Source organism: Mercenaria mercenaria, chromosome 12, assembly GCF_021730395.1.
Source record: "Mercenaria mercenaria strain notata chromosome 12, MADL_Memer_1, whole genome shotgun sequence".
NCBI classification, from domain to species: Eukaryota; Metazoa; Mollusca; class Bivalvia; order Venerida; family Veneridae; genus Mercenaria; species Mercenaria mercenaria.
In genome coordinates this window covers 79659719-79715241 of record NC_069372.1, presented here as the reverse complement: position 1 = coordinate 79715241, position 55523 = coordinate 79659719, and the positions used below count along the sequence as shown (strand labels likewise).

Here is a 55523-nt window from a genome sequence, read left to right as displayed (position 1 = left end):
TAGTCTGTAGCATAAGTTTATTTTTCAAATAGTAGTCCTACCTGAGTGCATTAAGGGGCTGACAGAGTTTGAAAAAGAAAAAGACAAAGAATAAACAATGTTTTTGTTGAACCATCGGATGGGATTTTCACCAAATTTGATATATGAGCAGTGTTCAAAAAGTATACAGAAAAATTTCATAACTTATTAATTATATGGTTTAAATATTAGAATGAAAATTCTAAAAGTGATACTTTGATATATTTTGTACATAATCCAAATGACAAAATGATACAAACTGCAAAATCCCCAGTCACTATGGTAATGTTGGGTAATGTTTGGCACGGCAAACTACTCATTGGAATATAGCACCTGAAAAGCCTGTCTGACACCTCTAAAATTTACATCTTTTCAAAATATTTGCCTTTGCATGATACACATTTTCTCCCACCTACAAATCCACTTGTCAAAGGATGACCTGAAGGTTTAGGAGTATATCACCAAAACACAGAAATATTTTATAAACGAATAACATGGTTACCAATATTTTACTTAACCATTACATGTTCTGCCGTACTATCCCGTACTGAAAATATTCTGAAAAAGTTGTCCCCCTTTGAAAATGAATGTCATTTGTAAAGAAATAAAAATAAACAATTGCTGAAAACTGTGTTCCACTTAATTATGTAAAATTTCAACACTCGCATGCGATTGCAAATGAATCAAAACTAACATGTGTAACAGTTCTTTGAAAATGGTGAGTTTTTGAAGGCGTTTGACTGCCCGGAAGTGGGTCCCATTTAGGAAGTCTTTTTTTCGGAATTCAATGTTTATTTTAGTATACTGACACTTGTTGTGTTGTTTTTGTAATGATAGCGTGTATATTACTTATATTACTCTACAAAACAAGTGTCAGTATACTGATATAAGCATTGAATTCCGAAAAAAGAACTGTTTAAACAGGCCCCACTTCCAGACAGTCAAGCGCTTTTAAAAACTCACCATTTTCAAGGAACTGTTACACATGTTTGTTTTGATGCATTTGTAATAGCGTGCGAGTGTTGAAATTTCACATAACTAGGTGAAACAGTTTTCAGCGATTGTTTATTTTATTTCTTTACAAATGGCATTCATTTTCAAAGGGGGACAACTTTTTCAGAATATTTTCAGTACGGGACAGTACGGCAGAACATGTAATGGTCAGGTAAAATATTGGTAACGATGTTGTTCGTTTATAAAATATTTCTGTGTTTTGGTGATATACTCCTAAACCTGAAATGCTCCTTTGGAATTTTACAGAGTGTTTCCCTGACAACAGTGTGCTTTTCCTGCATGGGCGTCCAGATTTTGGGTGGTCAACAACATCGTGCAAAGGATCGTTCTTGAAGACGTTGAACCACTCATATATATGCTGGTTTTGAAGTTCATTGAATTTTCACTGCAAGTGTCCATGATCATGGAGAGCGTCTCTGATTTTGTTTTTCCCATTAATACATAAAACTTTATGGAATATCGCTGTTCAAGTGCCATATTGACAGCTTCAGCAAGACGAATGTTCTCTACTTCCATTGTTTACGTAAATGACGTCAGATTTCAGCTCATGACGTTACACAGGAATCGACAAAAGGGCACGAAAGATGCACATATTTGGGCAGTTTTTGACATCGAGAATAAGATGTCTTTATGTACTCTTTAAAGACACAAACACTCGACATGTTTCGCGATTTGCCAGATTTGCCCCGCTCAACGTCACTCGACGTGGCTATGTTGACGGTAGATTTTGCATTAGTGTAATTTGTATCATGTTTTCTTTTGGATTATGTACAAAATATATCAATCACTTTTGAAGGTTTTATTCTAATAACCATATAAATAAATAAGTTATGAGACTTTTCCCGATACTTTTCAAACACCCCTGGTATAACTGGTATAAACATCCTTGTGAGGACCTCCCTAATGTTTATGCAAACTGTTCACTTTTTAAATTGACAGTATTTAAGGACTGACAGAACTTGAAATAGGAAAAAAAAAACTTTTACTGATGTCTTCATCAAACTTGGTCTGTCACAAGTATCCTTCAAAAGATCTTTTTCATGTTTGTTCAGATAGTTCCACTTGACATCACTTCTGTAGCGTAAAAAAGCTGAAATCAATGTAATGTTATGAACAGCTTGTTTCATCTTCATCAAACTTTGTTGCTAGTATCCTTAGAATGACCTTTTCAAAGTTTATTCAAAATGGTTCTTTTCGAACATACATTTAGGCTCTACCAGAGCTAAAACAGATTTTTGTGAACAGCTTTTTGTTTAAGGTAGTTATGCACATTTTGATTGAATTTTTTTCTACAATGTAGAATTTGAGTAAACCCGGATTTTTCAAAACTTCAGAATATACTTAGAAAATTCAGCAATTAAAAAAGATAGGGTCGTGTCCTTTGGTTTTTGCTAGACTGATTTGAAAAATTTGGACCTCACGCAATTTTTCATAATGGGAGTCTATGAGAAAATCACAACTTTCATAACATTTTTGCAAATAAAATTTTTTCTACAATGTGGATTTTAATCAAACATCTCACAGTCATATATAAACATATGGTCTATAATATGATGAAATAAAATCTATAGGTCCGTGTGCTTGCTTTTGAGATATTTGACCGTGATTAAAGTGAACCGCACATTTTAAGCTAAGTTTAAGACATTTTGAATCTAACATGTCACATGTTCTAATATCATACTTTTACTTCAAAAAGATAGTAACAGTTGCCATTGTAAGAAATTTATTCACAGGTTGCCATTACTTCATAAAATGATTTTCATTTCCGTAGGCCAAATCCAGGCTTTATTCTACATTTTCCGGATATTTTAAAATGATGTTACACCATGACTTCTGGTTTTATTGAACGTGTAAAACTACCTTTATACACCAAAAGCCACATTTTCTTCCAGATCCACATGGAATCTTGTCAGAATGAACATTGTATCTACTCACTATGGGTTTAGTTTGAAAGGCCATAAACAATTGTCAAACCATAGAATAAATAAATAAATCTAAAATTTCTTTACTAGCTAAAGTTAGGTCAGTTACAAAGCTAGCTCACCTAGGGTAAAAACTTTAGTCCCTAGGTCAAACCACAGAAAATCCTGTTTATACCCAAAGTCTCAACATTTTCTCACCGTTCTACATGTAACTGTTGAATCTGATGAACAAAATACCCCTTCATGGTCTTTTTATTTTGTCTGTTAAATTTACCATGTCTACAAACTATTTAAATCACTCTGCTTTCACATTTTAACAACTGGCTGCACAGAAAATTAAAGAAGCAAAGATGAAATTGATATATAGATGTTATGTTTTTCCTAAGGATTTCTAAGTACCGAAAAATAATTTAATCAGAAAAGGACAATAATATGCACAACTACGCTTCACACTAATTACTTGTGAGGTTTACTGAAATTCATCACAAATGTATGTAGCAAGTATTAATTTGAAAGCCCGCCCGCTTAGCTCAGTAGGTAGAGCGTTGGTCTTCGGATCATGGGATCGCAAGTTCGATCCTCTGGCGGAACGTATGTTCTCCGTGACTATTTGATAAATGACATTGTGTCTGAAATCATTAGTCCTCCACCTCTGATTCATGTGGGGAAGTTGGCAGTTACTTGCGGAGAACAAGTTTGTACTGGTACAGAATCCAGGAACACTGGTTAGGTTAACTGCCCGCTGTTACATAACTGAAATACTGTTGAAAAATGGCGTTAAACTCAAAACAAACAAAATTAATTTGAAATATGCCACATCAAGGGCTATAACTCTGCTAAAAATCACTGAAGTGGAACATGCCACTGATATGCATAAGACTTGGTAATGATCATTCCTGTAAGGTTTAGTTAAAATCCACCCTAACTGATCGTAAGATTTGACCAACCAAGGGCCACAACTATGCTGGAAAAACACCAAACTGTAACATGCTGATGATATGCACAACTACGCTTGGCAATGATCTCTCATGTGATGTTTGGTGTACATACACTTCTGGTATTGGAGCAGTTGCCCAGACAAGATAAAATAGACCAATCAAGGGCCATAACTCAACTGAAAATCACTGAACCAGAACATACAGACAATATGCATAATGAAGCTTGGTACTGTAAGGATTGGTGGAATTCCACCCAATAATATAAAAGAAGTGGCCAAAACATCATAAAATTGGATGAATCGATGATAACCCAGCTAAAAATCATCCAACTGGAAGATGCCAAGTATTTGCCCAATGATGCTTGGCACTTTTCACTCCTGTGAGGTTTGGTGGAAATCTGCTCAATACTAAATGTGGCCAAGACATCATAACATTTGATGAACCAAGGACCATAACTCAGCTGAAAATCAATGAACCCGAAAAAGCCAACGATATGCACAACTAGGCTTGGTAATGATCACTTCTGGGAGTTTGGTATAAATCCCCCCACTGGTGTTGGAGTTATGTAGATAAACTTGTGACAGACATCACTAAATCGATATGTCTCCCCCACTACATATTGGAGACATAATTAAGTAACAAGAGCGCACTAGACTATTCGAAGTATTGATGTCCGTATTTTGTCTCAACTGTTTGACATATGGTTTTGAAAAAGCCTAGCTATGTAGTCTTGCCTACACAAAGTTTCAAAGCCACATGCCAAATAATTTTGACAAAAAGTGGACTTGTACAAAAACTGAACCAATTTTCAAGTCCAAAAAGGGCCATAATTCAGCCAAAATACTGACAGAGCTATGTACTCTAGCCTACAGTTAGAGTCTGTTACAGTATTAGTAACTAAACAAGTGATAAAAGTTTGAAAGCTATATATCAAAGTTAACAGTTTACACAAAATAAGAACAGTTACGAAAAACTTAACCAAGATTTGTAACTTAGAAGAGGCCATAATTCAGTCAAAATCCCCAACAGAGGTATTTACTCTTTCCTAAAACTGGACATGGTGATAGCACACAAGTGTTACAAGTTACAAAGCTATTTGACAAAATGTGGACTGGTCATTAATTCTACGTTAAGTCGTCACATTACGATTTCACTTTTTACACTTATGTTTAGTCATTCATCAACAGCAGTTACATATATAGCCCAGTTTTGACTATTTTTGCCTGTCCCTATCATAGTTGTGTATAATGCAAGCTACTTTGCAAAGTCAGTGCATACTGTATACTTGTGCATAAAGCCTGAACTAAACGAACTAGGGTAAGTGTGGATTTTAAAACAAAAAATCTTACTGTATCGAGTGATATCCTTTTGCATTTTCCAATAGTCGTTTGTCCTAATTTTCAAATATTAAAAACACCAAAAAACACAACAAGGTATGAATAGAATATACCAGACATATGAAAGAGGCCTACAGATAGATAAAATTTGATGTTGTATGCTTTAAAGATCTATATTAACTTTATATGAACCTAAAAATTTTAATAAATTGTGTGTAAACCATCATATTTAGATTTTCTTAAGAAACTAAATATGAATGAGATAATGATGACGTATTTTTAAAACATTATCTACGTATCGTTTTAAAAGTATAATTGCTGAACATGTAATATCTAATTCTGAATAAATTGTTCACATTTTTTCTTGCTTTTGTGTGCGTCACTGAAGGTGATAGATGTATAAATATTTTAAACAAAATAAGAGAAAAGCTGTAACCAGTAATGTTTGACTTTATATAAATGGTTCTGGACTATGTTTTTTTTTTTCGTATTAGACATTAATAATTATCTTTAAACATTTTAAGAAACATATTGCATAAAGCATAAGATATGTTATGCTAGGGACAGTCATGTTTACATCAGATTTGCAAGGTTTGCAGGAGTCAAAAAATTTACTTTCAAGATATGCATTGCAATAAATGGATGCACGGTCTTGATTGATTTTGATATAAAATCATTGGATTGTTGTTTCTTTCTTAAAAACATTAATACTTTTAGAAATTGAAAGTAGAAAGTTTTAAAAATTCATTAATCAGATCTGTCAAATATGAAATATTTTACTTTTATTACAATTTTTTTTTATAGAATTGTTAATTATGCCATTCCTTATAAAACTTTTTTTTGAAAAACACGAAAAACAAAATTTTCGCCTTGGGGAAATGTGTATTATTCAATATAACGTATCTTACACTGAATCTGGGTGTTTATTTCTTATATTCTGGTACAAAATCTAGGGCCTGTTTTGGTCAGAATGTTGACTGTTGAAAACATTGTTCAATCAAATAACAAGAGCTGTCCGTAAGACAGACAAGCTCGACTATTCGAAATATTGTCACAGAAGCAGGAAATTATTACCCAAAATGTTAAATATCAAAAGAGTTTTAAGTTCGAAACTGGACATAATTTGACTAAAATGCATATCAGAGTTATGGGACTTGATGCTATCAACTAGTTTAATAACCCCGAAGAAACATGTTAAGTTTCAATTCCATATCTGCATTAGTTTTGGAGATAGTAACTTGCATGTAAAACTTTAACCAGAATTTTCTAAGTCCAAAAGGGGGCATAATTTGCTCAAAATACATGTTAAGAGTTATGGAACTTGACCCAGTGAGGTTGGTAACTGACCTAGAAAAAGAATAAATAAGTTTCAAAGCTATATGCCTTTTGGTAATAGCTGTATGTACTTGCACGCAAAACTTTAACCAGGATTTTCTAAGTCCAAAAGGGGGCATAATTTGCCCAAAATACAAGTCAGAGTTATGGGACTTGATTCTATCAACTAGTTTTATAACCCCGAAGACACATGTGAAGTTTCAATTTAATATCTGCATTAGTTTTGGAGATAGTAACTTGCATGTAAAACTTTAACCAGGATTTTCTAAGTCCAAAAGGGGGCATAATTTGCTCAAAATACATGTCAGAGTTATGGGACTTGGCCCAGTGAGGTAGGTAATTGATCTAGAAAAAGAAAAAATAAGTTTCAAATCAATATGCCTTTTAGTAATAGCTGTATGTACTTGCACGCAAAACTTTAACCAGAATTTTCTAAGTCCAAAAGGGGGCATAATTTGGCCAAAATACATGTCAGAGTTATGGGACTTGACCCAGTGAGGTAGGTAATTGATCTAGAAAAAGAAAAAATAAGTTTCAAATCTATATGCCTTTTAGTAATAGCTGTATGTACTTGCACGCAAAACTTTAACCAAAATTTTCTAAGTACAAAAGGGGGCATAATTTGGCCAAAATGAAGGTCAGAGTTATGGGACTTGGTGCTATCAACTAGTTTTATAACCCCGAAGACACATGTGAAGTTTCAATTCAATATCTGCATTAGTTTTGGAGATAGTAACTTGCATGTAAAACTTTAACCAGAATTTTCTAAGTCCAAAAGGGGGCATAATTTGCTCAAAATACATGTTAGAGTTATGGAACTTGACCCAGTGAGGTTGGTAATTGACCTAGAAAAAGAATAAATAAGTTTCAAAGCTATATGCCTTTAAATGATAGCTGTATGTACTTGCATGCAAAAACTTAACCAAGGTGTGACGCCGACGCCGACGCCAGGGTGAGTAGAATAGCTAGACTATTCTTCGAATAGTCGAGCTAAAAACGCCCAAAAACCATTTGAATATTCATGTTTTTTAAACTATTTTTTACCTCCGAATTTAACCAGTTAAGGTAGAATCAATGTGGTATAAAAAACTTAAAGAGTGACACTGAAGCTGTGGGGAGTAGGATAACTCTTCTTATTCAAGCTTAAACATTCTGTAGACAGAGCATATTGTACAGTATGAATGCCAGCATACATGTGAATGTGACTCGGGGAGATTGCAGACATTTTTTGGTCTCTTGTGGGAAAATGATGCAACTACTAACCAATCCAAAATGATCAAAATAGTTGGTCCAGTTTGTTTCTTTAGATAACTGTTTCAACAAAATGATATAAATACACTTGAACAATGAGTTACTCTTTATTATTTGACATTACCAATCAAACCACATTCACATTTTACTGTACCTACTGTCATTTTTAAACATTATTTTAATATCTAATCTTATAGATTTTTACCAGTAGGTATAACTGTCTTTCTTTCTCAGTCATCTAAACTTTGATGTCACATTCAGTGACTTTTCACTACCACCTTTGACCATTACTTGAATGTTACTTAAAATAATTTTAATGTCTATACATCACGACCACATTTAAAACTTTTTTGCACTAATGTCACACACAGTGAGTTGCATGTTTATCTCCGCTTTTTTTCCAGTGTTCAGCAGAGTCCAGCCTTCAGTATCAGGAGTGTTAACATAAATGGATAATAAAGATTTTATTGCACCTACTGACAGGTAGCTTCAGTTATCTGTCTGAATTTTCCATAGAAAAGCTACACTTCGGGGTCAGTATTACAGTGTGGAATACTCTGTAGCAACATCCTAAGTCAATGTTACTGTGTGTTTTTCCTGTGTGGACTACTCAAGTCAGTGTTACTGCATGGAAACTCATAATAGCAATGTCCTTGTCCACATTACTGTGTGGTAGACTCAGTAGCAATGTTCTGAATAAACGTTACTGTATAGAAGACATAGTAGCAATGCTCTGGGTTTGTATTACTGTGTGGTAGACTCAATAGCCATTTCCTAGTCAGCATTACTGTGTGGTAGACTCGATAGCAATTTTCTAGTCAGCATTACTGTGTGGTAGACTCAGTAGCAATGTTCTGGGTTAGTGTTACTACATGGTAGATTTTCCTGATGGTAGTCTCAGCTCTTTAAATTCCAGCCAGATAAGATAAAGCGATTTCATCTGATCAGAAAACTGTATCATACTACTTAGATGATCATCACTGACTCCCTGTGAAGCAGATCCAAGTTAACTTCTTAGCTAAGATGCAACTGAAATAATGCAACAATATTAATCAGCAAGAGGAACAACAGCTCTTAGCTCGACAGTGAATAATACAGACATATAGGACTCACTAGAGCTATCACTGGAATAAGCAATACACCCAAAATACTTCTCTACCTGAAGAAACAGCATTTCAAGTGTAAAGTTTCTATACTGACTAGTAGATTTCAAACTGGAGCTATCACTAAAGGAATTTTAAACACTCAGACACAGCTACAGATACAGAGAAAGTGAAATCACGACCTTTGACCTTCAAATGAGATCTTCACCTAGTAACCTGGATTATGGCCTAAGCTTTTGCATGATGTTTACAACTCATGCTACCTTTATGAAGTTTATTCTAATGGTTTGAAAATACTGACTGGACACAAGTTTAAGATATATGATCTTTTGAGCTATGTGACCGTGACCTTGGAACTAGTAACCTTTGTTGTGTGCTCTGCAAGATATCTTCATGAGGCAAGTAACTCATACCACTTTTATGAAAATCTTGCCAACAGTTCAAAAGATAAGGAGCAGACATGAGTTTTAAGCTACTTGACCTTTTACCTTAAACTGTGACCTAGATCTTTGACATGTGAAACGGGTTATGCACTCTGCACCTTGTCTTAATGAGGTAAAAAACTGATGTTAGTTTTGTGAAAATCTTCTAAGCAGTTAGGAAGATATAGGTCTGAAGGGGGGATTGCTATGATTGGATCACAGAACAGTTTCTAGACCTAAAGGAATAAAGGGGGAAATTATTTGCTTCTGGGTGAATGGAGGTTTGGAAGTGGGCAGGTGGCAGATTGTTGGAGGATTTGTTTATTTGTTTTGGGTTTAACGCCATTTTTCAACAATATTTCAGTTATGTAGCTGTGGGCATTTAACGGAACCGGTGTTCCTGGATTCTGTACAGGTACAAACCTAATCTCCACAAGTAACTACCAACTTCCCCACATAAATCAGAGGTGGAGGACAAATGATTTCAGACACTGTTTTTTATCAACTTGTCAAAGAACAAGGGCCTCGCCCGAGGACCAAACTGACATTCCCCGCGACCCGTAAATCTGCACTTTCCCTACTGAGCGAAGCAGGCGGGCTGATTTTCTGAAGTACAGATATGTATACCAGCATTTCCATACACAAAACCCTTTAGCTTTATAGCAGAAACTAGAGGTGTCACAGGAGTGACGAATTATACACCCACAATATGGCCTAGTAAAAGAACTAAGCCAATGTCAAAGCTGAACTTGCTTGACCTTTTACCTACTGACCTCAAAATCAATAGAGGTCATCTGTTGGTCATGATCAACCTCCCTATAAAGTTTCAAGATCCTCGGCCCAAACGTTCTCAAGTTATTGTCCAAAAAAGGTTTAAATGTTCTGGGTCACTCTGACCTTTGACCTTTGGAACTCAAAATCAATACAGGTCATCTGCTGGTCATGACCAACCTCCCTATCAATTTTCATGATCCTAGGCCCAAGTGTTCTCAAGTTACCATCCAGAAACAGTTTAACTGTTTTGTGTTATTGTGACCTTGACCTTTGACCTACTAGCTTCAAAGTTTAACTTGACCTGTATTCAATCACGTTACACCTGTGTACAAAAATTTATGATCCTGTTCTCAAGTTATCATACGGAAACCATTTAACTGTTCCGAGTCACTGTGACCTTGACCTTTGACCTACTGACCTCAAAATAGAACATGACCTGTTTTTCATAATGTTACACCTGTGTACTAAAATTTATTTAAATCGGTCAAGTCTGTCATGAGTTATCATCCGGAAACCATGAAAACCAACAGACTGACCGACCACCAAGCTTACTCCTATATACCCAAGCTTCGTTTTGTGGGGGTATAACTAGCAGACTGAACTTGTTCTATCTGTACCAGTGTAAACCTTTTCTCTGCAAGTAACTGCCAACTTCCCCACATATCAGAGGTGGAGGACAAACTATTTCAGCTTTCATTCCTTTGTGAAGAGTAATAAACGAGACATGAGCTTGCTGAGAGTTGTTCACAGTCTAAACATGAAGCTGACTCCACATGAATAGCTTTAGCTCTGGGGACAATTTTGTCAGTGAGGTAAAACAGGTAATTTTCTGCTGAACTTACCTGCATCAATGGATATCTTGTCCTTCAGTTGGATTGATATGATGTGCTGAATTGTTGTATTATCTTTGCTATCATCCTCACATAGATCTCTTGTACAGACCTGTTATTAAATATTATAAATTTACAAGTTTTCACAAAAGATTTACCATCACTGTTTTACATGTTTTCAAGTATGTTATTTCTTGTTCAGCATTGTAATATTTCCTGTAATTCTACCTTCATTCTCAAGAAGAATAACAAAACACAGTTTTTTGATTAACACCTAAAATTTGAAGTTAATATGCATGAAGATAGGCTGCATACACCTTAAAACTATTAAACAGGAATTAGCAGTTACAAGAAGTTATTTTTTCTTTTTTACTATCTGATTGTGCTGATCTCTCTATGAATCACATGGAATTCAACATCTTTTGTGTCAAATTGTGATCTTCATTTTCACTGTTGGGTCTCTTTACAAATGCACAAATGTGATTATGTTATTTCATCTTTATGAAATTTGACACTTGACAGAGTTACAAATAGTGCTAGATCTGTTGAAACAAGAGCTTCAAACAGGAATTATTCAGAATAACACATGCTTTTTTAAAGCATTTCTGTGTAGTAAGGCGATATATGCCAGAGTATATATAATAAAGCTTGTTTGAAAGCTTATGAGCCACACCATGAGAAAACCAACATAGAGCATTTGTGACCAGCATGGATCTGTGCAGTCTGATCAAGATCTGCTCTGTTTGCCATTCAGTCATCTTTTCTGTAAGCACCCATTATAACAGTTAATGGTTCTGTCCAAATTAAAAGATGGACAAGTTCATTATACAAATTTAGCAGGGTAAGCGTTAAAAAGATGTTTAAGACAAGTGAATGAAGTATTGCCATGCAATACAAAGTCCCCTACTGGAAGGCACCTAATTTTCTCTACTGCAGTATAACATAATGAACTGATATCTGTCAATGATGTATAAACAATATTGTACTACATATACAATATGTTATAACAACACACTTGGATTAAAATGTGCATATATAAAAACCCACAGTTGTTTTCATATTGATTTTTTTTGGCTGATTATAAAAATGTTATCATGTAAGTTATTTATAGTAACAACAAAGGGAAATTAATCTTTAAAAAAAAAAAAAAAAAAAAAATAATATAAGTCCACAAGAAACTCTTTACCAGGTAGATAGGTCAAAATACACCTAAAAATTGGATGTAACCTGCATGCTGTACCACAGAAAAGTGGTCTCGATTTTTCTCTACCGCCAGTAATAAAAAAGTTACATTAAAATCTATTTATAGTAACAACAAAGGGACGTAATTCTAAAAACAAGGGTGCCTCATGGTGGTGAACATTTGGTCCAAGTTACATCAAAATCCCTCCATGCATGAAGAAGAAATGTTCCATACAGTCATTCTTGAATTTGACCTTTGACCTCTAAATATGACCTTGACCTTAGACCTAGGGACCTGGTTCTTGCGCATGACATGTCTCATCCAGGGGAATATTTGTGCCAACTGATATCTAAATCCTGCTTTGCATGACAAAGTTATAAACCGGACAGGAAAAAAATCCTTGACCTTTGATCTCAAAGTGTGACCTTGACCTTTAAGCTAGGGTACTGGGTGTCGTCTCATCATGGGAAACATTTGTGCCAAGTAATATTAAAATCCCTTCATGGATGGCAGAGTTATGGACAGGACAGGAAAAAAACTCTGTTGACCTTTGACCCCCAATTGTGACCTTGATCTTTGAGCTAGGGGTCCGGGATTTGCGCATGACACGTCCTCTCATCATGGGGAACACTTGTGCTAAGTGATATTAAAATCCCTTAATGAATGTCAGAGTTATGGACCGGACACAAAACAGACCCTGTTCATGCTATGTTAACATTTGACTGTAAAGTGTGACCTTGACCTTTGAGCTAGGGATCTGAAAGTTGTGCATGACACATCGTCTTATTATGAGGTACATTTGTGCCAAGTAATATTAAAATCCCTTCATAGATGGGAGAGTTATGGACCGGACAGGAAAAAAGCCTTGTTGACCTTTGACCTCCAATTGTGACCTTGACCTTTAAGCTAGGGGTCCAGGTTTTGCGCATGACACGTCGTCTCCTCATGGGGAACATTTGTGCCAAGTAATATTAAAATCTCTTCATGGATGGGAGAGTTATGGACCGGACAGGAAAAAAGCCCTGTTGACCTTTGACCTCCAATTGTGACCTTGACCTTTGAGCTAGGGGTCCGGGATTTGCGCATGACACATCATCTTATCATGGGGAACATTTGTGCCAAGTAATACTAAAATCCCTTCAAGGATGGGAGAGTTGTGGACCGGACAGGAAAAAAGCCCTGTTGACCTTTGACCTCCAATTGTGACCTTGACCTCTGAGCTAGGGGTCCGGGTTTTGCGCATGACATGTAGTCTCATCATGGGGAACATTTGTGCCAAGTAATATTAAAATCCCTTCATGGATGACAGAGTTATGGACCGGACACGAAATTGCGGACGGACGGAATGACGGAAAGACGGAATGACGGAAAAGTGCATTCCTATAGTCCCCGAAACTGGTTTTCAACCAGTAGGGGACTAATAAACAGATTTGGAGAAAATTCTCATATACATAATTATACTCACTTGAAGAATGAAGATACTCCTACTATGGAATGTCTGGGCTTTTACAGAGGTACTTCCTGACTCACATTCTGTCTGCACCACCCGCAACCATGGGGATTTTCAGGAGCTGAAATTTTCATCAGATTCTGATCAGGTAATGGATTTGGTCAAAAGTTAAACAAAATTAATGATCATTAACACTTGTGTGTTCACTGACTGCATAATACATGTTGAAATTCCACTGTAGGTATTTTTAATCCCCCGCCACAAGTGGTGGGGGGTTATAGAAATGGTCTTCGTCCATCCTTCCGCAACACTTTAGTGTCCGTTCCATATCTCCTAAACCCCTTGAAGGATTCTCATCAAATTTGGGTTAAATGATAACCTCATCAAGGCATGTGCAGAACTTATGAATCAGTCATGCTGACTCAAGGTCAAAGTCACAACTCGCGGTCAAAAGTTTGAGCCTTCCATTTTGTGTCCACTCTGTATCTCCTAATCCCCTTGAAGGATTCATACAACCTGGGTCAAATGATCACCTATCCATGACGATGTGCAGAACTCATAAGTCATGAGTCAGCCTAGTCAACTCACGGTCAAAATCATAACTCAAGGTCAAATGTTTAAGCCTTCAATTTTGTGTCTTTGTATCTCCTAAACCCCTTAAGGAATTTTAAGGTCACAACTCAAGGTCAAGGTTTGAGCTTTCCAATGAATTGTTCATGTCTGCTCTATATCTCCCAAACCCCTTGAAAGAATTTTATAAAACTCTGGTTAAATGATTACCTCATCAAGATGATGTGAAGAACTTACGTGTCAGCCATGCTGGCTGAACGGCAAGGTCACAACTTAGGGTCAAAGGTTTGAGCCTTCCATTTCTGTGTCCACTCTGTATCTACTAAACCATTTAAAGCATTTTCATCAAACCTGGGTCAAATGATCACCTCAAGAACTCATGTCAGCCATGTCAACTAAAGGTCAAGGTCACAACTCAAAAGTCAAAGGTTTGATCTCTGTATCTCCTAAACCCCTAGAAGGATTTTCATGAAACTTGGGTCAAATAATCACCTCATCAAGACAATGTGCAAAAAGCCCGCCCGCTTAGCTCAGTAGGTAGAGCGTTGGTCTATGGATCGCGGGGTCGTGAGTTCGATCCTCTGGCGGGGCGTATGTTCTCCGTGACTATTTGATAAATGACATTGTGTCTGAAATCATTAGTCCTCCACCTCTGATTCATGTGGGGAAGTTGGCAGTTACTTACAGAGAACAGGTTTGTACTGGTACAGAATACAGGAACACTGGTTAAGTTAACTGCCCGCCGTTACATAACTGAAATACTGTTGAAAAACGGCATTAAACCCAAAACAAACAAACAAACAATGTGCAAAATTCATGTGTGTGTGTGTGTGTGTGTTAGGGTTTAACGTCTTTTTCGGTTCAATGTCAAGGTCACAGCTCAAGGTCAAAAGTTTACCCTTTCACTATCTGCAACAGTGGCATGGGATTTAGCCGTTTTCAGACTGCTTTGTTAAAATTTGATTTTCCTATCCTAGAAACCAGGATAGATATTTTAGCATGTGCATGAATTTAGTAAAGATACTTCACATGAATATGAGAACTTCTGTATTATGTTTGTCAAATATTTACATTAATTTAACAAATATATATCTAGCCAAGGTTCATGACAAATTCAGTTTGTAACATTCTTATTACCTCCCTTCACTTATCTTTGCTGCACAATCAGGATATATTGGAAATAAATGAATTCCAAATCTAGATACTGTCATAAAACTTGCCTGTTGGTTAAGATTGCTGAAATATATCAAAACTATGAAACACAAATGTAAACTTTTGTTTGTTTTTGTTTGTTTTGGGTTTAACGCCGTTTTTCAACAGTACCGGTATTTCAGTCATGTAACGGCAGGCAGTTAACCTAACCAGTGTTCCTGGATTCTGTACCAGTACAAACCTGTTCTCCGCAAGTAACTGCCAACTTCCCCACATGAATCAGAGGTGGAGGACTAATGATTTCAAACACAATGTCATTTATCAAATAGTCACGGAGAACATATGCCCAGCCCGAGGATTGAACTTAGGACCCCACGATCCATAGACCAACGCTCATACCTACTGAGCTAAGCGGGTGGGCAAATGTAAACTTAGAAATTACATTTAAATCAAAAGCAATAGTCCACTTTTTGAATACTTTCATATTAACAAGTATGCCCTTGGGCAGAATGTCGAGTCCGCTTGCTGTCAAGTGTAACCTTGACCTTGGACCTAGGGACCTGGTTCTTGCACATGACTCTCCATCTCATAATGGTTAACATTCTTGCCAAGTTACATCAAAATTGCCCCATTCAAGAACAACAGCTGTCTCCATAGGATGACATATGCCCCCGATGGCACTTTGAATGAGTAGTTATGGCCGATGTTAGAGTTTAGGACCTTTGACCTACAGAGCTGGGTCTTGCGCGCGACACGTCTTACTGTGCCACACATTCATGCATAGTTAGTTTAAAATCCATGCATGAATGACAAAGATATGGACCGGACACGCCCATCAATGCACTATCATGAAAAATGACCTTTAACGTCTAAGTGTGACCTTGACCTTTGAGCTACGGACCTGGGTCTTGCACGTGACACGTCGTCTTACTGTGGTACACATTCATGCCAAGTTATTTGAAAATCCATCCATGGTTGACAAAGATATGGACCGGACATGCCCATCAATGCACTATCCTTTAAAGTCTAAGTGTGACCTTGACCTTTGAGCTATGGACCTGGGTCTTGCGCGCGACATGTCGTCTTACTGTGGTACACATTCATGCCAAGTTATTTGAAAATCTATCCATCGATGACAAAGATATGGACCGGACACGCCCATCAATGCACTATCCTTTAATGTCTAAGTGTGACCTTGACCTTTGAGCTACGGACCTAGGTCTTGCGCGCGACACGTTGTCTTACTGTGGTACACATTCATGCCAAGTTATTTGAAAATCCATCCATCGATGACAAAGATATGGACCGGACAAGCCCATCAATGCACTATCCTTTAATGTCTAAGTGTGACCTTGACCTTTGAGCTACGGACCTGGGTCTTGCGCGCGACACGTCGTCTTACTGTGGTACACATTCATGCCAAGTTATTTGAAAATCCATCCATCGATGACAAAGATATGGACCGGACACAAAAATTGTGGACAGACTGACAGACCGACAGACGGTTCAAAAACTATATGCCTCCCTTCGGGGGCATAAAAAGAAGAGCTCCGGACAAACTTCAATTTGACTTTTGACCTCCAACTGTGACCATGACCTTTTAGATAGGAACATGGGGTTTGTGCATGATACACCTTCTCATTGAGGTAAACATTCATGCCAAATATAAACAAGATTTGTCCATGCATGTCCACGCTATGGTCCAGACAAAATTGGACGGACGCACGGACAGACACATGCACCGAAAGTGGCGGCTATATCGAGCTGACTGCAAGCGAGCTCAACAAAAATGGACTGGTTCATCATTCAGTTTGGGCAAATCTTACTCACAGAAATGTTCACTGAAAATTTACTGACTGAATAGTGAGATGTGCAGGCTGATCTTGGTCTGCAGTGGTCGCAACAAAACCACTTGCCACCAGTAGTCTAAAGCTTAACTTAAAGAGATTAAGACATGCCAGGGAATATTGTAGTTATTCCTATTAAAAGCCAAATATCGGTTGTCAACTACCTGTAGTATTAAACAATGGTGAGATCAGGTAAAATACATGAATAATTGAAAAGAACACAGAGGCAATAATTTGACCGATTATGGTACTAATCTTAGCATTTTTGTTTTTTGACAGGGAGTCAGTTTTAGCTGATTTACATAGTGTGTGCTCCCCCCACCCCCACTCCTCAAACTGAAAATGCTTCCTACGGTCCTGTGATAGGAACCATTCATCCAAACCATCCACACCATTTTGAATCACTAAAGGATAAGGCAGTTGTGGGAGATATGCGCTTTTCTCAAAAGCAGCTCTAGTTGGTATTAATATCTCCAACAGTGAAAGGGCAACACACTGGATTTTTGGCCTATACCATATCAAAAGTCTAGTGCAAAGGCAGCTAGTCTAAAGTGCCATACAACAGTGATTCTGCTACAGAGAACACAACAGATTCATTTTATTTCCATATTGCCAATTTAGCTTGCTGTGTGAGCCTTTTTGCCAAGAAATATTTCCTATTTGTTCGTGTAACAGTTATACAGTAAAATAAGGTGACAGCCATGTGCCAGTGAGTCGGACAATTGATTTAGCTAAACCCTGTCTACATATTAAGTTCTGTAACAAAATACTCACTTTAAATTAGAGGTATACATCTGGTTGGTCGATTCATAGATGTCTTCCGCACAAGGCCAGGTGATTTCATGCTTACAGCCATTGGAATACAACCACTCTCATCCTGAAATTATTAATAAAAAGAAAAGAAAAAGCTGCCAAAAGAATGGAAGAAACATGGCTTAAAATATTCGAAGCTAGTAGATATCAAGTTATCAAGAGGTACTGCCAAAAGTTTTATATTTAAATAGAGAAAATATCAAATTTCACAGAATTGGCAAATGGAGACACTGGCTATTAAATAAAGGAACAAAAGTTTAAATAATTTCTACTGTGATACTGACTTACTTCAAAGAAAATTCTTTTAGTTATTGAACAGATACTATTAACTATCACAATTTTGACCATTTCATTGATCTAAACTATTTGACCTAAGTGTCGTGTCGGTATAAAGAATTATATTCAAGAGGAGAGTATAACAAAAATTAACCCTTAGTCATGAGTATTTTTATAATTATGAAAGTGCATGTGAACTTGTTCTGCGTGAGCAGCTACACCAAGGCCTTATCATGTCCAATAAACTTATAAGTGCTTACTTTATAACATGTCTTAAAAGAAATTAGATTGAATACAAAAAAAAAATTGAAAAAAAAAATATTAGACAGTACTTGGTAAAAATTCAGATGGCTTACAAAACTATTCTGTCATATTTTGCCTATTCTGGTAAGGAAAAATACATTTTGGAAAGTCCTTGAAAAAGAAGTTCTGTCCAGTGTATATTGCAAACAAGTTAAACTGATATCAGGGACTGCTGGCAGATGAAGACCTAGTACAAAGACAAATCTTGAAAATCCTTGATTCCACCTCTCTCAACACAGGAACAACAGTCGTCTAGCAAACCGCTGGCCCAGAAATGTAGATCTGTTGCTCCCAAACGACTCCACTCTGCGGATATATTGTCACCAGGATCCTTAATGGTTCCGTTAGTAGTCTTGATTGGCAGTCAAAAGGATCAAAGAATTTATCACAGACTGAGACAGACCTTAAAATATGGAAAAGAAACAAATGCTGAAAATGGAAGGCGAAAAGAACCTGACAATTTCCGATTCCCATCTCTCTCAACACTGGAGAAACCATCATCTAAACACTGCCGGCCCAATATTGTAGACTAGCATCTCCAACACGACTCCACGCTGCGGATATATTGTCACCGGGATCCTAAATGGCATCGATAGCTGTGTGGATCAACAGTAAAGGGATCTGTCAGGCCTCGACATCAGTAAAAAAAAGGAGAAAAAAACTTGGCCACAGCCAGAAAACAGCACCAAGTTAACAATAATAATTTACTGCTAAATCTAAAAGACCATAACAAAATTGAATGCATAAAAAATCTCCAAGGTGTAGCAAACTCATGACTATCTTAAATCTACTGGCACTACATCATGCACTGCTATCATTTCAGCTTCCTACTTTTTAACCTTCACCTGAACAAAGACTGCAAAGATGACTAATTAAAAGAAAACTTAGCAAAAATGAAAGATAGCCAAGCTTCATCAGATACAAAACTAATATTATACTGAATAAAAAAAAAGCTAACCAGCTATTTGCTACTTTACCAATATTTTGAAAATTTAACATTTGAAAGATAAATCCTAAAGTTGATACTGGCTACATGTAATTTATTTCAAAATGTACTTTTCTAAGCTTTAACTTGTATCTCAATAAAAAAAAAATCTTACTTTGTAGTAAAAAAGAGGATGATTATGTGAGTGACTTGAAGTAACTAAACTTTCACTTCACTGCAGAAAAAATTGGTTACTGAACAACCATTCTATACTATATGAAATACAAGGTTTTTGCTACTGATTTACTTGAATAATGCTAAGGGTTAACCCTTTACCTTTGAGTAGCATTTTACTGAAAGATAAAAATGCAAAGTTACTCGAGTTTGTGCATTTTCCACTGTGACTTGAAAACTCTATTAGAAATTAAATCCACTTAAAAATACTTTGCCAGAGTGATACAAAAATTAAATCAACTTGAACCTTGCAACAGTTTACTGTGTTTTACAAATTAAATAAACTCAAAAGTTCTTACCACTTTACAACACAAAAAATTACTAATATGCCAAGCCACTGTCTCTTTAACAGAATAACCTAACTCTGCCACTGCTTTACAAAATCATTAGTTCTACTGTCTGGTCATTGTATTTTAAAATACAATTTAAACATTTTGATTTTGATATTCACTCCCACAATTTTACAATATAATTCATTTAACATTCATTCAGTGCACTTTCTTTCACTGCATTATACAACGTAATTCTTTGACAGTCATTCAATGCACAAAAGCATTACATTGCACAACATGATTCTAGTAACTATTTTCATTTAACATTCACTTCATGATAAATGATTTTTTATTTCAAAAGATTTCTGTTTTAAAAAACATTCTTAAGCTAATATTTTCTTCTTTTTTTTGTACCTACCATCCCTAATTCTTGAAATTTACTCCAAAAATACACAATATTCTTAATTAAATTTAAACAGCTGAAATTGTTGATAAAACACAGATTTAATTGATAGAACTAAACAGCATTCAATATATGGTACTCTAGCGTCTTTGGACTGTCAAGTTTGACAGTGGCTATGAAACAGTACAGTCGGCAGTACAGTCCAAAATACAATCCACAGTACAGTCAGCAGTACAGTCAAGGAGGTAAGTAAACCTCACAGAAGTATTTCCTCAGCAGTCAGAATGATAAGCAACACAATCATACAGCTCAAACACACATAAATGATGAATAAAAAATGTCTGTAGGAAGGCCACAACCAAACATATTTCTACTTAACCTTCAACTCTAAATAATACCTTACTACTTAAGTATCAAGATTGTCTTTGAAATGGAAAACTAGAAACTCAGTTGCCAAAATGCTGCCATTCCTAAACAGATGTGCAGGCAGTATGTGGAGGAAAATTCTTTGGAGCAGTGTCTAGCACATGAAGAATTTTGAACAGAACAAAAGCTTATTGTATATATTATATCTGAAGACACTGTACAAGTTTTGATACAATTATACACATTGTGAAAATGATGGAAATGATTACAGGCCCTAGGATTTTAAGTAAATTTGGCATTTAGGCTACAGGTTGCTGGACTGCCTTAAACTAAACAAACACCTCAATCTTTTCTGTTACAATGAAATGATGACTATTTATCCAAAACACTTGTTACTAAATTATTATGCCAATCAATATGCAGAACTAAATATGTACTAAACAGAAATGCTGATGAAAATGTTCTTCTATTATCTTGCTTCTACAACTGGACAGTAATTCAGTGTATTGACTAACTGACTCTAAATTAAATTTTACTTTGTTTCGTAACATGTAATTATTTCAATTTCTTTTAACAATTCCAGCTTAGAAAACCAAAAATAAATCCCTTGCTGATTGGCCCTTGATAATACATGAAGTATCAAATCTAAACACAAGTTGAGCAAAACGTTTTTCTCCCATCTACCACAGTTTATCTATCCTCATGGCAACAGTAATGGCAATCTCTGGCTGGGTGAAATTCTTCCACAATAGCTGTACCGGACAGAGGGATTACTAGAATCCTTCCAAACAGTTGTACAGGACTGGTTGCTCTTCTCCCACAATACATGGTTGGGACAGATGGCTTGGTGGAATTCCTCCTCAACAGTTGGTTGGGACCTTAAGAAGCTGTTTTGACAACCTACTTGGCCATAAGTATAGGACATTAGATGGCTTGGTGGAATTTCTCCAAAACAGCTGTTGGGACAGCTGGCCAGGAAGAAGCTGGCTTGGAAGACTTCCTCACCAATAGCAGGTTGGCTCAAGTGGCTTGGTGGAATTCTTCCTGCAAAAGCTGGATGGATGGGACAGCTGGCTTGGTAGAATCCTCCTTCTGAAGCTGTCTTGACAGCTAATTTGGAAAGAAATATAGGACATTAGGGGGCTTGGTGGAATTCCTCCCGCAACAGCTGGATGGGACAGCTGGCTTGGTAGAATTCCTCCTTCTGAAGTTGTCTCAACAGCTTATCTGGACAGAAATATAGGACTTTATTGGACAATAAAGGACAGGTGCATGGAGGTTTGCTGGCTTGTGGAATATCCTCCTCAGCAGCTGAGAGAGAGCTGGCTTGGTTGGATTCTACAAGGCAGCAGTTTTGGCCACAACCAACTGGTCTGAATTTCCACTCTTAGAAGAATTGGACAGCTATTTGTGGGAGAAGTACGGGACTGCTACCATGGTTGAATACCACCCAGACAACAGAACTCGACAATTGCTTTTGAGCAAATAGCCACGAGGACAGTAAAAGCAAGTAAGTAGAAAAGAGACTTTGACATTAATTTTATTCTATGTAAAAAAGACTAGATTCCATCCCACATTTCTCTTTCAACAATTTAAATCAATGAGTCAGTTAGCAATACCTAATTCAAAAGAGAATGTTCAGATTTCCTTGAAGGTAGAATTACTCTAAACAAATAACTAATAATCATAAATAAAACCTTTGAACTATGAAATTATGGACAATTATTGATCTCTATTTTCTCAAAACAATATTTTAGAAGAGAATCCAGAATCCAGCCATTAATCAGATGCCTAATTTCTGTACCAGTAAATACTGTTGAAATACTCTGTTGACAGTAGTAGTTTTAAGGTTAAGCGCCCTTCATCAATCTTTAGAACAGGTCTCCCATCTTTTATTTAAATGTATAGGTAAAGCCATTTGAGTATGGGTGTAATGTTAAGAAAAAAACAATGTGTTCATTATTTATCTTGCAATGCAGATATTTAATTCATACAGCTTCAGAAAGAAGTGAATGGCTGGTGATCTTCCTACATCCTACCATATCATCCCTATTCACTCAAATTTTGTCCAAAAATACATGATAGCCAATTTTACATTGCCCTTACAATGTGTTGATATGGCAGTTTTCATACAAAACCAGTAGCCAGAATTGAACATTTGCCTTATTCTACCATATCCCTAACAGCTACAGGATTTAATCATTAAGAAATTATCAAATATGCAGGAAGTAGTTTAGTTTAAATTTTAACCAGAAGCCAGTTTTTCTTTGGCTTTTATCACCAGTACCAGAGTCCTAGCACCGAAATTCAGTGTTCTCCCTGAGATTCTGTGATGTACGATTATCTTAATTTTGGACAAATTTTGGAAGAATCCCATTGTATATAATACTGCTGATCAGAAATATAAACTTATAGTAACCTTCACTTTTGAATTAATGCCTAATACACCCTCAAAGACATTCAATAATTCCAAAAAAACACACTATGATTAGTGAGTTATGATTTAAACGAATGTTCAGGTAGAACACTAAAATCGTATACAAATAAAAAATTGATGGAGAGAAAAAAAAAAAAAAAAAAAGTGTCCTACAAACGCAAAAAAAAAAAGATATGACCAGCAACCCTCAGATTTTGATGTGTGGATTTTCACTAAACCAAGTAAATGGCCTGGCTACAACTGATGCACACATTGTATGATATGGTAGTACCTATTACCTTGTTATTTTGAGGGCTGACTTAAACACTATCGTACAGTACTCTTCCACACTAACAGTGGCAGAAAAACACCTTATTCTACCTTATCATCTCTATCAAGTGAAGTTTAGTCCAAAAATACAACTCTTAAAATGCAGTGATATGGTAGTTTCTAGAAACCTGTAGCCAGTATGTCTTTGTCTTATCCTACCATATCCCTATCAGATTATTTTTAAATGTAGAAATGTTTTCAGTCTTAACTGTAGTCAGTTATATTACCTGGCCTCTGCTTGACTTTGTTTAAACCGGCCTGGCTATCTATAAGAGTTGACAAAGTAAATGATAAGGTAGTATCTTAAACTGTATTTAATTGTGGGACATAAAGCATATTGGCAGGCATCTTTCCTAAAACACTACTATGATTACTGCATTTAATCTAGAACATTATCAATGCCTGCATTTAATTAACATTATATGCTTTATTCAACCTAACCAGCTCTAACTTAATTAATGTGGTGATATGATATAACAACTATAGTCAACATTGTTACAGTGACTTAATTTTGACCTTCCCTAATGCAATGGCTGGCACCTTCCTCCTAACAGTGTCCGACACTACAAAAATATGAATTTACTTGCTAAAAACATTACAGTGGTTGTAACTTTTCTTAAAATATTTCTTTTCTTTATGTGGTTAATGATTAACTAATGTAATATGAAAATTACATCCAGTATTGAACCCAATGGTTGAAAATAAATGTACTTTGTGAAATATGAGCATGAAACTCAACCTGCATAATACTATAATAGCAGTTCAGTAGCCAAACATTTCTGCAATAATAATTAAGTTAATTCTTATAAAATGTAGCCAGTACTTAATGACAAAGTTTATAACAATAAAGGGTTACCATCAAGTTAATACTTATAAATGTAGCCAGTACTTAATGACAAAGTTTGTAACAATAAAAGGTAACCACCAAGTTAATACTTATAAATAAATGTAGCCAGTATTTAATGACAAAAGTTTGTGAAATAAAAGGTGACCATCAAGTTAATACTTACAAAAAAATGCAGCCAGTACCTAATGACAAAGTTCGTAACAATAAAGGGTAACCATTAATACTTATAAAATGTAGCCAGTACCTAATGACAAAGTCCGTAACAATATAGGGTAACCATTAATACTTATAAAATGCAGCCAGTACCTAATGACAAAGTCCGTAACAATAAAGGGTAACCATTAATACTTTTAAAATGTAGCCAGTACCTAATGACAAAGTCCGTAACAATAAAGGGTAACCATTAATACTTATAAAATGCAGCCAGTACCTAATGACAAAGTCCGTAACAATAAAGGGTAACCATTAATACTTATAAAATGTAGCCAGTACCTAATGACAAAGTCCGTAACAATAAAGGGTATGCTTAATTAGTAATATTCCTACATCTCTTTGTCTGCCTTAATCAGTCATAAAAACATTTTAACAATAACGAATAGCCAGTACCTTAATCATTCAAGTATTTGAAAAAGAGCAGCCAGTATACTTGGATCAGAGATTAATTTATTAAATAATTCATTATAAAAATGCCTGAATAATGATTAATCATCTTGAAAAACAGAGCCATTAATTCTAGTCAAAATATAATGAAAAAAATTTCCATTTTGGACAATAATATAATTCCAGTATTCCAATTTGTAACACAATGGCTAGGAATTTTTAATCTTTACTTCTTAATGCAGTCATACATTTATTTGCACTGATGTTGGGTATTTTACAATGAAAGAGGAGTCTGTTTATTTATCTCTTTGCCTTATTCTGTCATTATAATTACAAACAAGAGCTCGTCGAACATGAAATGCCCCCCTTGATGCATTTAGTAATTGCACAAGGAACAGAAATTATATGCACACTGTAAATAATTATATGTAAACCATGTGACCCACAGGGCGGAGCCATATTTGACCCTTGGGGAATAATTTGAATGATCTTAGTAGAGGATCACTAGATGATGTCATATACAAAATATCAAAGCCCTAGGCCCTGTGGTTTTGGACAAGAGGTTTTTCAAAGTTTTTTCCTATATAAGGCTATATAAACCATGTGACCCTAGGGGTGGGGCCATATTTGACGCCAGGGAAATAATCTGAACAATCTTGGTAGAGGACCACTAGATTTTGCTACATACCAAATATCAAAGCCCTAGGCCCTATGGTTTTGGACAAGAAGATCAGAAACCATTTAACTGTTCCTGGCCAATGTGACCTTGACCTTTGACCTAATGACCTCAAAATCAATAGGGGTCACCTGCTGGTCATGACCAACCTCCCTATCAACTTTCGTGATCCTAGGCCTAAGCGTTCTTGAGTTATCATCCGGAAACTGTTTTACTGTTCAGGGTCACTGTGACCTTGACCTTTAACATACTGACCTCAAAATCAATAGGGGTCATCTGCTGGTCATGGCCAACCTAACTATCAATTTTCCTGACACTAGGCCCAAGTGTTCTTGAGTTATTGCCTGGAAACCATTTTACTGTTCCTGGTCACTGTGACCTTGACCTTTGACATACTGACCTCAAAATCGATAGGGGTCACCTGCTGGTCATGACCAACCTCCCTATCAACTTTCGTGATCCTAGGCCCAAGCGTTCTTGAGTTATCATCCGGAAACTGTTTTACTGCTGGGTGTCACTGTGACCTTGACCTTGAACATACTGACCTCAAAATCAATAGGCGTTATCTGCTGGTCATGACCAACCTCCCTATCAACTTTCATGATCCTAGGCCCAAGTGTTCTTGAGTTATCATCCGGAAACCGTTTTACTATTCAGGGTCACTGTGACCTTGACCTTTGACATACAGACCTCAAAATCAATAGGGGTCATCTACTGGTGATGACCAACCTCCCTATCAACTTTCATGATCCTAGGCCCAAGCGTTCTTGAGTTATCATCCGGAAACGGATAGGTCTATATTACGACCGACCGACCGACCGACCGACCGACAGACTGACCGACATCTGCAAAACAATATACACCTCCTTTTTCAAAGGGGGGCATAATAACCAGTAACCAGAACATTGAATGGCAGTTTTGAGCATTAACGGAACTTTCCATTTTGTCTGTTCTACATTAAATAAGAGAAAATAAGATTACTTTCATGATGATCTTAAATGAAATGAATGGCGGATGATGACCTAGTGGCCAAGTGTGTGACGCTTCCCTAAGGACTACTGGTTAGAGCCATTAGTGACACCAGTATACCTCCAGATAGCAGATAATGGACTGACGAACACCGCATACTAAAACACTGCTTGTTTACTTAATTTAAATAATTATGAGAAACAAATCTTCCCTCCCAATTTAGCATACTTATTTCTCCAACACTTAACTTGAAATTTCTTCTGAGAAAGCAGCAAACATGCAAACGTGCAGTGCAAGGGAGGGAGGTGTACAGTGCAAGGGAGGAATGCATGCCACCTTCTCAACTGAATGTTCCTTGTCAAAGGTCAGAGAAATAAATGACTGCAAAAATGTTTTTAAAGCATTTATGAAAGAAAAGCTCAAAAAATAAAAGTTTGTAGATTAAGCAAAGCAAGCTTGGATTCAGTACTTGGTGAAAGATAATATTGACCTTTCTGGAGTTACCAAGATGGAATTCTCCATGATAATATTCTCAAGACCTAACCAGATCATATCTGTACATTCAGTAACATAGTGCCAGACACTACATATAGCACATTAATTTGGACTTTAAATCATCCTTCTTTGTATTAATTCATCAACACTGCTGATCAATGCAGTAACTCTTAGAGATCTGCTCTGGAGTTATATTGTTTATAAATTCAAGGGACATAACTCTGAAGTAACTTCTCTAAACTGGCATTTTTATCAATCTTGACCTACATTTTTGCAGAAATAAGTAAGACCAATATCAAAGAAAATATACAAAAGTTGTATTAAGTGCATACACAATTTTCTGAACATTCAGTAATTCAAGGGCAGTAACTCTGAAAATCCTTGCATTTTACAAAGAATCCTATCGTGTATTGCCATAGCCAAGATAAACAAACCTATCCTTTTACTGACTCCTTTTCACATTCAATTTTAACAAAATCACATGTCATTCAGTACAATAATAGCTGAAAGTGACAAACCTGCTTCAAAGTCCCATATAAAACCTTCACTAAAATTTCTATGTGATACTAAGGCAGGGCTTTGTCAAAATTTCCAAACAGCTATATTTTTGCTTAAGATTTTGCTGGAAGTTGGCACAAAGTTCCCAAAGGCTGCTTAAAATTCTACACTATAAAATGTAATAATAACAAATTCACAGGACGCCTACAGATAAACTTGCATGAAGTAAAGAATGGAAATAAAGGCATTGTTTTTAAAATTTAGTGGTTGCCACTCAAGCTGAGAAAAAGCTATCAAACTGTTTTAGAGAATCTGTATTGTAAGCATAAAAAATCAAGCCAAAGTCATGATATTCTAAAAAAAAACACCTTACCTGTCCAAATGCACAGCTTCCGCCTTGACACACCATGTCCCTTTCTTAGAAAAACATACATGCTGGCATTACACTGTACAGCAATTGCTATGTGGGAATCACAATTCAATCGTAACCATGGTGAAGACTGTAGAATATTTCCTCAGTGTCATCACAGTTCCTACAAGATACATCAAACAAAAAGAATCATTTAACCTCAGATACAATAAAAAAAATCAATATTAGTAATATTATCTAATTTCAAAGTGCAACAACAAATACACATATTAACCTTAACCTTTAGCCTGCTGGCAGCAAGTGATAGTGCCTTTGCAGCTAGTGCAGACCAAGATCAGCCTAAACATCCTTGCAGGCTGATCAAGATCTGCACTGTTCAATATTCAGTCAGTAAATTTTCAGTTAACATCCCTTCGATAAACAAGTGAATGAAGTATTGCCATCCCCTACTGGAAGGCAACTAATTTTCTCTACCGCAGTATGACATAATGAACTGATATCTGTCAATATTGTACTATATGTACAATATGTTATAACAAAACACTTGGATTAAAATTTCTATGTATAAAAACATAGAGTTTGGCCGATTATCAAAAAGGTATCATATAAGTCATTTATAGCAAAAAAAACAAAAACGAGAGTGCCAGAATGTCCCAGTGGACGCCTGTCATAGCAAATTTCTTTACACTAGCAGCTCTATTTGCAAATGGAATTTTAATTCTGTGGTTGTGTAGTAATTATTGTAATTCTTTTGTTTTTCTGAATCCACAAAAAAACTCCTTACCAGGCAGAGATACCTTAAAATATACCTTAAGCTAAAAGTAACATTATGTTGTACCACAGAAAAGTGATCTTGGTTTTTCCCTATTCATAACTTTATCATGACATCATCGTACATTAGGGGTTCTAACTGACCAATCAGGGAGCTGCATTTTCGAGTACCTGCCAGTTTCCACTTGGGTATAACGAAGTATATTTTTAATGAACATAAATTATAGTAACTTTAGAAATAAATATCACACGATTTTAAAAATCAAATTTAGATTTTTCACTGCACATGCCCTAGATGATGCTACAAACAACAAAACTTTGAAGTTCCATTGAAATATTGTATGGAATTAATACCTTTATTTTGTTTTATGTTTGGATTTTACCAGGGAGTCTATGATAAGTCCGAGTAAAATGTATTCATTACCAAGTGGAAATTAGTATACTCCGCAATGGTTTGAAAGACATGTTTAAAAATTATTGAATGGTCAATTATAAAAAGGTTACAATATAAGTTATTTATAGTAACAACAAAAGGGAAGTAATTCTAAAGGAAAGTTAATCTTAAATTTTTTTTTAAAAAATCTAAGTCCACATAAAAATCCTTACCTGAGGTAGAGATAAATCAAAATACACCTCATCTACTCTGCATGTCCAATCATCCTATTAAGTTTCGACATTGGAGGTCAAGTGGTTCTCAAGTAATTCCAAAAAAATGATTTTACATGAACAGGCCCTCTGTTGACTTGACCTTTAATAGGACTGACCCCAAAATCAATAGGGGTCAATCTATCTGCATGTTCAATCATTCCTATGAAGTTTCAAATTCTGGGTCAAGTGGTTCTCAGTTATGATCGGAATGGTTATTCAATGGTTCAGGCTCTGGTTGACCTTGACCTTTAACGGTGTGACCCCAAAAAACAATTATGGTCATTAACTTGCTTGAACATCTCCTATGAAGTTTCAACATTCTGGGTGAGAGGCTCTAAGTTATCGATTGGAAATGGTTTTCCATGTTCAGGCCCTGGTGACCTTGACCTTTGATGGAGTGACCCCAAAATCGATAGGGGTCATTTACGTTGCATGTACAATCTTCTTATGAGTTTCAACATCCTGGGTTCAAGTGGTTCTTAGTTATTGATCGGAAATGGTTTCCATGTTAGGCGCGAACCCTGTGACACCTTGACCTTTGAGGGAGTGACCCAAATCAATAGGGGTCTATCTTCATGCCATCATCCTATGAAGTTTCAACATTTGGGTTAAGTGGTTCTTAGTTAATCTCGGAAATTGTTTTCAATGTCCGGGCCCCTGTGAATATGACCTTTGATGGAGTGACCCCAAAATCAATAGGGGTCATCAACTCTTATGACCAATATCCTATGAAGTTCAACATTCAGGGTCAAGTGGTCTCTAGTTATTGATCGGAAATGGTTTTCAATGTCAGGCCCTGTGACTTGACCTTGAACGGATAGACCCAAAATCTATAGGGGTCATCTACTCTTCATGACCAATCCTCCTATGAAGTTTCAACATTCTGAGGTCAAGTGGTTCTTAGTTATTGATCGGAATGTTTTCAATGTTCAGGCCCCTGTGACTTGACCTTTGACGGAGTGACCCAAAAAATATAGGGGTCGATCTACTCAGCAGCCCTACAAACCTCTGTAAGTTAAGGTTCTAGGTCAAATGGTTCTCCAGTTATTGCTCGGAAATGAAGTGGACGTACTGACGCCGGACGGAAGGATGGATGGAAGGACGGGCAAAAACAATATGTCTCCTGGGAACATAATTAAAAATGTCTGTATTTGTGGATTTCGATTAGGCTTTGCACAAATGGCAAGTGTGACTTGATGGCAAAACATGTTAAGTTTGTATGTTAGGCAAATAGGGGACTTGTATGAAAAATTTAATATTTCCAAAGTCCTCCAAAAAGCGGCATAATTCAGTCAAAATATGTTGTGTACTATGCTACAGATGGAAAATCATGTTGATAAACTAATGTTAAAAGTTTCAAAGCCTCGTTCAAATAGTTTTGACAAAATCCTGACTGTAAGAAAAACTGAAAAATTTCAAGTCCAAAACGGGCATAATTAGCCAAAATAGTTGTCAGAGTTATGTATCTTGCCTACATATGGAAATCATATGATAAACAGTGTTTAAAAGTTTAAAAAGCCATATGTCAAATAGTCTTGACAAAACATGGACAGTTACAAAACAGAAAACAATTTCCCAAGTTCAAAAAAGGGCCTTAAGTTCACGCCAAACAGAAGACAGAGTTATGTACTCTTGCCTATGATGAGGACTATATTAAGAACAAGTAATAAAATGTTTCAAAGCATATGTCAAACCCTTTACCACAAAATATAAACTGGTTCGAAAAATTAACAAGATTTCTAAGTCAAAAAGGGGCTATAATCAGCCACGAATGCCTTGCTGGAGTTATGTATCTTCCTACTACTGGACATTGTGATGGAAACAAGGGTAGAAGTTTCAAAGTTTATCTCAAAAGACTTGTCAAATGTAGACTGGTACGAAAATAACCAAGATTTCTAAGTCAAAAAAGGGCCATAATTCAACCAAAATGGCTTGATGAGTTATGTACCCTTGCTTTAACTGGGACTGGGATGGTAAACAAGTGTTGAAAGTTTCAAAGCTTTATCTCAAAGACTGTCAAATATGAACTGTTACGTAACCTTAACAAGATTTCTAGTCAAAGAGGCATAAGATTCAGTCAAAATGCTTGACAGATTATGTACTCTTGCATATAACTGGACTGGCGATGGTAAACAAAAGTGTGATGTTTCAAAGCTTTATCTCAAAAGACTAGTCAAAATGTGGATGGTACGAACAAACTTAACCAGGGTGTGACGCCGAAGCCGACGCCGTGGTGAGTAGGCTAGCTTATTATTCTTCGAATAGTCGGAGCTAAAAAAACAGGTACCTGTTAGTTTCTCTCTTCCTTATAGTATATTTCTCGAATTCAAAATACGTTAGTTTCCAAGAACTAACATTAGCTACAAACGATAAAACTTAGTGGAACTTTTGTTTACTGTGCGTAACGCCAAAACAATCCTGACATCACTTCTGCTTATGGACGTTAATTTCCCGGCTCTCCTTAAGAAAGAGTGCTATAAAGAAAATACTTCTACTGATCTTTGTAAATACGGTGTGCAAGAAAATAATCTGCCAGAAATAAAAGGCTAAATGTATGCGATGCCAGAAAATATATCAGTCATGTGTTGTGTATTTACGAATTTGGATGGATATATCCGTTCTCAGCACCTGCGCATGGGAGGAAATTCGTCAAGCCTCATTACTGTCATGCGAGGTGCTCTCGAGGACGGATATTTCTATCTTGATTTGTAAAAACGTGACAGATATTATTATTTATGAGTATATTGGTGAAATAATAGTGAAAAATTTTCAAGGTGGGCGGAGGTATGGTCGGACAGGAAAAAAGCCTGTTGACTTTTGACCTTTCCCCCAATTGTGACTTTAGATAAGGGGTCCGGGGTTTGCGCATAACACACAAGTTGTCTCATCATGAGGAACAATTGTGGAAGTAATAATATAATCCCTTCATGGATGCAGAGGTCTGGATGGAAACAAAAATGTTCGGAAGGGAGGGTGAGCCAGGAAAAGCGCTTCCTATAGTCCCAGAAAAGTGGTTTCAAACCAGAAGGGGACTAATAAAAGGGTATTACCAAAACTGAATGATGGAAAATCATTTTAGAAATTGTTGAATCCAGTAAAATTTAAAGAAAATATACTTACCAGTATAACTGAAGATACTGCAAAGATCCATGCAGTTAGTGGTTTAGATAGCGTGAAGGCGAAGACAACATAGCACTTCGCACCTTTCACATCACTTGGGAAAAAGTGTCTAGATCTTACACAGGCATCATCATTTCAGTTTCCATGCAAGGAAATAATGAAAGTTTCTACTCTCAAGCCTGAAATTAAATAAGCCGAAACAGGAAAAAAAAAAGGCAAAATTATTTTATGTTAAGTTTGCTTAAATAAGAATTTAATCTTGCCGAAGTGAGCTACTTGAAAAAAAAAACAATTTGACAGATGGCTGCCTGGTCGAGGAAGGCAAACATTCACAGAAATCTGAAAGAGAGAAAATCTGCCCGGTCCTGGCAGGCTGACCTGACAAAAATACAAAACTGCCCAATGTATGTTCTGTCCAAGTAAAAAATGCATTAGAAGAATAGGCAGGGTATTGACCTGAAATGAATAAGAAATCCTTACAATCCCGATTTCCGTCCACTCAACGAAGGAACAACTATCATCTAGCAACCCGCGGAAGGATTGCAGATCAGTCACCCACACGCTCATATCTTGCGGACATATAGGAACGGGTATCGATAGTCACGATAGCGTCTTGATCAACAGTTTAGGGGACTGCAAGGCCTTGAAACCTGAAAGAAAGTATCTGTGTTCTGTATCTAGTCTGCGTCTTAGGCAGAACCCTTGGGACCTGGAAAAGATGAAATCCTGCACTCTCATAAGGTTGTCTAGGCAGGTCTTGCCGGCTGAAAAAAAAAATCCTGCCAAACTGTTGTATGGACGGGACATACGTCAGTTGTCATTGGCTGGCTGTGTACTGAAAGAAAATTAAAAATCCTCACAATCCCTGATTCCATCTCTCAAAAACAAGGAATAACCTCATCTAACACTGCGCTCAAGAATTGTAGACAAGTGACTACCACACGTCTGCATTCTTTCGGATATTTAGACCAGGTTTATTCGATGGCAGTCGATAGTAAGTCTGATCACTAGTTTAAATGGATCTGTCAGCTTGCCAGCTGTAAACAAAATGCAACTTGCCAATCTTTTGAAGCGATCTCCTCAGCAGTCTGGAGATTGGCTAGAAAAATAAAAGAAAAGAAAAAAGCTCACTCCTACATCTTAAAGAAAAAAAAAGTTACCTATCAAACCTAAACTAATGCAACATAAGTTTAAATTTATTCAAACTGAACTTACACCAAAATTGCTGAAAACATTGAATAAATTTACAAAACCCAAGTGGGTCACAATTACTGTAGATTGCATGACACGCTTCCATCTAAAAGGTAATATAACTAGAGTGTAACCAAGGTTTTTTTCTGTGATCTAGTTTTTGACTCAAATGGTTAGTTTCCCAACTGACTTCCATTTCCATAAACTTGTGACTTTAAACAAAAAAATGACGAAGTTGAACATAAAATTAATTCAATTCCAAAAATAACCAGTTTCTATTTTGACTTTAGACCGTAGAAAAATCTCTACTATAGCGTTTACATGGGATTTTATCCAATACCATTTTTTAGTTGGTTTTTACCTAAGATAAACCAAAGCTTGTATACTGACTTCATTTCTGACAGGTTTTCTGCAAGATATGTAGTAGGGTGTTAACATGGATTTTTTATGATTGGTCTAGTTTATAGTGGATAACAAAGTACTCACTGCACTCTGTATTGCTTACGTTATAAAAAAATTGATTTGGTTTCTATTAACAGGGACAGGAAACATATGAAATTACATATCAAGACATTACTCAAGAGGCCAATGACTCATGGGTTATTGGTAACCTTGCAATATTGTCTTGCAACAATTTGTAATCTGTATTAGGTTCTATACGATTGTTCAAGGTCCATAACTCTGGTTTTACAAAAATGATCTCGCCAAAAATCTATCACAAAATTCTTGGATATGTTACTATGTTTCATTGGTGAGTTTTTGAATATTTTGTTACAATGAACTTGAACAACTATTTTTATTATCTAATTACAAATATCTTAGTTAAAATTTTGAATGGTTTACAAAAAGTTGCCCATAGGATTAATGTTGAAGTAAAATTAAATACTCTTGCATATATTCATTCATTCAACCTTGCCATTAACTTTCCATGTTATATCAATTTAGGACTTTGCCAATTTTACTTAAAAAAAATTATTCCTCAACAGACCATTGGCAAATGCCAGAATTAAAAACATAATTTTTCAGTTAAAATATGATTTCATAAGGAAAACTATTTCAATTAAGCCTTGATACAGCCCCTTTCTATCTTAGTATTGTTTTTCTTGGCCTAGTAACCGGTAACCTAGTCAGTATTAATTGAACTGTTTAAATGATTGCACCTTTAACCAAATTTGAAGCTCTAACTGAAGTTCATGCCTTGCTTGCTTTTAAACATTCCGCCACTGAGAATAGTCATTACTAAGAAATAGATACCAACACTTATAAGGTTTCGATGGAGGCTGAGAAACAAAAAATCAAACAACACCATATCATAGAAAGAAAGCGTTGTTTGACCAATGAAAAATTGAACAGCATGTAAAACATGTATATTACTTTACGAAACAAGTCGTCAGTATACTGATTAAACATTGAATTCCGAAAAGGGCTGCCTAAAGGGGTCAACTTCCCGAGACAGTTAACCGCCTTTAAAAACTCATCATTTTCAAGAACTGTTACACATGTTTGTTTTGATGCATTTGCAATTGCGTTGCGACTGGTGAACTTTCACGTAACAGGTGGAAAACATAGTTTTCAGAATTGTTTTATCTTTTTTTCTTTACAAACGGCATTATTTTCAAAGGGAGACAACTTTTTCTCAAAGATTACTTAAAATTAATCGGAAAATGTTGTTTTCCCTTTGAAAATGAATTGCCATTTTGTACTTAAAATAATCAGGAACAGTTGTCTCCCTTTGAAAATGAATGTCATTTGCTAAGTATATAAAGATAAACAATTGCTGTAAACTGTTGTTCAAAATAAATTTATATTTTCTATAATACCCTTCTTAATAGATTTAAAATTTGCAATTTTGATTTATTCAGATAGGGCAATTACTCGAGAAAATGGTCCTGACTAGCAACTTATTGAGAAATGACTAGAAATATCCCAATGCACGAGATCAAAGAACAGGAGATGTCCCTAAGACATAATGCTTATTTGAATCGGGAATATTACCCTAGTTTTTAAAATACTACACGAGTTGAATGCATAAACTTAGTCCAAAAAGGGGGGGATAATTTGGGCAATTTGATAAATGAATGACAGTATAACCACCTGTTAAAGTTTCATTATTAAAGTATCTGAAAAATAATGCTCCCTATACACGTTTTTAGAAAACAAACCATTATGATGCAGATTTTCAAAGCTTTCAAGTTTTGTTTCTTACATTTACAAAAAAGGATCCTATCAAAATGGAAAAATATACAAGCTTAATGTTTTGAATTATTTCCCGGTAGGCTATAAATTGTAAAGTGGTTACTTTATTATTCACACCATCGCCTTACACTGTCTCTAAACACCATACACAGCAGTGCCATCTTTTGTGTGTGTTCTACTTGCTCCAGCTCGTCTCATCAACAGACTACAGTATCTGAGCCCTATTCTGATCTGCCTCACGTCACTAATCCTGATACAGCCACTGAAGCTCTAGGTTAAAGAGCCAAAGGTAGAAGCAGGACGGTTATTACAGCTGTAAGAAGGAAAGAAAGCTAGCTTGCGTACACAACCAACATAGGTAGCAGTGGCTAGCCCTGTGGATGAAATATACAGCTTGGTTAGACACAGGAGAGCTAGTTAGATTTAATGTCTAGACCATAATGAATATACTACCAATAAGACCTATTGGATAGATGAGTTATAGGAATCTATAGGGTAGGCTGTAAGAAGCAAAGATGGTAAATGCTCCTAGAAGAAACTGGGCTGGCTGGTGGTAATATGTAGCATCTCTCTCAGTAGCAGCTTCGGTAGTAGGTGGATGAAATATACAACCTGGCGCACATGTGAGAGCTAGATGGATATAAATATGGGACCTCAATGGTAGTTAAAGGAAGAAATTATACCATATTAGCATCATGGAGGGACACAATGGATAGTAGCTAGGTTATGTGGATTATAATAGTTGTGGATATTATAGTTAGCTTGAAGACATAATCCCCTAGTAGCATATGGGAGGCAGCACATGGGAATAGATGGCTAGAGTAAGGGTGGATATGATAGTTGGCAGGATTGAACTTACCATAGTGCATCATGGGCGGAACACCATGGGATAGTAGCTAGTTTGCTGGATATCAAAGGCGAAATTAGGAATAGGTAAAGAAGTTGATGGAAAGTTGGTAAATACAGATACAGCACAGCGAACAAGCTGCATTGAAGAAAAGCAAAAGAGTAGGAATAAAAGAAAATTGAAGTCTTATTTTTTAGTCTTAAATGCAGAGCTTTTTTCAAAACAGTACAATCATTAATTCATGTGATAATAGATATTTCACTCAAATCAACAAAATATATGAAAAAACTACTTACAGTAACAGTGCTTATGTTATGCTAAGGGTGCATGAGCGGTTTATTGCACTTTTCCTTACCTCTCAAAACCTTTCTCTATAGTATGCTAGTAAGTTTCCACAGAATGATCTTTAAATTTTTTCAATTTTAAAGCATATTCATTTTTTAAAAACTTTAGCCTGTCGCAGTTTGATACAAATTGACTCTCGTGTATTTTCTTTATTTTGTAAAGTCTTTTAATATCTGCACTAAAATGGTTATCCTCATATCATAATATTATCTTGTATCAAGAAACTATATTGTTTAAGCTAAATTCAATCCTTTTCTGTTGATTTTTCACCACAATACACAAGTCTTATTATAAAATTAAATTAAATTAAATTAATAAATTGAAGATGCAAAAATTCTGTAAACTATGAAATCTGATGTCTCCAAGTATTATGAAAATTATTTCATAAAAATACAATTAGACCTGAAATATGCTATATGACTTTACCTGACCTTTCAAAGTGTAATACTTGACCCCAAAATGTATAACCTTGACTGGGTGCAGAAGCAAACAATTTAGCTAAGCTATAAAAAGATATTTAATGAATGAAAACTGCCTATTTGACCTATGATCTCATATATGACCTGATACTTGCAACACGCATGAAAGATGGTCTTGCAGGTCATTTTACTTTGGTTTAAACCATGTGGCCAACTTTTGAAAAAATTTTCAAAATAGGTAAAAAGAAAAAAAGAGCACACATAAATGGTGCCGCTGTGCATCCTTTGATCTCACCATACCACAGTAGTGACCGTGACCTTGAATTGATAGGACTTAAAATAAACATTCCCAATCATTTTGACAAAAGTTTATGAGCAAGCAATCCTATAATCCTTTTCTTTTTAGTCTAAATTTAAAGACAAATTATTGAAATGTTGGTTCTCATTTCATAGTACAATTAAACACATTGATAAATTTGCAAAGTTAGCAGAATAAAAATGTTAAATTTGAGGGAAACGTGAAGACCTGAAACATTTGCTTTGCTTATGTCAGGGGCTCAACTCGGGTATAATTTTCTCCAAGCATTTTCAGTTTTCAAAAGATGTTAAGATCTAAATTTTCAAAGATTTTCAAAACAAACACTCACTGCAAAGAAGAAAATGCTCTATCAAATGTTTCTATATAAAAAGCTTCATGTTGTTGCGAAGTGAATCGTCTTACACATATATGCTTTCAATTTCTATAATTATATGCTTTGTATTTCATAAAAATACAAACATTATGAAAGATGTAATTTTATCAATTTATTTTTTTATCTGTTAAAAATTATCAAATAAGTAGTTCTGAAAGAAAAAGTCTCATGACCTACAAATACAAGAATATGCCCCTGTCTGGGAAATATATACCATTCGCAAATGAAGTAAGTTCTTTAATGTAAGCATAATTAAACAAAAAATATGCTTTTCCTTTATCATCCCTTTGCGTTTAAAACTGTCCAATCCTAAAATTTTAATCTATTACTTCACTGTATATCTAATAACAAACAAGGATAAGGTAGATAGGCAATTTTTTTATCTTGTATATAAAACTTTCTTGAATAACTTTGGATTAACATTGTATGTGGTTAAAATGGGGTGCTGGCCAATGGTATACAGACATCTCCTAAAATCCTGAAATACAGTAGTTCAATAGTAGTCTGACAGTAGCCAATATTTCTTAAACCCAGTTCCTATGAAATTCCAAACAGCTAAGCTTCACATCATAAATTGTATTGACACTATTAATCATGGATGCTATTATAACCAGCTGCAAGTATTTTTGAAAGATGATCAACCTAAGAATGTTTGATCAATTCAGGAGACATGTGAACGTTTTTAAATTGTGTTTATCAGCTCAAATGACCTGTCTACAGTTCAATCTTGACCTAGAAAAGAATGAAGGTGTTCTTTAATGAGGTATGTTCCATGAACAGCAGCAGTATTCACCCTATTTCCTTTGTCAATTATTTTTTTTCTGTGTTTTTGAAAGATTGGTGGCATTATATGGTCAAAATATATTGATTGTCTTGTAAATCATCTAATATTGATAACAAAAATACATTATCTACATACACATGTTTCTTTACAATATCCCATACCAGCTATAAAAGCAGTTTAAAGATAGAAATGCCTCGAAATGATTGATATTGTCACTAAATGCAATTTAAACCTTGATCCGAAGTGCTTCCGTACTGATTGTAATAATATGTATTTAAGGATGAAATTTGACAAAAAGTATTTAATACTTGATACCACTAGAGCCTTTCATGTTATATTGAAGAATCCGTTCTTTTAAATGATATTTTGTAACTTTTAGCAAAAGTAAATGAATTCTGACACTTATGTTTACGCATAGCTCTTTAAACCAGTACCTCTTTGCCAGTTTATCTGGGTAATTATTGACAGAAATGTTTTCTTATATTAGTAATCAGTGACCTGACTCCAGTAGGCGTTAAATACAAATGTATATGCTTTTAATACTGCTTACACTAAGTTTGATGGACAATATGCTGTTTAAGTAATGTTGACCTTGACCTCTTTTGGCCTGGTGACCTCCAGTTCTAAGCCTTATCTCCTCCTAAAAGCTTTCTATAAGTTCTTGCAATATCTAATCATAATTTCAAACTTGCTACACACCTTGTTTGGTGACAACTAAAATAGTGACTGAAACCCATTTGATGCAGTTAACTTAGCCACTGTTTTAACAAAATTCAATTACCACAACGGCAGAAGAAAACTGTATACAGTGACCATAACTGCTCAATACAATCCCAAGCTAGCGCTAAACATAAGTTTTATCGTGAAAAAATAAAATATAAATAAATATAAAAAATAAAATAAATAAAAATAAATTAAAAACAATTAAATATTAATTTACAAATATATAAAAAAAAAAAAAATATTAATTCAATAAAAAAATAAAATTTTATATCTAATAAAAAAATTAAAATAAAAAAAAATAAAAAATTGTAATTTATTTAAAATAAATAAAATAAAAAAAAAAAATAATTAATAAATTAAAATAATAATAAAAATTAAAAAAAATAAATATTAAAATATAAAAAATTTTAATAACAAGAAATATCAATTTTATCTACAACCCAGATTGACCATGCTTGTCAGCCCGAACTTGGTACCAGGATTTTCAACATTGGACATGTGATAATGATTCGTGAACTCCCTTGACAATTTATAAAGTTATTTCTGAAGAACAATTGGAGGGAAAAAGTCGCCATTGTCCGTGACCTAATCTTTGAGGGACTGCATTGACTCTCAAACATAGTTACTATAATTATGCCTTATTTTTGTTTAAAAGTTTCATTTGAAAATCCATTGAATAGTTTTAAAAGTTTAAATATAGCGACGACACAATAAATGTATTACCCAGTCCTTTAGTGTAATACTGGTGACCTTGACATTGTTGTATGACCTAGACTGTTGTTTTCCATAACATAACATCTTGTGAACATTTCATTTAAATTACACTAGATGTTTTGCAGATACTAACAGTGTGATTCTATGGCAGAACATGAAAAATAGTCAAAATTTGAGGGGTACATTATACTAAATTTGACTTGGAACATTATGAGGAAGATGGCAGCATAGTCAAGGCGCATGCTGGAATGCTGAACAATGCTGGAGAACAGTGCATGGGAAGGATTGGCAAAGGGAAGGAAGAACATAAAGGTCCATGGTCAACTTTTAGTATAATGAATTTAGAAAATTGTGAAAATAAAAAGGATAATGGAACAGCCGACGTACATTATGCAATGGGCTGCTCCAATTTTACTAAGTTGTGAAATTTTTACAAAATATTATTGTCTAATTAAGCTAAACCGAATAAGAGCAATTTACTTAGGCTTTAAATGTGCTATAATGTGTACCCAATTAGCAAAAATCTAATTAATTTAGATTTACTACAGGAAGGGATTAATGCAAAACAGGATACTGGTTGCAGGAGCCAATCAATCTTCTTTCAGGTTATGACAATGGGCTTTTTAGATTGGAACCCCAAAATCTGTACCAGTTATTAAGACAATGTTGTTCAGAGGAAATAAACTGTTCAGAGCCTACCAGTAAATGATTTCAATATTGATCATTGGTTGGTCCAAGCTGACATACTTTTCCCAATTTAAACTTAGCAAATATAGTGTTAACCAGCTTGATATTGAGAGGCATTGGTTAAGACCTGCCATGGTTTTCCAATTTATGTTTAAGGATATGGTTCAAATTGTTGTAAACAGGTTGTTAATGAGAATTAGTTGGTGAGACAGAATGGTTTTCCCAATTAACTTTTAGAGGATTATGGTTCAAACTATTGTAAACCAAGTTGACTATTGAGAGCTACGGATTAGACCTGATACGTTTTCCAATTGAATTTTTTGAGGATTACATGTTTCAAATATAGTGTAATAAAAACCATCTTGAATATTGAGAGGACATTTGTCAATACCTGACATGATTTTCCCCAATTAAATTTTGAAGTATACTGGTTCATATCTATTGTAAAATACAAAGTTGGGAGACAGAAGAGTGGTTGAGACCTGACATGTTTTTCATTAACTTTGAGGATACTGTTCAATTCTATTGTAAACCAGTTGAATATGAGAAGTGGTCTTGTTTAGACCTGATGTGGTTTTCCCAATTAAGTTTTGGAGGTTAATAGTTCAGATCTAGTGCACATCAAAATAACATCTAAAATTATTAAGATATTGTTCACAAACATTCAAATGTTTTTCCAAAATTAATATTTCAGGAGAACACGAGTTGAGATTCTATTGAAATAAGAACGACTATAGAGAGTACACTGGTTTAAAGCACAGAATTTTTCCCAAATTAATTAATAGTTGAGAATACTGGTTCATTTCACTGAAAATTAAAAATTTTGCAATTTGTTTTCTAGATATACCCATTTCATAGTTTTCGATGATTGACCTGACCAAACAACTTAAAACTTATGTTACCAACAAATTGGGCATCTAATCAGCATATACATGTGCTATGTAAAATTATTTGGTTATGGGCCCTTTTATGGTTACCACATCAAATGTATCAATATTTAATAGTAATTTGTTTTGTTTTCGGTTTTTAACGCTGTTTTTCCGAAGTGCGCGATAAGTATTTCAGTCATGTAACGGCGGGTTATTAAATAGTTAAAACCAAACCTTTATTGTATTAAAATTTCTTGCCCTATCTTCAAAATATTACAGCCTACATAAACTACTCTTGACATTGAAATTTTAAACAGCAAAAACCATACAAATAATGATTAACCTTTTTTATGTGACAAATAGAATGATGGTCCCATAGTGCAAAGACCTTGAACCATAACTGAATTTTAGGGATATGTACGTTCATCTCCCCTTTGTGTGATGGCAATTTAATGTATAAACAGGAACTCAAAATACATGAATATATTGACAGATGGCAATGAGAAGAAATGCAATATGCAAGAAACATGACTCTGATTGATTATGTTTACATGATTATCTTTCCTCTATATTTTTTACGAACTCTTATTGAATTCATACAATTCTTTGATACAAGTACCTGGCATTAGGATGAATCTAGAATTTTAAGCCAAAAGGGCTCAATATTTTATTTGTTGAGACAAAAATAGTACACCAATTAAAAAAAAAAGGACTGCTGCTCCCTTGCTGTCAAAGTTACAGTCAAGAACAGATCTAACATACCTTTGGACCTCTTTATAAATGAAAACCTTGACTTTGATAGATAGAAACCTGCATCTTCTCCAACACTGTTTCCATGTGGAAAACAGTTATGGGCCCTGACAAGACCTTACATGAACTTTACCCCTAAATGTGCCTAGACTTCAAGAAAATAATATTGACGATGATCCATGCATGGTCAATGTTTTGGTTGGACAAGCTGGTAGTCCTTTGATACCTTAGTGTGACATACCTTTTGAATTAGGAAAACTGTGCTTGAGCTTATAGGCAAAATTAAAACTTTTCCATATAAAAAAAATACTGCTTATGCATGTCAAGTATCTGGATGTGACCCACATGAAATTTGATAGGACATATGACTAGCACCAAATAACATGGATTTAACAGAAAACTGGTTCAAGCCGAACACACATGACCACTGCACTTTTTCAGAAAAAATTACTTATCAGCAAAATCACTTGAAGAAATTAGGAAAAAACAATTGAACAACAAATACAAGTTAAAAAAAAAAGAAAACTATTAAAATCTTTTAGATTTTTACATTCCTTCTTGCTTCTGTGTTCTTTTTTTTTTCTTTTTGGTCCTTTACGACAGTTGACTGAATGAACATGCATCTCAACAACTTCACATGATTTGCATTGTTGCTGTAGAATAAAGGATATACAGTAGTAATGAATTTACAATTGTTCTATACAAAATTAGCCAAATCTTTGAGAGCTGTAACCGTCATTAATTCATTAATATTGGCGCAAGAGTTATGCACCTTGTGGCATATGGTGTGGGTGAAGTTGTGGAACAACTACTTAAAGTTTTAATCAAATCCATTTAGTAATAACTATAATATAGCAAAAATGCATCATAATTAACCTTAATTCGAAGTAAAAGGGGACATAATTCATTAACAAGAGGGCCATGATGGCCCTATTATCGCTCACCTGAGTAGAGTTGCTTGCTTGAAATTCTTAGCTAAAGTTTAGAACTAGGCTTCTGTTTATTTATAGCAAATTATGAAGATTTCCCTATGAACAATCAAGTAACCCTGGGGCTGGGTCAATTTGACCCGGGGGTCATGATTTGAACAAATGTTGTAGAGGTCACTAGGCCAAGACATGTGAATGATCTAAGCTCTAGGCTTCTGGTTATTTTTTAGAAATTTTTTCGAAGATTTTTATATGTAAAATCAAGTGACTACCCCGGGAGTCATGCTTTGAACATTCAGTAGAGGTTCCACTAGGCAATGCACATGTGAATATCTAAGCTCTAGGGCCTTCTGGTTATTTTTAGAAATTTTTTGAAGCTTTTATACGTAAAATCAAGTGACCCCTAGGGGTCAATTTGACCGAGGCATGTATTGAACAACTTTAGTTGAGGTCTACACTAGCAATGTACATGTAAATATCTAAGCTCCAGGCTTTATGTTTTTGAGAAGTAGATTTTTTAAGATTTTCCTAGGTACATATCTAAGTAAACTGGGGCGGGGTAAATTTAGACCCCGGGGTCATGATTTTGAACAAATTGGTAGAGAGTAACTAGGCAATGTCTTCAACCATATATCTAGGTCTGGGGCTTCTGGTTTTGAGAAGAGATTTTTTAATGGATTTTCTATGTAAAATCAAGTGACCCTGGGGGGCAGGGTCGATTTTTGATCTGGGGGTCATGATTTAAACAAATTTTTGTAGAGGTCCACTAGGCAATGCTTAATGTTCAAATATCTAAGCTCTAGGGCCTTTCTAGTTTATTTGAATTTTTTGAAGTTTTTCATATGTAAAATCATGTGACCCTGGGGGGGGTCTTTTTGACCCAGAGGGTATGATTTGGAACAACTTTGTAGAGGTCCACTAGGCATGCTACATGTGAAATATCTAAGCTTAGGGCTTCTGCTTTTGAAGAGAAGAAGAGATTTTTTAAGATTTTCCTACTGTAAATCAAGAGACCTGGGGGGGCGGGGTCAATTTGACCTGGGGTCATGATTCGAAACAAATTTCGGTAGAGGTCACTAGGCAATGCTTCACACCAATATCTTAGCTCTCGGGTTCTGGTTTTTGAGAGAAGATTTATAAGTTAGTTTCCTTCTCGGTTGCCATGGCATCAGAAGTTCTGCATGGCATTCAAGTCTTTGAAGCTCACTTTGAAAGGGGGCCACATAAGGTCATTCCTGTGATGTTTGGTTGAAAATCTAGCCCGTGGTTTCCAAGAAGAAAGTTTTTTTAGAAAAATGTTTGTCGAACATGACGACGACGGACACTGAGCGGTCACAATAGCTCACCATGAGACTTTGGCCAGTTTGAACCTTGTGTATATGAATTGTGGTTCGATGATGAGCACAATGTTTTAATTTGATCAATCTGTGTGTGATAACTCCGGAGAGAATGAAAGTGCACCAAAACTTTAACAGAAATTCTAAGTAAAAAGGGGGATAAAATCATGAATATTGGTGTGTTATGGCCTTAAGCCAGAGATGTGGGTGTTGGTGAGAAATAAATGTTTTAAATATAAGCCAAATCCATCAAGTAATTAGAGAGATAAGGTTGAAAAAAAAGTGAAAAGTGGTAAAAAAACTTTAAACCAAGGGTGGGGGACGTGGAGGAAAGACGCTGACGCGACACTGACACGGGGTGAGTAGGGATACTCTCCTTATTTACTCCCTATAGCTGAGCTATAAATTAAGGATTCTCCTTCCGCTATATTCCAACAGCTGATAATGCTGACTGTATTACCTATTAGTACTATTGTACAAATACAGGAGCTGTCCTTTTTGTAGAAGCTCATTTTTAAATATCTAATTGTAAAAAAAACAAAGATATCTTGGAAATTGTTGGCTTTGATATTGTTTTAAACTTTGCTATCATTTTAGACTAAAAAAGAATTGTAAAAGACATTCAACTTTTTGACATAGAAAAGCATACCAGATTATACTTTTTTCTCTAGAAAAAGCATTACCATTTTGTCCAAAAACTAATTACATGTACTCCCTTGAAAATGAAAATGTTCTTGGCTTTCGACTGAGGTTAATTGTTTGGTTCCCATTCTGACAGCTGTTGAAAGCTTCACCACTGTGAGAGTCAAATGGAATGATGGACAGACATCACAAACAAACTTGGGTTATGAATTAAGAAGGCTTCGATACCAATCATAGACTCATCAGCCTTGAAATAAAATATATTGTTTTGTCATTGCTTAGATTTAGTATAGAAGATTAATCAATGACAAATATCCTACCTTGCATTTAGAGCTAGAATGAATAACCTTTCCAGTTAAAAAGTGTGTTTAGTCAATTCATTCTATGTCCATTTTTTTTTTTCCCAACCGAGTAATACTAGAGTTTTTCGTGGCTTTATATGCACTGTTGAGTATGGGCTGAAATAAAAGTGTACATGTATCAAAATTTAAGCTTAAAAAAGGTGAATCTGAATTTATTTTATTACGCTTTTATTATATTTTTTATGTCCTCATGCATTCTGCATATAATTTGACAACTTTCTTTTGCTTGACATATGTTCTTCCAGTAATATGCAAGTTAATTGAGGATTAAATAACTATCATGACTTGATTGGAGTTGAATATCTGAGCACAAGTACATGGAACTTAAGAAAATCTTATAACAAGAGCAAGTGTAGTAAGGACAGCCAATACGACTATTCAAACTGTTGTCCTCAGTAAGCAGAAATATTACCTATTAATGTCGAGATATCTTGACTTTTAATTCAATATCTGGCACATAGCTTTGGAGATAGTAATTAAGTGGCATTTAAACATTAAATAGGATTTATTAAGCACAAAGTAGGCATTAATTGGCCAAAATGCATGTCAGACTTACCAAGACTTTCATGCTACTCAAGCTAGTTTTATAAACCCAAGAAACACGTTGAAATTTCAATTCAATGTCTGCATCAGATTGGGAGACAGTTAAATTAGGCGAACTTTTTTATGTCCAAAAGTGGACAAAATTTGACAAAATTACAAACAATTCAGAGTATGTGACTAGACCCAGTATGGTTGGAAATTGACCTTAAAAAATGGAAAATAAAGTTTCCAAGCTTTATAATGCTATTATTGTTAATAGGCTAGAAAATTACTTGATGCATAACTTTAAACTAGGAGTTTTAAAGGGGCAAAATTTGGTCATAAAGCAGGTCAGAGTTATGGGACTTGACGCTTATCGCCTAGTTTTATAAAAGAAGACACATTTGATAGTAGGTAAAAACTATTCAGTTTCAAGTAAAATAGCTTTGATAATTACCACAGATATTGACCTTATACAAACTTAAACCAAAAAAATTCTAAGTAAAAAGGGACATAACTTGTAAATTCATAATCGAGCTTAAGCGGTATTGTTTCTTGATAGTAATAACTAATTTCAGTTGTCAAGTCAGTATCTTTGATAGTACACAGAGATATTTGACTTTATCGAAAACTTAAACCCACGGCGGATGCCCATGGCCAAAACGGGGCGAGTGGCAATGCTTTCTTCTTCTTTGCAAAGTCAAGCTAAAATTGCTCTATACTGTAAAAGTTATGAGCCTGACAATATAACTTTCAGTAGAATTATATGCGAAATAATATGAAGGGACGTGCTTGCCCATGCTGTCAATGTATACAGTTGGACATGCTGTATTCCCTTTGATCCCCATAATCTGACATTATCTTCGAATTACGAGCCTAGAGCTTGTGCTCTCTGCCAAATTTACGGTTAAAAAGATTGCTCATGGCAGGTCATTTTTTTTCTTCTTTCTTTCCCTTTTTTCTTTGTTTTTTTTCCCTTATCTTTTCATTTTTCTTTGCTAGATGTATATATTTTCAAAACTACAAACATTGTGAAAGTAAATTATTAAATTCACTAGTTCACTATCAAAGTCCATATCAGGGTGTTATGAAGTACTGAAACATTACAGGAATAGGATTTTATGGAAATAAGACCGAACTAAATTCACAAGTACACGAGGACCCCTTTTCCTTTACATAGAGGTGCCGAGACACTAGACAACTGATTTATGAGTTACACAACAATGCACACATATGCTAACATATAATTAATTGGCACAGCTATTACGTTCAGGAGTACCAAAACGCACGGAAAGATCAGACAGAATAAGGAAAATGGATAGGTTCTGCATGCAGGAGGGACCAATATTGTCCATGGGCCACAGAAAAACAAAGAAAAATTTGAAGTGCTCCAAATGAGGACAGTCAGTAAAAAAATTCAGGCCTGTATTTCTCAAAAATGAGATTAATACAAATCCACACCCCCTCTCAATAATCATAATTATGGTTTTCTACATAAAATGAGTTTATCAATTGACCTAGCAGGTCAAAAAGCTGTAAATTACTGGAAAACAAAAGAAAAAGGAAAATAATTTGGTATACTCAAACCATGCACAAAATGGGTAGAAGGGCCAAGGTTTCAACAAGGATAATATAAACAAATGCATGAAAAGCACTGTGACTAAATTAAATTTATTTTATAAGAAAAGTTCAAGTGGACCGGCATTGACCCGCTATTTCAACGCGGGGTCACGCCAACTTTCTGGATAAAAGTAAAGCTAAAAGTTTGCCATTGTTGTTAAAAAACACTCTTTTAAAATTATTTCATCACACTCTGAGAAGCCTTGCACACCAAGCAAACTAAAGTTTATTATAAAATTATAAAACCTGATTATATAAAACACTTTGCTAAATTAGTTCTCCCAACACCCACTTCCGCACCTGAACCATCACTCATGGAAATGGTTCAAGCCTAAACACTCAGAAAAAATTCTTCCCGACAAATCACTCTCAAGAGAAAATCTAGAAACGTGATGTATTTTTTAAAAAAAAAAATGAATAGATCTATCAGGATAATAGTTAACAGATATTGCCCACATAGAAGACAAGACGCGCGAAAGCTTTCTCGCGGAATGTTGGGCAGTGATGCACGCGGTGGGGGCTGCAAAAGGTCGGAAAATAAAAAGCTGCAATCAGCGACAGTAAGCTTGTCTACAGTCACATATGCGACGATGCTCAGATTTATTGGAAGAAGAAAGAGCGAAACTGTAATTAAATTTCTGATTTTACTATATTTACCTTTCTTCCCGCTTTGTGTCTTCCTCAAGCTCGCTTTGCGTCCTTCCTCGTGCTTTACGACTGCCTACTGAATTGAACCGAACTCACTCCAACATATAGTCACGTGATCGCACTTCGGTTGCTTTAGACTACACTTTCACTATCGTTACCTGCTACACTTAGGCATCACCCAATTGACCGTGGCGTGCAGTGTTACACGTGATACATGTATGTCACTGGAATACGATTTATTTTCTTGAAACACTGTTCAGTTTTCTGCACCACTACTCAGATTTTGCTATGACTGTTTCTTTTGAAAGGAGTATTACTACATTGTCGATATGGAATTCTATGGTAAAAAATCAAATTACCTAGGTTAGTCGTGACTACAAAAGATTCTCAACAGGTATAAGAAGCGCGACATAGTTACAACTGGATTTTAATTATTTTATGTACGGACTTCACCCAGTTACTGACATTTTTCGACGCGGGTCTTGGCATAAACTTACCTTATTGCAATCGCGTAGATTTCAACAAACAGAACTTTTCTGCTCGTCAAATTAATGCTCTCATATAGATATGGTGTGAAAATGATGGAACTCATGCGGCAGATAATGAATGCAAACAAAACGCATTATGATTAATAAACAAAAACGGGGACATGAATTATTGAAAAATGGATATAAACGAAGGCACTGGTTGGAAAGACGTATGGTTCCGACATAAGTCTTTTATCAACATAGTAGAAATGACGGCACCGCGGTCCAATTTATCAGTGGTCGTGAGTTCGATTTTTTAGGCTGAGTCGTTTGTACCACTATGATGATTTGATAAAAAGACAATTATTTCTGTAACCGTTGTCCTCTACGTCTTACTCATGTAGAAAGAGACAGTTACTTGTGTAATCGCTCGAACAGGTTGATAGGGTATAGAATCAGAAAGAAAACACTGCGGGCTACGTTCGATAAAAGCTATGTATAATGTATATGATAAAAAAAGACCAGTGTAAGAAAGAAACAGACGGGTTACATATATTTATATTTTATTACACGGGATTTTAGGCCAATCTGGTATTTTCATTGAAGGTTAAACCAGTTCAAATGCGCTTTATATTAGCTCAAAGACAGGCCATCGGGGGTGCCGAATATCTCTACTAGTGCAAACCAAGAGCGGTCTGACCGGAAGGGCGAATGAATAGACAATGTCCACAGAATCCCGAAAGGAGAGACACAATTCCTTTTAGATTAGGCTGTCCGGCTGGTTCTTTAAGTGCCGGTGTGAAGCACCGGTACCGATAAGCAAAAGTCATCATTCTGGAGAACCAGTATTACTGCCTCTTAGTTAGGTGGGAGCATCTAGAGATCTCAAGAAAATTTCGTTTCTGGTACCGGCATTCGAACCTCGGCTTTCGATCCCGGACCTCTGAATTGTGACAGTCAAGCGTGTTCCACTACACTATCGGACGATAATAATGAACAGACGGAGGGAGAGAGAGATAGGGTTTTTGGAGTTTAATTTTGTATTAAATTTTAATTTGAAATGGGGTGTAGACAGGTTTTACTGTAACTCACGTAGCAGATAATAGTTGTGGCGATTTTAAAGGTGATTTTCGCTACACATGTAGATCAGGTGTTTGTTGTTGAAGCAATAGCCATAATCCTTCTATTGTGGATGCACACCACGGACGGTGAAACGAGTGAATAGGAATACAATGTATTATCAAACTTGTTGCGGAAGACCTTTAAAAAGAATACAATGTATATTTCTTGTCAATCCATTGGATAATAAAATTTACAATTAAAATTATTAAGCGGTCATTGTGTTACCACAGTGATCTTTTCTAAATACATTGAAAGACCATATTTATGAGAAAATAGTGACATAGTATTTCATTTTTACAAAAACAATAATTTTTGTTGTGTAAGATTTTACGTATTTGCATGGATCATTGTTGTATATTCATAAGCAAATAATGAATATTTGTTTGCAGAAGTTAAAACAGTGAAACTTCAATATCCATGATTTTAACGTATGAAAATTTTGGCAATTGTGTTTCAATATTTAAAAAGCCATGTACAATTTAAGTGGTCAGGTAATTTTATATTCCTGTACGGATCATCAAAAGGCCTTCAAAGAAAAACATGGGGGGGGTCTGTGGCGAGTGGTTAAGTCATGACTTCGAGTAACTGTCCACTCACGATGCGGGGTTTTAGCTCACTTGGGATGTTTGAATTCTCCATGGGAGGAAGCCATCAGTTGGCTTTACGGGAACCCAATGTGCCCACCTTGATGAAATAATGCACGGAGTGGCACCTGGGGTCTACCCGCCACCATCAAGCTAAAAGTCGCCTTATGACTATTAATTGAGTCGGTATACGACGTTAAAACCCATCAAAACAAAAAGTTAAAGGAAAAAAACATGGGCGGCTTCCTGTGTAAGGGGAGTTTGGTCGGATCAGCCAAGGCAACGTGACTGCAGTCTTGTCAATCTTTATTATTTTAATTTTTTTGACAATGTTAAACATTTTAAACTGATATTTACTTTTTTAAGAAAACAACAATACGAAGAATGAAACTGTGAATCTGGTCATTTAAATATAATTATATGATGGAAAAAACAAATAAATATGAAAAATAAAAGTAAACAATTTAAACAGTATTCTAATAATATAAATGTACCGAAGCTGGAGACGAAAAGCACCACACCTCCTTTTTTGCATCAAAAGCTGTCTTCATATTGCTATACATAATAAAAAATTTTAATAAAATTGCCTTGCGATAACAATTAAACAATTACATTAAAACTTTTAAATCATTTAGTCGAATAAAAAGTTTCAGTAAAACTAAAATCACAAATGAAACCGCCGCCCATAGTAAATAGCTTTCGCAGAAGCGGCTGGTTCGTAAAGTGGATTAATATGACCAGGTGAGTGTACTTCTCCGCGGAATCGGGTTAGTTTTCTGAAGGGGTTTACTTATTTTTTGTCATCATTTGGCTGAAAACAACAAGTGATCACTGAGACAGGGAGCCCATTATGATACTCTTCAGCCACAAATACTGTTTAGTTGTATTCCTTGCAGTTATGTAAACCCTTCTGTACAATTTGATGAGGGAGGCCGATTTAGTAGAATTTCGATAAAAATGGTTGGTAACATTTTTTTGTGTGTGTAAAAGGCCCCAGATTAGTTTGCATCATAGTGTAGTGTGATTACGTTTGCATATTGCGTAAGTATGAATTATGAGAACAAAACCATTTCTTGTTGTCGGCGAGTTGTCATGCAGGTATATTTTGGTTGGGGATTTATTCCGCTACCTAAGTTAAGTGTATTTCTGACAATATGTAGTATCTTTAATTTGATTCAAATCACATCAAAGGAAGGATGTTCTTGTGCTACACAACGTTGTCCCATTCATGGACATGCGGATGAATCTCATGATCAAGTAGTTCTATATTCATCCTCTATCCATTCACACTGGCCCATTTAGATTATTATTAAGATCTGTCAATGATTAGGTATTTCGCCATGGTTACATCTCTGACTTCCGTGCTGGTCATGTAAGGTACAGGCAGGGTTTATCTTAGTTTGAGGCCACAGTAGTTTTTGTTCTATATTATGTATATTTATAGATTTGCATTTTTAAATGAAAATAATTCCTGCAAAACCGCAACCACCAGACATCTCAGGCTTTGTTTTTATTAAGTAAAGTGTGTACATGCCCTTTATTGTACTAAGTGTAAAAGAAGGGATATCTTCTACTAACATTAGTAACTGAGTTTGACAAGGCCTTTTACTCGGGGAAACAAGTGCCAATTCATAAACATATCGTTCTTTGTGAAGTGTTTTGTTATGTAGAGGAGTACAGAGTGTTCAGGGTTTTTTGACACAGATATGGTAAGAGATATCGGGCGATAGTTGGCTGGAGCTTTATGGGGGATTACGGTTGTTGAGTAGTTCGTCGATACCTTGTATTGAAATTTCAATACTCAGCACACAGGCATAGGTTTGTGTGGGCTGTACGTTTCTTTTCCGGGGATCTCTTTACCTGTATCTGCGATTCATCTTTTTTCACAGAGCACAGGATCTGAAATTCACTCAGAAGCTAGTCCTACTTTACAAATAATACCCTTATCCATTATATAATAGATATATGGTTACAAAGTTGTCAATCACAAGCATAATATGGCCCTGATGTTTTTAAAAACTATGAACTATTATCGGTTTATTGGCAGGGAGTATGGGGTTTTAAACAGCGCACAGTTACTGCCCTTTAACAAATGCGCCATTTGCAGAGAAGGTTCGAGATTAATTCGTCGTCTGAGCCGTTAAACATACATAACTTATAAGCACATGAACTTTAAAAGTTATTTACGGATTTTAAATGAGGTCAATACCTTGTGCTTATTAGTGTCAGGTTAATACATTACTGCATGGTTTCGGAACAGTAGCCGGTCAGGTTTTATATTTCGGCGCATTATTTTCCGCTATTTTAAAATAGTGTGAGCGTCATTGAAAAGTTATAACTTAATATTGATCAAGGTCGGTTATCCGGGTCTTCAGCGTATCGCGTTGCTTAGCAACAAGCGGAGGTGACAGCAAACGCTAAATTGTAATTGAAAAGCGTTTTAAGTTTCTGTGTGCTGGTTTATTTTTCTTTATTTAAAGTAAAATTTGGGCAAATATTAAGAAGTCCAGTGAATTTATAAAGTAGCATGTGTTCGGAGAAATCACTCCGAGAAAGAAAATCTTTCTTTTTTAGGTTTCAGAATGATATTCATCATTAATCGTGTAGCACAAAGGTCTCATATTTGTGACGGACTGAATGAAAAAATTATATTTAAAAAATCGGAGGTTTTACATCTAAATAAACAGAAAAATTCTAGTCAGCTAATTAGGTTTCTCATTCGTTTCACTTTTCTCGTTCTATTTTGTATGCTACCATTTAAAACAAGTTCTGGAAGCCAGATAGTTATACTGTGGTGTCAAAAGTGATTCAGTAGTAACGCCAATTTAATTATATCACACCTCTTACCTAAATTCTGATTGGTATGAGATTGAAATAAAAGTTTCAATAATTTTAAAGCATAATAGTCATAATGCGTAAATACTGGAATAAGGGATTTTTTCTCCTCGAGCGTATCAGGATCAAAATAGAAGATCTTTTAATGCCTTTATAACACAAAGGGTTTTTTATATATAAAACATTGTTTATAAATGTAATATGACGCTAGAGCTACTGTGTTACACGTGGAGATAAAATGATAATTATAATACAATGTAATAAATGCAAGCTATGTTTTCTTTTCTCGAAAGCCAAGACGTATCAATAAACTGATGACTTCCTTAAATACGAACATACTGAAAAATGCTGATCTCTGTTTTGTATTAAATTGTCAATTATTTAAAACTGTGAATGATAATTTGCACGCTTTGTCTAAAATAATTTTAGCCATACCTCGTAGTTTTCAAAATCCATATTTTTTTGTTAATTGTTAGACTGTCACAATTGACTGCTTCCACATATAATAAAATTAAAGCATTCATTCAAGTCATAAGTTATAGATCACTATGGAACCAATCAGTATGTGGTATATTAATGATAATCAGTTTTGACCAGTTCTTAATGACTATCACTAATTAATAGATTGATTTCCTGTTTGTTTCATCCCTCTCATGTACCCCTTCGGGGCCTTATGGTAATTTCCTGTTTTATCCGTTTGATGTATGCCTTCAGGGTCTTATGATATTTGGAAGATGTACATTATTGTTATTTGAATGTTAACTGACTAAGGGATTAATAGAGCTCCTACATAGAAAAAATACACATATAGTTCATTTGAAATTTTAAAATCAATTCACCAAACTAATTTTTGGCTGGAAGGACATTTCTTCAAAAAAAAGAATAAATAAATAAATATAAAATAAAAAAATGCCTGCAATAAGATTACATATATAATAAGTTTTTAACTTTATTTAAATGACTTTCATACTTAATTATAGCATTTTACATAAACTAAATGAAATATATCGCACAAAGTATATTTCAGGAAATGGCAACAATATAAAAAATTTTATTTCAGAGCATTAAAACATTTAGAAAATCAGCTTATTTTAAAAAGACATAAAAAATCAGAAAATTGATTTACTTATTTATTTTATCTGTTCTTTCTTGAGAAAACAAACAAACAAAAACTCTTTTTCAAGACACTTGAAAGATTCTCTGAAAGATGAAATAAACAACTGCTACGATTTTAAGCAAAGAAGTTGAATAAAAAAAAATGTTATGTTCTCAGATATTTAGTTTAATTTAATATGTAATATAATGCAAACAGAGAAAATGTTGAATAAGCTAATCATAACTGATCCGTAGCGCCAAAGAGCTGACAATACATAATCTGTCACTTTTTCCAGACCGTTTTAAAATGCCACAAAATCAATTATCACAAAAAATACCTACTTTTTTTTTTGAAAAATATATAGATTGTACCATTGGGTAAGCATATAATAAAAAAGATGACTCTTGATTTGTTTTATTTGAAAATAAAAACAATACAACCCACACCGCTAGTTAATTCGCTACGAATTGCGAGGTCCTGCTTTCACCTCCAAGGTAATTTGCATAATCGACTGCTCCGGATGTGACGTCATGCCGACCTGATCTATATACTTCTTTACTTTTTGTTATACAATATCAACGTCACTTTTCAATGGCCTGTGTGCGGTATATTACTCATAGACCCTGTCTGATCATGTCTCCTAACCCACTTCATGACAGTTAGG

The 55523-nt window shown here is 35.3% G+C and overlaps 1 long non-coding RNA gene across 1 annotated transcript; it reads right to left on the bottom strand.

Moving 5' to 3' along the window:
* Window positions 1-6933: 6933 nt before the first annotated feature.
* LOC123534548 (uncharacterized) lies at window positions 6934-28097 on the bottom strand. The gene is made up of 5 exons (XR_008366583.1): window positions 27943-28097; window positions 17921-18023; window positions 13593-13698; window positions 10957-11056; window positions 6934-8844 (listed from the first exon to the last, which is right to left on the bottom strand). It is a non-coding gene; the product is annotated as an uncharacterized LOC123534548 (long non-coding RNA).
* Between the last annotated feature and the right edge of the window lie 27426 nt (window positions 28098-55523).